This window comes from Camponotus vicinus, unplaced genomic scaffold, assembly GCF_025532165.1.
Source record: "Camponotus vicinus isolate PSW18456_S1 unplaced genomic scaffold, iyCamVici1.0 SCAF_2, whole genome shotgun sequence".
Classification (NCBI taxonomy): Eukaryota; Metazoa; Arthropoda; class Insecta; order Hymenoptera; family Formicidae; genus Camponotus; species Camponotus vicinus.
In genome coordinates, this window is record NW_028141956.1 from 3,769,301 (window position 1) to 3,841,389 (window position 72,089).

Genomic DNA, 72,089 nt, shown 5'->3' on the forward strand with positions numbered 1-72,089 from the left:
TCTCATTAGATACAAGGCGTATCATAAAACGGACTTGAATATTTATTATTTATATCAATATTGATATACACGCACATGTTATTTGCCTGTCAATATAAATTTTCAGCAATGATTATGTCCCAAAAAATGCATTACTAAATATTGACGTGAAAACGCTCCAAAACATCTCTTATACCTTTCTTTCGTCTACTTTTTAATCTTACAATAGCGTTGTTCGCTCCAGATCCGCGGTATTGATTTATTTTATCTAGCACTAACCCGTGGACCATTCATAAAATTCAGCACTTCTGACTTTTGCGGCGTATGCTCCAATTTCTTGTCTCTCATCATGTTCCCAAAGGGATTGCCCACAGAGTCAACCTATTTTTTCATCCATCGCCGTCTCTATGGAATTACGAATATCTGCGTGAGCAACGCGGCCACACAGTCGGAATACTAGAGAAGATGGGTAGTTAGTGTGGATACGATAGAAGAACAAAGAACGTTGAGTGGAGCATCGCTATCGCGGGCTGTTGATGCGAGGGGAGAGGGAAAGGGTAGACAAGTCCGTTCGTAAAACAAACTGTCATCATGCGGATGCTTTTAGCCGACGTGATGCGATGCGGCATAAAGAGCCGGGATTGAATTTCTCGTGACGTATCCGTTCTCGGTTGCGCGGCTGACAAAAGTGGAATTTAAAACCACGCTTCTTTCTTTCTTTCTTTCTCTATATTTTGACCGCGAGAAATAGCACCGACCGGAGTTTTGAAATGTATGCGACGATATGTCATATTCTTCCCCTCCCTCTCCGTTTTTCCCCTATCTTTCCTCCTTCCGCTTCGTTGGGAGGGTCAAATTCCGATTGGGATGCAATGTGTGTAATTGAGCAAATTTCATTTAAAAGATTAAGAATTTATGTATAATCATTATGTATAATCATTGCTTCGTTTGTACAGGATGTGTCTAGGGTAAATACAGGACATGGCTTGCTTGTGACGACCACATCATGGCCGCGACACTGCGAATAGCCATTATCATTCTCACATCAATAAAGTGTAAATTCATATTCTCTGACGTGCGCGTAATTAGCTTGATCCGGATTTGTGAAATTTATAATTAACGTGTCATTATTTTCATCATTTTCTCTTTGAACTGTCACGTTGATATACATTAAATTAAATTCGCTGCAGCTTTTGAAGTGTTTAGATATATCGAGTTTGCCTCGCAGGAAATCCTCGTCGTAGAAATATCGATCGAAAGAGCTGCTGTTCTCTCTCTCTTTCTCCGTTTGTGGTACGCTAGATAAAGCTGTAATATACAGCGGCGAGTATCTGTGTTTAGTTTTCCGAGACGGTTCCCGCGTCGATTACGGACAAGACGAATCGGAGACGCGACACGGGACATTTGTTTATTCTCGTACGACATCTATTCTCGTTCTCCGTTGCATCGCATCGCGTCGCATCGCATCGCATCGCATCGCGCTTCGCACAGCGCGACGGCGGAATTTCAAATCAGTCCATTTGGACCCTCGCGTCCCCCGGGGTATCTCGTAGGAAGTGGCAAAGTTCAAACCCGTGTCCGACGGTATAACTAGTTTCCCTTTCGGAGATTGGATGACTTCTGCCCTCTTACCGGGATCGTGCCGATAATCTCCTACGACACTAGCGGCAACAATATCGTAACAATACCGAAAACGGACGCGTGACTTGATGCGTTAACGAAAGCCACGTGCGCTCCCGCCTTGTAATATTTTTCTCTCTAATCATATCGATTGTCTTGTCATATTAAAACAAACAATTAAGGAATGAAGTACGATGTACATTTATATGAAGATCGATTTTACACAGTAAAACATTATGCGTTCATATGTTAAAATCTTCTTGTGTTACCACGTTTTGATTAGTACTTCAATGTAAAATTAACATACAACTTATATGTTATTATTTTTATATTTTTCATGTGTTACATTTATGTCAACTTTATAACTTAACACTTTGTATATGTCTCTTAGAAATGGAATATTATTTTGAGTATTTTTAACATAATCATTTTAAACAATCAACATGTCTCAAAGTCAGTTTAACATTCTAAGAAAAGTTAAAGTAAATCTTCAAATAATCTTGAACTTTGACACACAAAAATAATCAAATTTACTAAAATCAAATGTTTCTATTACAAATAATTTAAGTTAAAATAATTATTATTATATGTTAATGTCTTCAATATTTCTTACGAGTTATTGTAACTATTTTTTCATGTAATTTTTAATTAATTTGTATGTTATTTTTACATTACACTTAAAGTCACAATAACAAAAATAAATGTAAAGTATTGTGTCAATTATTTAACATTTTTAGTTTGTCAATAAGTAACATACGACGAATGAGTTATTTTAACTTAAAATTTAGAGTGGACTTTCTGGGACATGTGAAAAATGTTATAATTAACATTTTATTTTTTACTGTGTAATTGTTCAAGTTTTTATAAAGTGTATTTTGGGATATTTACATATTTTCTATTAAAATGGCTTCTTGTGGTATAATTTAAAAAAATGCAGCTTTCGATATTATAGACATAGAAAAGAGAGTAAGTTCTGCGTTCCTTCATAATGATAAAACGTAACGATTGGGGTAGAGTACATTTCTTCATATTTATAGTATCGAGAATCGAACCCGGCGAAGATTACATATCGGTTTCGTATCTACTTTTTTTTATTTGCTAAGCGGATGAGATCTCTCTCAATTCGCACACGCGTTTCTCGGCACTCGATCTGATATCCAAATTGTTTCGGGTGGTATCGCAATCGACGATGTGTTGAATACACACACAACGTACATACAATTTACCCCCGGCAGTTTTACGGCCGCGAGCACGTCATTCGAAGCCAACGAGTTTGCCCTTCTGTATATCTTCTAGACGAAATAACCGCACGACCCGTTTCCAGTTTTTAATGTACCATAAAGGGGTGCCTTTATCTAAAGTTTTCCCTTTTCACGATCGCGACGTGTGCGCAGTCGGCGCCGCATCAGTAATAACAATCACGCAAAGGGTTATTGTCCTCCCTGTATATATGTATCCGATCGGAAATTTATTGCCGCCTTCGTAGCAAACAATAAACACGATTAAAATCTACAAGAGATACTCTACAAGAAATAAAACGTAAGTTTTTTTAATTATGTTCAATTCAAATTTGTATATTAATAGAATTTAATTATTGTAAAACACTCAATATATCAAAAGAAAAGCATAAATATATCAAAAAGGGGAACGTTTTGCAATCTTTTTGCGAACTGTGCCTTCTAACAATTCGAGGTTTGTATATTAATAGAATTATATATTAATAGAATTATAGATTAATAGAGGGATGTATAATAATAATAAATTTAATTCTACTATGATTCCATTAAAAAAGAATTAAAATTTAAAAAAATTTTTTTGGAAGAAAATCGAAAGAAAAATATATAAATAGAGAGTCGTTTTGAGAAGACGTTTGCAATCCTTTTGCGAACTGTACCCTTTGACAAGATTGTGATCGATCGTTTGCCAATCGTTGTCGAACGGAAGCAACGCGACGTGCGCAATAATTTTAATGGCAGGCGTGGCGACGCAGCAACAAATTCCATTTGCTAACGGCGACCATAGCATCGGCAAAACTTCCGTCGGTTGTGTGCCATTTCGGTCCATTTTGAGTTATTATGATGGCAGCGGCCTCGATATTATACGCGCTAAAGCAATTCTCTGCACGCAACGAGCATATGAACAAGTGCATGTCAAATAAACGTAAAAAGAGAAAAAAAAATCGCCGCCCTAACAACAACATATCACGAAGCAAAATGGTGCCAATCGAATCCTATTTTTTTATAGAAATAGGATTTAAATTGCAGATATTTACATCACAGAGTTTTATAAGTAATATATAAGTTAATTCTCGGATTTTGCACTAAAATAACATTTTTTTGTACACGTAAAAGAAATTTATTTTACGACGAAATATGTTTCGAATTTTTTTAGAAAAGAATTTTTTTCTTTTTACCCGCAACGCGCGCACATTCTCAATTAAACATAAAGATAAATATTACGACCTACTTTTTCAGATTTTTATTTAAATCTTTATTTAAATTTGCGAGCAGGTTTAGTACAGACGTGGGCTTTATGTTACAATTAATTTGGCATATATTTTTTTAAAAATTAGCATATATTTAGAAAATTTCTTTCAAAAGACAATATTTGTATACAAGAATACTTCATACGTTCTTGCTTATGTTTCCCACGAATGTAATTAATACGCGCCTCGGAATAATTAAATCGTACAAATTATATCTCGCGTGAATAGATGTCGATTTGTCGATGTTAATGCGTATAGGCAAACAATAACCTATTGACAATTGTTGTCAGTGTTCGATAAATCCATTCGCGTGGCCGTTAGGAACAATGGGGCGCGAGAAGCCGACCAGACCGATTCGTGGAGCCGCGTATATACGTCGCCGGGAATAACAAAGTTCGCCCGGCATACCGTGCGAAAATCATTTCTGACTTATTTCCGCCACGGCTGCCGCACGCGATTTCGCTTCTCTCCCCCGGGAGGTGCGCGCGGCAAATTTGATCCAGGATTATCTCCCGCCTGCGCGTCGCACAGCCGTCGCAGCTCGATCAACTGTGTGCTCGGACTTTTGTTTAGCTACTTCCCGAGTTGCGAACCGACCGGCACAACCAACGCGACGAGATACTTTCGACGCGTTCCGCTCCCAGAGGACCGAAGCGCGGACAAATTTGATCCGAAACTACGTTTTGATACGTGGAGCTCACGGTGTACGCGGGCCCGACAATAGCGCATTTAGATCTCTTCCATCAGGATTTCGCGTGTTAATTTTGTCCGTGACGAGGAGCGTGTGAAAAGCTGTGCGAAGGACCGACGCATACAACTATTGTCTCTGAGGGGAATGTTGATATTAGTTACAACATACACAGAAAAAAAATAAGTGTCAAATCAAAACTTATATATTTAAACTAACGCGTTCATTGTTTCGTATATACGCAACAATTTATAATCTTCTTAAAAGAATTTAATAATTTTAAATTTCAACAATATTATGTCTTATTTTAATATTGTAATTGTCACCACAAGAATATATAATTATTTAATTCTACTTTAAGAAAATTATAATCTTTGATTTAAAAATGTTGTTTTCTATCTAACATTGTTTCTTTTCCATTCGAGAAAATTAAATCTTAAATCATAAGAATATATTTTTCTTGATTGAACTATATAAAATGGCTTCATTCAAGTAAGCAATTATTCAAGCAATTATATTTTTCTTTAATTAACGCAATATAATTTCATTTCAAGATTTTCATGTTAAAATTAAATATATTTTCAAAACAAGAATGTCCTTTTTTTCTGTGTAGACACGTCGAATTAATGATGCCTTATTACGAAATTAAAAAATATGCTGGTCCTTAAAAACTCAATTTATTATCTACAAACTATCGGGAATTTCATAAAAATATTATGGAGCAATGTGTTGATTTTATAGCTGTTGAGTGTCTTGTCAAATTATATGTTGTAATTGTCGTAATAAAAGACAAATAAAATGAAAGATAATAATTATATTTTATGTTTATTATAATATTTTTATTTAAAGGCCGAACGAGAGAGAGAAAGAGAGAGAGAGGATAAGAGAGAGTTGAAGATAATCGAAAGGATATAAAAATGATACTATATAAATCTTTATTTTGGATATAGGCATGAAAAATGTTCGGAACATGTTGTTGAACGACACGTTGAGTATTACGTAAATGATGTACCATTATGCTTTATACAATGCGTGTTGCACACATGGCCAATGTTGGCACGTTGCTGCAGCAACAGCAGCCCTCGGAGCCACATTAATTCCATTAAAACTTCGGCACTCTCGTTCGAAGTTATTAATGGCAGTTTCAGTTGGTTTTACGGCTTTGCCTCGGTGCACCTTCCCGTCTTTTAACGTCAAGCTAACTCGTGATGTTGGGATGAAGTTGCATCGTATATAATTTCGTTTTCGATATCGCGTCTTTTCTCAAGAGCGTGGAAATAAATTAATATTTATCGGAAAAAGACATCGAGAGACAGCTCGAAAAACATTAGAAATTGACTGACATTTAACGTTTCGTTTGCTCATTAATCTCACGTTAATTTATTCTTAGACTTCGATGCCTATAATTAACATGATTTTAATCTTATGTTAAAGATTATTTTAATACACCTCAATTGATGCTTAAAAAATTTTAGTGAGCTATTGATGAAGTCGCGCGAAAGAGATAATGTCAATTGCAAACGATATTTTCGACTGCTCATTCATTTAGTGGTCTGATTTCGACCTTCAGATAGTTGAGATTTACTACGGTTTAATCCGCCTGTCGGCGAATTAAATTTATCGGTACTAGATAAGATTGCACCTCGTAGATCTACCCTTTTCTGTTGCCATCGGGGAAAAAGAGGCATATGAAGATTCCCAGGAAGAAAAATGTGCAAGTCGTTTATTTGGAGAATATAGTCTAAAATGTTGTGATAAATTTCAAATTTCAAATGTGATAAATCTCTCTATAATATCTCATTCACAGGCAAAAAAGATTCTTTTCGGTTTTAAACACAATGTATTATAAAAACTAACTTTGCATCGGTTATTTTTTTCATTCATTACGCGCACTACACATAAATGACTGATATAGCAGAAATTCCATCGAGAGGGGGAGAAAGCTCAAGTCATCGGATTCTTTAAAAAGAGGTCAACGACGAGATCTTTCCGCGAGTACAAATGGAAAGACGGAATCGAAGGGGCGGAGGCCACTGGTGGAGGTGACCTATTTCAATCAATAATCCCTTCTTCCAACACGAAGTGGGTTTTATATACAACCGCCACTGAGCGGCGAAAGTCAACTTGGTAATCCCTGAAAGAAGAAGGCCGCCACGCCACTGTTGCCGAGCCGGTTCCGGATCACCTCGGTAAATCTTCTTTTCTTCGGTGCATTTGAACGGAAATCCGCCCGGGCTTGAAAAGTGAGAAAGGTCCACTCGATAAAGCTCATCGGGGGCTGCAGGTCTGAGAAAGAGAGAGAAAAGCTCGCAGCCTCGGTTGTGTCGTTCGACAAATCGGTCGACCCGGAATGGCGGCTTAATTCGAGCACCTCGGATCTCGTACTCGTCGATTCGGTTACCGGATACAAGGATCGCTGTGTATACAAGACCGGCCATCGACTTCTGTAAACGATCTTCCCACTTCGCCACTTCGTTGTACGCTTTCATTTTCTATAACCTACTTTTATGACGACTTTCATGATTGCATCAAGCTTCACGTGCAGCTAAAATTTAAACGAGAAAATTCTTTTGATAATTGAAGGATAGAGGAAAAAAATCTTGAAATCCATTTATTTTAATTTATGTATTACAAAATACGAAACAATAATTTTTAATCAGTTTAGTTACGCGCAATTAAAATAATTTTACACGAAATTTGAGTTTATTCGAATAAGAAAATTATTCTGCTCATTGTAAAAAAGAGAGTGATTAACTATGCATTGAGATAAATTATTTATTAACGATAAATTAAATTTCCAAATTAATTTTAACATTGTTGACATTGTTTTATATGTTATTATATTTTTAAATATATTTTTTATACTTTTAACAATATAGCTCTGATCGAATAATTCCTAAAATATCTAAGAGGTAACATGAAAGGGTTAATATCGAGCAACAACCTTTCTATGGCCATAAAAGCATCCCCTTTCTCACATCGACCATCGATCATATAACATTCAATCCAAATCTAATCCATCGATCAATGCTATCAACCACTAAGAAATAATTCGCAAGCGATCGCAGTCGTTTGACCGATGGTTTATCCGTCTAGAAGAAAAAGCTCTAACCAGCCTATGTTCCTTCAACCCTTTTAATCCAGAAACTTTTTTGTTTGTAAGAGGAAAAAGACCCCTCTATATTTCATGAATTATTTCTTTACGACTACAAACGTTATCAGAGATGTTTTTTTTCTACTATTGAATGAATTAATTTTATAGCTTGACAAAACAACTGCAAAAATTGATTGTATGTAATTAAATGTCCGTGAATTGAAATAATAACTTCAAAGTTATGCTCAAAGGTACGTTTACATTTCCAAATGAAGAAGGAGGAAGAACGTTCTCATAACATTAAGATCCCGGAGATGAAAAGTGTTTGAGTTTTTTGACCCTTTCATCTGCGGCTTCGAAGCGTCGCGACGCGCACAATGTGCGCAGTAATTACGTTACGTTAATTAATCCGTCGTTCTCTTAGCTCCATCTCAGACCGCTTTTTCCAGCTTGATCCCGCGTCCCTTCCACCCTCCTCCCCCTCACCGAGCTCTTTTAATGCTACAGAAAGTCTCGATGAAACGGAAATGAGTTACCTTACTTCCGTTTGCTGAAGATTTCACGGTGAATTTGCGAATCCCCGCGGCGCTCCTCCGCTCCCTGTCCAGACATTCGGCGCGATTCAGCAGCTTGTTCAATCTCTTCGCGGGCCATGAGAAAGAAGAAGGTGGTTGCTTGATCGGGTGGCGCCGAGCAAGAATTCACTATTTTCCCTGCCATCGAATTTCCCGACGATTCGTGTTATCCGCGTGCGATTCCATCCATCCGACGCGCAAAGCCGGGTTTATCCGACTCGGCTCCCTATATTCGGCAGGTTATTCAAATAAAATTGCTACGTAAACTTTTACTTTATTCAAGCGTCTCCCTATCGTCTTACCTTCGTGCGTCAAATGAATTCGTTTATCAAATAAAAATTTAGAATCTGACCCAAGTATGGTTTTGTGATTTCTATGAATGTCTTTTATAAAGTAAGTTTTTAAATCGAGATTTAATATTCACAGAAATATCGTATTCATCCTATGATAATTTCGTAAAATCTATAATATGTATGATTTATTTTTTCTAGTCATGCAAGAGTCAATATATAATGAAAAAAACTAGTCTTATATTTAATTCAAATTTTTCTGAAAATAGAAAATTACTGCAAATTCAAATATAGAATAAAAATATCACATTTTTATTATATATGGAATAAAAATTCGTCCCATATATTTGCCATTTTAATTTATCTCACCCACGTGTTACATCAGTTTTGGAAGCGGATTATTTCTGCTCTCTAAAGTCGAGAGCATCTTTCGTTCGTTCTTTCACACGCGTAACCGTATCTCGGTTCTTCATTATACAGCAACGCCAAGTGCCTCTAACAACAACAATAACGACGATAATTCGTAGAGATTTCAATTTTACAAGTACTTGGTATAATGTCGGACGAATTGCCTCAGCGTTGCTGAAAATAACAGGGATTATCCGCGACGTACACAGCCGTCATCTCCCATGACGATAACGATAATGCCGCTTATGGGCGCATACAGTACAAAGTATAACGTAATTATCTGGCCGGCCCGGCGCTTCCCAACGCGCTTTGCGCTGCGTAATGCGCAATTGCATCTAGCGTATGGTGCACGTCGGTCGCATCTTCATTATGGCCGCGCGACTCGTTTCCCCATATCGTCGATTGCACTAAGTGTACCATAAACGCGATAATAACGCAGCGATAACATATCGCGCTGTACATTTTATAAATATTAGTAAAAAAATATTCCTCACAATCAGTTTCAATTATTGTTTTAATAATCTTTACACAGGATATTCTATTTTTTCTACTAGCAATACTTTTTTTCTTTAATTCTGCGTAAAGTTATTAATTATTAGCTCATCATGTATGCGTTTTTCACTCGTTTTATGAGAGCAACATTTGTGAGATAACATTAATTTATTTATCATGAATTTTTTTTCTCCTGCCATTGCGATATTAACGCCAGTCTCTTGTGACATTACTCATAAATCGGCGATACAAACTGCAAATGTTGCATATTAAACATATAATTATTTTAATGGTGTCGCAAGAGAGATCGGATAATTCAATTGGCTGATGTAACTTACATGATTGACACGCGAACGAAAGTATTTTTGTAATGATGTGTTTTGCCAAAAATTATAATTTGCTCGCGGATTATAATATGACCCTCTATGTGTCGCACCATATTTAATTCATGGCTCTAAATCACAACCTACTGCTAGGCAATTTACAGAAATGGGACAGCTGTCATATGCAGCGAGATAATTATTCCGACGTTGATGAAGTTTTCATTAATGGATTGTTCACGGAAAAGTGTTTGTTCTCACGAATATAAAACGATATGCATAGTTGATATTCGTTCCAATATGCATGTTTACGACCTTAATACATAAAATCATAAATCTCTGAATTGATTTCACGACATTATAATGTAAAGTAAGCATGGGGACAATTTTACAAAATTTATATATAAAAACGCTATTACATGAAAAATCGAAAAAAAAAATAAACGAGATAAGAATGAAATTAATTAATTTTCAATATCAACGATTAATAATTACGAAAGAAATAAATTTGATTAGATTTTATAATAAATGTATGATAGAGATAAATGTGAATGGATACGTTATTTCTTCATACATGTGGCGCTTTCATACGTATGACTACGTGAGACGCATCAGTTGTTATATTGATAGCTGATAACGTAGATCACGTTTTGGCTTTCAAAAGATATAGAATAATTTAATCTTTTTTTCAAACATTTGTCTGCATACATTGATTATCATAAAGATTCGAGACATTCTTATGATTAGATTAATTGGTTCATGTTACTTATATTAGGAATTAGACAAAATGCTTTTTTATCGATGTTAGAAATTTAACATATATTCGTAATATATTGCAGAAAAGCATTTATAATCGATCTGATTCGTTTAAATAAGATTGCAATGTATCAAATGTCAGTTCACTTATTGTAAAATATTGTATTCAGCAAATATTCAGTAAATATATGTATTATAACTAGTTATATACGCCAGACATGTTTGTGAAATGAATAATTAAATCAGTAGCTGCTTTATTATTATTAATAATCGGCAAATTGCTAAATTAACGACTTCAACGTCAGTAATTTCGATGCTTTGTTATATAAAGCATAGGAATACAGAGACGATTTATGAAAGCAATTATCATTATTAATTGTAAAATAACTTAAAAATATCAATATTAATTAAATTATAAATTTTTACATATTAGACGCGCAATTAAAATAGGAGTGGAGATAAAAAAACAATTCATTTAATATAGTCTTTTTAATCTGATTGATCATTAATCATTAATAATACAATCTGATCAGTTTTCTTTAAAATTATATTTATATTAATCAATACGTGAGTATTTACAATAATCGTATGGAATAGCGTCAACTACGCTGATCAAAGATTATACAATAATTTATGAACTATGGGCTGCTTCAAAAAAAGAATGTATTCAAAATATAAGTAATTGAATATAGCATCGTACAGCACAACGTTAAAATGATATAAACGTAGAATTTATTAAATATTATATATTTCTTTATTAAATATATAAACTCAAGTTTTGTCTGCGCGATTAAAATTTATAAAACTCTCTAAATTATTTAAAAGCGGCGTTCACTTTTTTTGAAGCAGTTTGTTGTACAACGAAGAAAAAGGTACACAAAATCACGTTTTTAGGGATCGACATATTAATAAAATTATACTTAGAAGTATGCAGGATCTCCGATGTCTTAGCCGCGTTCTACATTGTAAAAATAACTGTACATTTAACGCTATTTTAACTCTAGATTCTATACAATTTAAAGTACAAATTTCGATCGTCGATCTCCTTGAATCGCACGACCAAGCGTTTCGCGGAAAATGAATATAAATAACTAATAGAATGTGTTTCGTAATGCCTCGATTTACATGAAGATCGGCAACTTCTTCGATTCGATCGTAAATACTAACACGCGTTGCTCAAGCGTTCGAGCGAAATGATTTATATGGCTAATAGTTACTCGTTACAGCCAACAACCGTGATACTCAACCGTCATACTTCTAGTTTACTAACAGATTAATTACACGAATAGAACATACCGATTTATATGCGAAGCAGTTCAATTTTATATATGGAATACTACTTTACATTGCACTTTGTGTCTCGATTATTTCTAGCTGTACAAAATCAGAATTAATCTCGCACATCGAGCTCCATTCGGTTAAGTAAATCCGGCTCTGAAAAAAAAAAAAATAATTAAGAAATTATTCTCTCTTAAATTACCAATTTATCAGCAAGTTCAAATCATTATTAAAGTACCCTTTCGATTTTCTTCGACGTAGAGACTTGTTCTTTGAGAGCGTCTGTTCTCGTTAGAGTATCTGATTCTAGGCTCGATCCTATGACCCGGAACATAGGTCGGCGTAGTGAAATCATCCGGACCTTCGATGATGGTAGTATTTGATCTCCTCCTGCAGATTGCCAGACCGATAATCATTCCGATGCCGATGAGGACCAACGCTGCCGCGCCTTTAGAATCCAAAATTGAATTATACAAAAAATTAATTTTAAATCGTGTTACAATAAGAGCAAAGTTTAAATGGAAATCTAAAATCTAAAACTCTAAGTGCGACAAAATACGTCCTGAAAATTTTGTTTTTCAAAATAATTTTTCTATTATCTTAACGTATAGAAAAAAAGAAAAATAATTTAATAATAAGTTGAAAGTTATATGTAAATATGACAAATTATATTAATAAAAATATAATTAATGCGACAAATTTAAATTTAGCATCAAACTAAAGCTAGACAAAGAAATTATATGAAATTTGTACATTAGAATTGAATTTAAAAAACTATAAACGTTGATTTTACCTGTACCTGTCAATGCAATAACGATGATCATATTTTCAGAACTGGCTTGCGGCAGCGCTTTTTTTAGATCCTCCAGAAAAATCCCACTTCTCTCCATCTTTCCACCGATAGATTCCGCGACTCTGACGTTTTCCAGAAGAGCGGGTTCACTTTTGCCACGTCCGTTGATCGCATAAATATACACCGTATAATCGTATCCCGGTTCGAGGTCGTGAAGTTGGAAGTGTGGGGTCGGATTCATATCTTGATAAATAGGCGGCGATTCCCCGACCATCCCCTGATCGCTCTGAGGTGTTTGAAGAGTATGAGGGCCAATTTGGCCGATGATGGAATTTCTAAGAGATCCTCGAACTTCCAGTAAAAAGTGCTGCGGAGATCCGCCGTCCGATCCCGGGATGCAATTAACCTCTAGTGAACTACTCTCGTTGTGCAACGCACAGTCCAGTGGTGATTGCGGTGGTTCTGATAAAAAAATCGATGTTTAAGTGTAAAGAACACTTAAATACGAATTTAATATTTAAAAAGTATTACGTATAAGAATAATTTATATTTTATAATTGTTAAAAAAATATTTTTTTCTTTTACTTTTAGAGATTCTTTCTACATGAAATACACGAGAATTAAGGGAATACGCAAATCGTAATTAATGAATGACTTACTAGCAGGTATAATGTTGAATATACAGGGTGCCCTTTGACGACCAATGCTATTGCTCGCCCAACAAGCCAGCGTGCCATAATCGGTATCAGCGTCAATTGTATATTCCAGCACACTCGTGAGGCCTTTATTCTCGACCCTCGAATTTGGCATAGGTAAAACGTCTCCGATAGTACCGTTGTAAGTCCATGAAAATCGCACATGATCGTCAGGTAGCGCTTCCACTTCGCACGTAAGCGATATTGTCTTGTGTCGACTGACAGTGATCTCTCTCCTTTCGTTACCTTCTCTACATCTCGGTGCATCTATCGAATATTTGAAATTGTTATGAAAAATAGAAAACGAAATTCATTCTCGCTTAGAAAAATGTCTTAGAAAAATGATTGCTAATTATTTTTTATCTTTATTTATAAATTTTTTTTAATATATTTTAATAACAATTTTTTGACATTTTAAATAATAAAAAATCATAAGCTTTTATCAAACTTCAAATAATAATTAAATTAAAAAGCTTGGCTTATTAATACGAGATTTAATTTATATTACATTTATGCATATTAATTTATATTGCAATTAAATTTAATTTAATGCTCGAGACGTGAAAACAGTTCATTCTGACAGGAATGATTTTTGAATGACGTGCTGATAAATAAAAGCGACTACTCACATTTCATGTGAATAAAAAGCGGCGGGCTGTGAGTTTCTCCCACAGTGTTCGTGGCCGCACAGGAATACTCGCCGACGTGAACGAGCGTGAGGACCCGAAGAGTCAACGAGTTTGAAGCCAACAAAATTCCGGCGTTCACATCATGCTCCAGTCGTTGATTCTGCGGATAAGAACGCGAGAATAGCAATAAATCATGCCGAATAACGAGACTCTTTCCCTTCTTTTCCCTTCTTTCTTTCTATTTCTACTCACATCGTGATACCAAATCACTAGCATCGGTGGTGGGTTACTTTGAACGTCGCAGACTAACTTGAGATCGTCGCCCTCCCTCAAAGTATCTAAGACGTAGCCAGTGGCCAAACGAGCGACGACTACTGGAGCATCTGTTTGTAATTCGAGGAATTGCGTCATTATATATTATAGTATTTAATTTCGCAACTGTTGTTTTAGGCAAAGAACTTAAAGGGATTAGGAAAACTGAGGAAATAAAAAAATTTTTAAAGAAATATTTTTTTAAATTTTCTTGCCATCTGAATTTTAAGAAATATTTGAAAATTCTTGAAACTATTAAATTTGAGAAATATACAAACAAAAATATGCGAGAATAATATGAGAATTTCACTTTTTAAAAACAAAAAATTAAAATTATATTTTTGGATACATTTACACATTTTATTATCGCAAATTTGACATGTTATTCGACTGACTCGATTTAAAATAATTGTCAAAAACTGAAAACTCACAAGAGACATGAAGTGTTTTGACTTCCTCGAGCACTCCTCCAGGAAACCTCGGATTTTCAGCTCGACAAATCAATTCCTTGCCATCATCATCCTTACTGAGGACCAAAGCTAGTTTGCTCACCGTCGAATTACTTCTCTGCGTGGTGGATACGTTGGGATCGCCCATCACATGTTCTCCCAGCCTCCAAATGACCCTGGCCGCTGGAGAACTACCCCAAGTTTCACATCTAGCGGCGATCGGACGACCGGCAAAGATCTGATCTTCGCTCAGAACGATTTTCACGATCGCCGGTTTCACTAAAACATGCGAAAAACAACAGGATTAATAAGAAAAGATTAAATCATACGAATATCTTCTGCTGTGTTTTTGACTCTACTGAAACTTTAGATTTCTAATCTAAAACGAAATATGGAAGCAAGAAACGCCTGGAAGTCTAACAAAGATTGACAGTTGTCGTCAAAAATTTACATCTGCGTAGACGCGAAGGATGATGATGCTGCTGCTAGATGCAAAAAATTATAAGCGAATCGAGAACTTCGTTGTCGGCGCTGCGCCACAAAAATAACGAGGACCAAAAGAGGGCCAGATGCCCGTCGTCCCGAAACTCGCCCGCGTATTTTTATTTTTAGACGACAATTTCTGCGAAATGCGACCGTCAAAGGAGTTAAGAAGGCCCGCGTGAAATCGTTGGAATTCATCTCGCTTCCGCCGCGCGTCAGTTGCTACTGTGTTTAAATTTCTTTCGCCAATATTCGGATATAGGAGAATACGACAGATACTTAAAAAAAAAAACCAAATATAATACGATAAAATTTATTTTATTGAAAAATATACATAGAATAATTTGTAAATAATTTGTGAACTTTAGTCTCAAATTTTTTTTCTTTCTACAATAAAAAACAAAAAAAATTCTATATGCAATAAAATTAAAAAATTTTAAATAAACTGAAAATTTAAATATGTTATAATATTTGTCAATTAATTATTTCAGGCATTTAATATATTTTTCAAGTTACATAATTGAACAATCAAAGTTACACACACACACATAATTTATATATATTTCTTTAAATTAAAAATAAATAATTGCTCTTTGCACAATAACTTGAAACATAAATTTGACATTTATATTTAATTTTAGTTTCTCGAGAATTGCAACAAGTATTTGCTTTATATGCTTCTTGCAGATGCAAAGCACGATGGTCTTCCTGTTTATCTTGATTTAAAAATAAATACGAAAACAAGGCGAAGGAAAGAGAAAACAAAGAGAGAAAGAGAGCGGAAGCGCGACATGTCGATCGAATAAAACGTGCCAAGAGTGCCTTTTAACACATACTACTTAAGACCGCTTTTTAGCACGTGCTTAGAATCGAAGGAACGGCCTTGAAGAGTGTTTCTTCGATTTTATTTTAAGCAGATGTCACGTTAACGCAGCATTTATGATTCGCTTCTTCGAAATGCCGCCCTTTTGCATTTCATCGTCGCTCAAACATTGAATAAGTCAAGAAAGCATCAGAAGATGTGCTCGATGGGATGCGATCGTCGAAAGATTTACGAGCTCGTAATCATTGCCGAGACTTGAAACTAGCTTGAAAATATAATTCACGAACTGTATTTTCTTTAGTTTTATTTTTCAGAATCATAAAATCGATTTTAATTCCTCGAAATTCTCCGAATGTAATTTTGTATCGTTCAAAATGTAATACTTACGATATATGTCGAGAGACACCTCGCGGACGATAGGTTTTCCCATTGGTGCTGATTGTGCCCTGCATTCGAGCTTCGCTCCCCACAGTGACTTGGTGACTTTGTCGACAAATAGGTCATTCACCGTAAATCTATTCGGCGAGCCGATAGGTACAGTATCTACCACGCCATCCAGCAACTCGCCATCCTTCCACCAAGTTACCGAGGGCTTAGGTCTACCTGTAACAATTACAAATGCAATTTTTCTGAATCTTCTCTCGCAATCTTTTTGTGAATCAACTTGCATAAAATTCTTTAAATTTGTACAAATAGCTCGTAATAATATGCGACAATATTATAGATATAATAATAAAGCGATATTCAGATATATATCAAAACATGTTAATATGTATTGATGATAAAATTTAACTGAATAAAGTTGGTTTTATACCTCCAGACACTTGACAAGTCAGAGCAAGGCTATAACCTTCCAAAAAAGGACCTCCTATTCCTGTCACCTCTCGTCCTTGGGCATCATATATCACAGGTTTACTTGGTTGCTCTGAAAAAAAGTAAAAAATGTGACGGTATAATGATATTTTACTCTTATCACACTCTGTAAAATGTGATAGTTACCAACTAGAGTCAGGTTCACGCGGAAATTTCGTGTCGGAGAATCCACGAAATCCACTCTGCACCTGAAGATACCTTGATCTTTCAACGTCACCTTGGTGACTTTCAATCTTGCTCGGTGACCGTCGCCGACCTGGAAGTACGTTCGTCTTCCGAGATCGTCGCTTACTGCCCAATGAATGGCGTTGGTCAAACTACCGTTTCTCGCATCCAGGCTGTAGAAAAAAATAGGTGAATCAAAATTAAACTATCTCGTAATATATATAATCAAGATCATAATCTATTCGCTGGAAAAACATGGAAAATCCGAAATTTTGAGGAATGTTTTCTACCTAGATAAATCAGGAAATTTTTATAAAATTTTATTGGAATTCAGAGAATTTCTTTAAAAAATTCTTTCGTTGGTAATTTTATTTTTATATTGTAAACAGTCGATAAGTCAAGTAAATTATATGTATTTAAAATATATTATGAATATATATCTATGCTTATTTGTTTATATAATCATATTTTAATAAAATATTAAATATGAAGTACATGCTTTTTACTGTAATTTTTAGTGATGCAAAATGAAAATTTTATGCAAGTAAAAAATGCTTTTCTTAAAGTAATTCAGTTTTCTAATTTTATAAATCCAACACTTGAAAATTAAGAAGCTCTATATTTTTCTATTGTACGAGTAAAAAACATTAAAAGAAAAATCTAATAAGAAAACTTATTTTAGAAATTTGTACTAAAAAAATCTTCAAAATATTTTCTTTACCTAGAATTTTTAAAAAGAAAAGTATCTGAAAATTTAAAGAATTCTTTTACAAGATTTAAAAAGATTAAATAAACATCCTGAAAATATAATATTATATAATATAAATAATAATAAAAATAATCTGAGTGATTAAATTTCAATTATTTTTAAAAATATAGTTTATTGTTAAACCATTTTAAAATATCGAATATGTTAATGTTATTTTTGACATTATAAATCTAAAGAATTTAAAACTATTTATTAAAATTATTTATACTATATTTTCTGGGTAAAAAGATACAAATTTTCTTTATTATTGTTATTGCAAGAAAAGTCAGGTTTCACGCCAAGAAGCGCCATTAAATTGGCCAAGAGGAAATCTCTTCCTCTTCTAAACTTCCATGACGATGTTTAGCGTTTCCGGTACCGGAAAGTTGATAAACATCGCACTTTCGTCAATTGGCGACTCACGGTGACTAAACTCGCGTGCATCGCGCCTATTCGCGGCCGAAAAAAGGACAGTTGGCAGGCTTCGCCAACCGCGAATTTAGGTTCCAGCTGCTTTAGCGAGCTAAGCGTTACGTAAAGCAGGAACAGGAAATCGCTTCGGCAAGCGGAAAAACGATGGTAACACAAAAAAGGGAGAAATCGTCAAAGGGTTGTGCGTCGTGCGATTCCCTGCTGGTATGCGGTTGATGACGACCATCAAAGTCAAGTCAAAGGTAACAGAGATCGGAAAATTTCATCCCGCGTGACTCGGATCACGTGCCATGAAATTGAACAGAGCATATTTTATTTGTTAGAGCGAAAATATAAGGTTTCTATGAATGCATGAAAAAAAGTTCTCCGCTACAAAGAATTTTAAAACATAAAACGCAAAGAGCGACCAGAAGGCCAACAATCAACTTACGTTTCGGTTCAACCGTGATTCGAATTGGTCACAAAATTATTGAAAAGATTTAAATTAATGCTCTATATCGTTTACAGCAAATAATTTCAATTGCAAATAAATTTTCTCTAATAGAAGATAAGTAATGAAAATCTGGTTTTATCCTCGTGATTTATTTGCGTTTTCCTTTAACGCTCTACGATTTCTTTTACTTGTTATATTTTCTTATATGAAGATCTTTTGATATTATTTATATTCTATATTCTTATCTAAATTCTATATTCTTTAGTGAGCCTTCATCCGAGCCTTGAACCATCGTGGCTTTAATAATCACTGTTTAACAATTGTTTCTATCGCCTAGATATTGCACTGCATTTTCGTTACACTTTTAGCTGTTTATATGTTCTCTTGTTATTTCAAGAAATTCGAGGATCATGAAGTTTTTTTTACGAAGTGAAATATAAAGAAGAAAAAGTATATCAAATAGTATACAATTTTTTCAATTAAAAAAATTTCACCGAAAAAAATGTTAATTATATATTTCAATTCGTCCTATAAATAATGCATTTTCATGATGGATTGATTATGAAAACTATAAATGTTATCCACTTTTTTTATACACATTTACTTTATATCTGAAAAAATGTGCCTTGCTATGAAGATAATATATACGATGCTTGAAAATTAATTAAAATGTTATCCATATTTAAATATTTATTTAATAATTTACATCATTTCCATTTTTTTAGCGAATAACAAAGTACAAAAATTCTAAAAAGCAGATCTTCGTAATAAAAATTCTTCAAATACATGTGCAAATTTTACATGGAGCTATTTATTGTTACAGACAAGCGAATGGGGTGGTAATTTAAGAAAATATCTTATTTTATGATTCCAGGGATCGTTTTTGTAAATAAACAATACCACTCTTATGCTTATATTAGTCGAAAAAAGTATTCAATCGACTGCTATTTCTGAAAGTTAACCAGTGTTATGAAATTTCATCATGCCACGCTTTCGATCGTGAAAATTTGATTGAATAATTTATATACAATCTTGATCTAACTCAATTTCCCCTCCGAACTCCCCTCCTCGCATACATGTATTAATATACAATTATTTTTATAATTACACACTCACATGATAAATTTCCGAATAAATTTGATATAACTTGACAAGTGATAATTTCTAAAAAGTTTCCATAATGCATAGTCAAATATATTTTGATCTGTATAAAATAATAATAATAATATGAATGTATTAAAAAATTTAATATTATGTACCATTTTTTTATATTAATATATATGTGTGTGAGGTGATTTTAATTTAATTAACTTTAATAATTTTAATGCTTTCTAAATAAAAAATCAGTATATCAATATATCAAAATATCAGTATTTTTGTTCTTTTTATGTAAAATTACCATGATATTAATTGCGTGTAATTTTATTATCTAATTATACTGTTTCTCTTCTAAAGCAATATTTAATATGAAAATAGACCGTGTTAAATTAGATTGATTGTTAATGCTCGTTATATTTATTATGAGTAGCACGCGTTGGTGGCGTCTATAAATGCAAAAGTTCACGCTCGGGCTCAGATATTTCGTGCCGAGATATTTCGAGATGCGGCTTCAGAACAATGGCATCTCATCTCCCACAATAATGTGGGCCTAGCCAACATCCGGCAGTCCGACTTTCGACCAAAAGTCAACGTCATGTGAATCAGTTTCCGCGAGTTCCCAGAAAGCAGGAAGTCGAAAGCAGCAGGAACATTTTTAAGCTCGAGAACATATCTCGCGCGCTGTCAAGAAAAAAAATTTGCTTCTATTGCGTTCCAAAAAAGTGCGCCTCTTGATCTGTATATAAATTTGCTATGGAGAACATAGAAGTTTCTATGGATCTCTATTTTTTCCATTTAATTTTTAACACGCTTCTAACAACAATTTTTTATTTTTTGAGAATTGCTGGCGACATTTTCTGCAGAGTTAAGTTCAGACAAGTCGTCGTACCATCTTTATGGCGCCAATGCTGTGTAAAAATAGTATCAAATAGGTAAGATTATTTTTAAAGCGCAAGAGAGACTTGCCTGTAGAGTGGTATACCGATGTTGTCCTTGAACCAGAGAACCATATTGACCGAATCCTCCGGTGTTGGCGGTGTAATGTCGCATGGCAGCTCCACATTGTCTCCTTCGGTTGCCCAGACTAATCTTACCGGTGCTGAGAAAATATTCAAAAAATTACATATTTTTAAATATATGTATCTCCCTAGTTAATCATATATTTGACTCATTAATAATTTTAATATTTGTTACTGATTCTATGTCAAGAGATTCAGTCAAGAAATAATTTATACAAAAGTATGACAATATTCTTTGTCCCTGTTGGAAATTGTAATCAATAATCACCACATACATCAACCTATTTACAAGTCGAGATATAGATCATTTTCATGATATACGAACTATACATTTTTGCGCTGCCGCCCACAATGACTGGTAGAAAAATATATAAATCAGCGAGTTTATCGCTTAAGTGTTAGCATCAATCGAACACTACGGAAAAATATCGTTCTCTCTCTAACATTGTTTCGAAATATTCTAGGTTTTAATTTTAAAAGAAAATCATACAAACAATATATAATTGTAATCTTAAAATATATTATATGAAATATAATATATTTTTTTAAGATTATAACTATATATTGTATATAATTTTGAAATATATTATAAATGGAATCTATTGAAAAGAGACAAAAACCATTAATATATGAGTATTTTATTTAACACAAATACATGAATATTTTATATAAATTTAATTCTTTAGCAATGAAATGATATAATTTTCAAGATTACAAATATATAGTTCGATGAAAACTTAAAAATTAAAAGTTAAATGCAAAACTAAAAATTAAATGCGTTCTAAAAAGGCCTTTGTCTATTATTTCCGGATTTCTCGTACTCTTGGCGAAAATAGTTTACTTCGCCGTGTAACTTTGCCAGCTCGCAATTATTTGACGAGCATTGATTTGATGTACCATTGTCTATAATTTTATGCATCTCTACGCACGACTTAAACTTAGATTCGTCACATCTCGTTACGAAGTAGCAGTGCGGAAAATAGAAGCGATATAACGCAGGCCAGCCGGCCGGACGCACGTGTGCGAGTCACACTACGTTCTGTTAATCCTGGTATTTCATTGATAACTTCATTGTAAACACACACACATACACCGATATATCTCTCGTCAATCATTATATCGAGTATTTTCTTTTGGTAAAATTCAATGCATCTATGTGACACATTTTTAGCGTATAACAGTTCTTAGAATACATGCATATGAATGAGACATTTTTATCTTGCACGCATTTACATTCTAAATAAGATGCAAAAGAGGAGAAAATAAATTATATAGATTTTCATGCCGTTATTTATTTATTCGCATAAGATTAGAGTTTAGTAAAGTGCATATATCCATGCATTCCTTTCGTGTTATGCACAATATCATGCACGTGGCCACACGAGCATAACGATGACAGTGCCGTTCGCGAAGAACCGCTTCATTAGTACGCTGCTATGTATTTCATCGGCCCCACTGAGCTTTTAAGGACTTGCCGAGAGGGATGCGACTAAGCATCCTGTTAAGTTGTGCGTTGGTGGTTGAGCATTCTCTTCGCGTACGCAGCGGTGCACAGAATTTCGAGACTTTTAATACACATATATTACATAATTTTATAAATATATATATTAAATAAACTCTCACTCAAAAATTTTTAAGAAAAAAAGTATAATAAATATAATAAAGTTATTTTATATACTTTGCCATATGTGAGAAATAAAATATGACGTTAGGAAGTATGACGTTGGAATCACAAAAATTTTTAATGATATATTTTCTTTACCGTTTTTTTATTTGACGGATATATTGATTCATATGATGTGTGAGTTTAAGCTCTACTATATTTTATAATCTATCACTTACTCTTTTGACTGCGAGATAAAAACGCTCATGTTTCCTCTTTTTTAAGGCGTATTAAGTATACATATCTTTCATTTCAAACTCAAACTAAAAAAATGTAAGAGCGTGCAGTTAAGAAGGATAAAACTGTTGTTTTTGAGCACTGCATCCACCTGTCTTTCATGGAAGAAAAACTGAATGCAGTTTGTGGAGCCCTAAGTGAATCGCTGCGCTTGTTCCTCTTGTTTTCTTATGCAAGGAATAGAGACCATTTTTTTTAGAAGAGTTGATCTGGAGCGCTGAAAAAGTCACTCGCGTATCGCGCGGTTATGTAAATAATAGCCGGCCAAGAGACAAGTTCCTCTGCTATTTTTGTATCGTGTGTTCGTTGGAAAATCGTGCTTCCGGTCGCATATGTCTATTTCCGTGCCGTAGCCTGGCCTCTTTCTCTGTCCTTCCTTTCATTCGACTGCGCATCTATCGATCTGTTGATAGATCGAACGATTCGCGGTCGTGTTTATCATTCTGATATGAACGACTCTTCTATACACTTGTAAGAAAAGCACGTCCTCGAAAAACTCAATAATGCACCCTATAAGAACTTTGTAAAATGTTTCTTAAAGTTAAACAAAATCGCACATAAGAAAATTATTTTGTAAATTATTACTTGAATAATAATAGTAGTAATACTATAATATTTCTTTTATTACAAATATTTAAAGTTATAATATTAAATATATGATAAATTGTAAACAAGCTTGGATGCATGCTAACATAAAATGAAATCCTCATTCGAGATGAGAATAATTAATAATAATAGACCGAATAATAAATGATCGATTTAAAGATGATTTATCGAGTTTCAACGATGAGTTACAAAGGTGATTACATAAATTCTTGTTTAAAAAATAGGTAATGCATCTCATCTCGATGCCTGGTAATTATTTAAAAAGACCATGTGGCCACCTACCTAAATTATTCGGATCTGTTTCGAAATAACGAGCTACACGCAACCCGACGATTACGTCGATTTTCGGTCGACCACCTTCTGTTCGTTTCGACCTCCCTGTGAGCTGTTTATCCCAAGGGTCATCCCAAGGGATGGAAGGGAAGGGGATACGCGAGGATACCTTTGACCACTTTGTATGATAATTTCACCAATGCTCTGACCCGCACACCCTGTGGTTTCCTCGTTACGTTAGGCAAACCTGTTCTTGTTCCGTTTTCAAAGGGCAACCCTTTCTCTATGTTCCACCTCGCTATTTTGTCCTTCGACCCTTGACCATCTCAAGTTTAAATGTTAATAGCGTAATACATATTTCATAATTATCATTTAAATGGCAAAAATAATAGATTGCGATTCTATCAATCTTTTATAGAAATAATTATGATCTTATGAATATATAAAATTCTGTCTTTATTTTAATATTTATAATTTCCTAGTCTCAAATTATATTATAATAATTTGTTTTAATCACTTGAAATCGATTTAAAATCATAAATTATTTCGATAATTATATATTAATGTATAACAAATTCAAGCTATTAAATATTTAAATAATATGGTGTATGTAATGTGTCTGTATATTATCTCGATTTATCTTTCCATATAATTATAGTATAATTAATCATAGTGTACTCGTCCATAATACCAGCGACATGTGACATAGAAGTTTAGCGTCAGTAGTAGTTGGACAAAGGTCAAAACGCTGCAATTAATTACAACTTGGATCTTGTTTCATGAATGAGCGATTAAGAATCGAATCAATGAAGATAGAATGCGAGCGATTATATAAACATTAAATAATATAATAATTTATCAGAGATGCGAAATATGCGTGCTACGTGATCCATGTAATGCTGATAATGTCAATACTGCTTTCAATTAGATGTTGAGAACAATGCATAGTTACCATGCATTGGGATAAATTAGCAAACTTTTGTTTCTATTTAATGAGAAATCCTATTGTCCTATTCCACTTTATCATTTCTGACATTTGTAAACGACAACGTGCACCAACTAATTAAAAGTACATATCAGCAGGTTGAAAACATAATTTACAACTAATATTTCAAAAAATTATTAAAGCGCACTACTATAATTTGCTAATTTTTTTAAATTCATACATATTTGACATTAAATAGACATTATTATTAAATTAATTACTAAATTTTAAGTTTCAATTAATTATTAAACGGCCTATATTTAACAGTCTATGTGTATTTTCAACAAATTATTTTTATACTTCAAAATATTCTGTTATACTTTAAAGTATTTTTATTCTTTGAAATATTCCAATATATTATTTTTCCTGGAGGGAGCTTTCGAAGTTTTTTCGTACATTGATTTTTTTGTTTCGTACAAAAAGGTCGCTTATATTATACACATTTTATAGGCAAAATGCAAATTGAACTGTGTATCAGATTAGCATATGTCGAGGGAGTCGTTGAGATGTACGATGCAACGATACCGAGGGTGATCTCCCGAGCGCGAAAAGCATGCTTGCAATGGTTTATGTGTTTTCATTTCGCAGAAAGTGTTGCTTTCGCAATGGGCCGTTCCGCATGACTTTTACTGTTAGACAAACATGTAAAGGCTCTCGTGATACCTACGTGATCGTAATGATAAATGACAAGATTTTATCATCCCCCATGTAGCCATTTGTAAACAACTAAACGATCAATATTATAAAGTTATCAGAGCTTTATGAATACGAGGTCTCTCTTGCATATATCTGTATATATTCAGCTAAATTTTCAATAATTATTGGTGAAATTATGTACACATTTGTCGCTACTTGACATTTACAATGTCATTTCTAAATTTCTATTTGTTGACAGCGTTGATTCCTGGTGAAATTATTTTAGTTATTATGTGAATAATGAAGTTTATAGCGACGTAGGCGAAGATTTTGAAGACTTCTTTCCCGCTGAAAATAAGTCGTGCGAATTCTTTCGTCGCAAACTCGGCATCATCCGAGTTCTCGCACTCAGATTCGCTGTCCGCAAGAGATCGTCGACAAAAATATCCACTCACCGATGTGCGCTTATGGCGTTTCCTATTACGATCTACCGCTTCGCACGTGGCAGGATTTGGCTGACGCTGCTCTTATTATATCGCGAATATATCGCGCGCGATCGCTTTATCTCTGATCGCAACTCGCTCCCATTTGCATTATTCATTATTTTAACACGCTGCAGTTCAGTACTTTCCTTCTGTTTCGATATATATAATTTTAAAAAGAGAAAGACTGTAATGTATAATTTTAAAAAGAGAAAGGCTGTAATAAAACACATTATTTTAAAAAACATTATAATATTATTTTAATATTATTTTAATTCATAATTTTCTCGTTATGTCTTAATTAACTGAAAAATAATATTTTAAAATACTAATTTAAAAAGGAGAAAAAGAGAAATAAATGCGGAAATAAATAATTCTACTTTTGTATGTATTATATAATTTGCATCGTGAATTATTAAATAATTATTAAACTATTATATTCACAAGAATCCCAACACTACTGACCAAAAATACTGTTCGCAATTATTTCATGACCGTAAAATGCACGAGTTTAATTCCGCTTGTTGCATTTTACAACCGAGATACTCTCTCTTCCGGGTTTTGCCGTGATATCTTTTTTTTCACGGCTGTCTTAGCGATTTTCCGAGAGTCGGCAACTCTGAGATTAATAATGTAATTATTCTGGCATAGCGGCGAACGTCGGCAGACTCGCCAAATTAAACTGGCGACGTCTATTTCAACAGCTGTTTCAATTTTTGCCCCGTCTACCGTCGTGGCGTAGCCTATTACTGCACTTGTCGGATCGTTCCGTAATACGATTAATTAAAATGTTCACGCGTATGCGCGGTATTCCTTGCACGATAACGAGTACAATCAGTTTTATCTGCTTCCTCTCCTATGCGAATTGAGATATTGCTGTGTTGCAACGATACGTTATAAACAGGAAACGACGCATCACTGCTTGTGATGCGCTGGAGATTGAGCTACACAAACGGTGCCTTGATTAAATTTTACGAACGCTAAAACGTCAGTAAGTCGCATGCGGGTCTGTGGGTTTATTTAAATCCTTCCGGTTGGTGTGTCGATGATCAAAAGTATCAAGGTATTTCACGAATTACATAACAGAACCCGCGATAGGCCTTTTTATTTCATACATTTTTTAATCATTTTTTAATTATACATATTTATGGAATAATAAGTAATAAATTATATATATGTAACTTATTAATTATTATTGACAGTTCTGTGCTAATCATTACGGTTAATAATCGTATTAGAAAGATATTGTAAAAAGTTTCTAAATTGATGAATTAATATCTAATCACTTTCAGAGAGATAGAAAATTGATATATCTCCTTCAAAAAGATTGTGAGATATCAAAATGTAATGCAAAATCATTTTAGCAACTCGAAGGAAATTTGTGAAACTTCACTTCCACATATATGATGTCGATATAAAGTTAATAGGTCAGCATGTAAATGTAAACTAAATATAGCCAAGTGTAAACTTCGAGAGCACGTTGAACTTCAAGGGAGTACTACGTTAATAGCCTCGTTGACGGATTTGACCTGCTAATTAGATGTCAATCTTCTGACAGTTTCGGGCAACGAGAGCTTAAATGTCTGCAGATGGAAGTTGATGATGGAAAATGGATGCAAATATGCAAAGTGTCTAAAGCATCGACTTCTATGTGTGATGTGTCATCGAGTGCAAATATTTTGAGGTAAATTTAAGAGCAAATAAAATCATGTGTTTTAATTATAATATTTTTTATATAATATATATAAGTGAAATCACATAATATATATATCCAGCGATAAATTTAACAATAAAAAAAATTCTTATGGTGGTGAAAATTCTCCAAGTGATATTTTAGAATAAAGAAATTCGAACCTTGACTCGTACCTTTGTTCTGAAATTCCGGTACCGGCTCCTCCGCAGCTGCGCCCATTCGACGAGACTTTAGCACCATCAGCAGGCTCGTCAGAAGTATGTATTCCAATGCGCAGCGCATCTCGATATCGTCTTGTATCGAGAATCGAGACTTAATTGTACGCAATATGTCGGATCCACTCTCTTGTCGCGACGAGCAGCATTCGATTTCGATTGCTCTGCGATCGTACTGAGTTCTTTTTTCAATTAAACACACAGTGTTAGTTCAACGGCAATCCTTTTCGCGAGGCAGATATTGATTCCAGAACAATTTCGATCGCGACCATTCGAACGATTCGAAAGACCGTCGTGGCATTCTCGACGTCTTCCCGATCGATTGAACCGATCGAATCAATGTTTGCGTATAACGTCGCGTTTAAATTGTTTTTTTGCGCACTGTTATTATTAATTAATATTATTATTCGTGAAAACTAATTAATTTATTATTTATAATCACTACACACGCACACACGATCACTACGATCGAATATATAAATCCCACAAGATAAACTTTTACTTTTCCTTTTATCACTATTTTCACATAAAAATAATATAAGTTTTTGAGTTTATATTCATGTATCCTTGCAATATTCAGATGTTTAATTTTTACGGAGAATATTTGATCGTCTCTTTTTAAAATTCCCACTCTCCTGCGAACATCTGCATTCGACGACAGTTCAATGACATTTATTCATTTATTCAAGAACGGACATTTATTCTTTGTTATAGCCCTATTCAGTCGGATCTTTCTATGAAAAGTACAGGCGCCAACGATACGCAATTCACGGCCGGAGGTCCTTCGACGAGTCCTTTCACGCACGCCCTTCCTTTTCTTTTCGCTCGTTATTAAGCCGGACGCGTCGAAATCTCCTGATTAACAAAACCACGGTGCATTTTTCCCCTCCTCTTTTCGTCTTTCTTTTTACCGCACGTTCGTTTCTCTCTCGGTCGAAACTTTCGCCTCGGCTGTCGCTGTCGCTTCTTGGTCGACGTCCTCTTCGTCCGCTTTAACTTCCCCCCCGACCGCCACCGCGCTTCCTCCTCCTTCGCCGCCCTCTCGAGGAATTTCAACTTTGATCCTGCGTCTCGGGCACGTGCCTTTTACACATGCCGCTTTTTGCCACCGCTTCCTCTCGCTCCTCGCCTGACGTTATTCTTGGTAGGTGGTCTTCCTTTTGCGTGCCACGCGATTTAATTTAGAAACGCAATCAGGTGGCACTATCGCGCGGTGTCACTTTCATGCCTCTTTATTACAATCAGCTATTAATGTGATAATAGTGAGCTGATAATATCTCGTTTAATGTGAGAAATATGACTTATATAAGAAGTAAAGTACCTTCAAAAGCTACTTGTCATCAATTGATTGTCAATAGAGTCTTTCAAACTGATTTAAATTTTATATTTAAATTAAGATTTGGCTTAAAACGAGTTCTTTGATATGTACTCCAAATTTAGAATTGACTGATAATCACTTTAATCTTGTGAAGATATTTTATCAGATATTAAATGATATGAAAGAGATGTTTTATTAAATATGGAAACTGCACAATAGAATCTTTGTAAAGAACACATAGCAACAAAATTTGTGAAACAGTGTTGGAGGAAAAGTGCGTTTTTGATCCTTCTGTCCTTTGATACCAGCGGCTGCAATAATTGCGAGAAGGAGATTTAAATTCACAAGTGCACAGAACTGCGTAAATTTTATTCAAGTGTCTCGAAAACGGAACACATGCGGTACTTCGAGATGGATGAATCTTTATCCCCCAGGGTAATCCTCGTATACCGGGATACAGTCGGTTGGCACTGGAGACACTGATATACTCTTGGATTTAGTCGAGCCGCTACACCATCTGCAGCTACACCTGCGAATCGAAGGGCATATTTCACTCTTTCACGCGACGTCGATTCGCTCGTCGGGAAATGATGCCAGTGTGACAAGACACGTGTGTTTGTCGCGAGATAGGTACCGTTCGAGAGGATCGTCGTCGTCGTCGTCTTCGTCTTCGTCTTCGTCTTCGTCTTCGTGATCGTGATCGTCGTCGGCGTCGGCAGCGACTGCCACGAAACTAAAACCAAAACCAAAGACACGCGTTTAGTTTCCCCTACCCGAGAGACACCCTCGCCCTTCTCGCGCGGCACACGCACTCGTACACGGTTCACGCACGCACGTTTGAAACGCGGGCACGCACCTACACGCGCGTAAAACGGCACACGCGCGCCTTCGACACGAATACGCAGATAGGATATGTGCACCCACACACACGTATCCATCCGTTGTGTACGTGCATTTGTGTGAACGCGGGAGTAATGCTAAATAAGAGTCTAAGTAATGCATGCAAATGCTGCAATGAGTAATGCCGTTTGTAAAACAGGGTTATAAAGTGAAACACTTGTTTGTGCGTTATGCGAGGATTGTAAAAAGTTATCTCATTGGATTTAGTAAAGGGTATTAAATATTTAACTAGCTTGTTAAGTCCTCGGTTACAAATTTATTTGAAATGATTTATAATTTACAATAGATTATGAAAGAATCTGTTTATAATTTTACATATAATGTTGTATCCTATTCTGTCTGTAATTTGTAAGTGAATTGAATTATTTATAATTTTATTTGTTATGTAATATTATTCAAATATTTTCTGTATTATAGACTCAGTTAAATTATAAATCATTTAAAGTTATCTTTATTAGAAACATATTATGATAAGTCATATTTATACTTTTATTTTTACGCGGAAAGCGTGAATCATAAGATTAAATTTCACAAATCATATTTCATAGATAAAATCTTTTTTCTAATAAAATATTTATACATATATTTACACAATAAAACAAAAAATAATTATAATAAAATGTAAAATCATACAATTTTATTGAAATATTATTTTTCGAGCATAAATAAAACTATGTAATAGATTTCAAAGCTAAATGTATTACATTGCATCGAATTGTAAATCCAATATTTAAACCTCTATAAACAAATATATAATTCCGGGAGGTTCAAATTTTGAATGCTTTAGGCAATCTTTATGTTTGCTCGCAACAGTGGCAATGTTAAATAGTGGCTAGAACAAAACTCATATTTGTTTGTCTACGGCCTCCATAGGCCATGCGTACTACAAATCAAATTGCACTGAAATTGTACCAGTTACAATTGCTTCGTTCTGATGCGTACATGCTACGTACATAAATATATAAATACATACCTATATTATTACATTTGCGCGAACCCTCCCTCTGTGACTCCATACGATCTTTTTGGCCTCGGAAAGGCAACGCCGAGTTTGGCTGGAATGTGCGCCGGAATAAACGCGCATAGGGGTGGGTTTCTGGCGTATCATCGTATGGACGATTACGCGATGCCGGGCCTGATGCGCCAGGGGATTGAAAAGCTAGAGAAGCGGAGAGAAGCTAGAGGGTGGAACGCGAACTCCGTTGGGTTCCGGAGGGTCAGGAATGCATTCTGAAAGGGACGACGGGCGTGTTTCGAACGCCGCGTGACAGACGGATGTATCGAGTTGTATGCTTGTTTGTCCAGGGGCGCCATTGTGTCCCCGGGCAGTTTCCAACGCGTGCCACGATTTCCTGCCTGTCACGCGTCCTGTTTTGCTTCTGTAGCAAGAAAGCATTCTGAGATCCTCAGCTCGGCACAAGGATCAGGGTTAATGTTTTGCTCCCCACGAGAACGACTATCGAAAACAAAATTCTCGGGTAGACGGAGAGAATTGATGCTCAGTGTACATTCCGAAGTCTTTATAAATATATTTTCCGTTGGTTAAAATAGTATTTCGCATTCTCTGGATCAGATTTGATGTTTACTCTCCGAAAGCGAGAGATTCTCGTAAACAAAATTCTTGGATGGACAGATCGGGATGAGTATATGTTTTTAAAGTGATAGCTTTCGTAACTATATTTTGTTTGCTCTTCTTTATAGTTCAAAAAATTATTCTACGTCATTCGAAAAAAAAAGGCACTACCTTCTATTACGATATCTGCTTATTTATTCAAACGCATCATCATATCCTCTGGCGTACCATGAATTTTTGTTTGTCACGCGTGTTTTCCTGCGACTCGAAAATATTTTACATCCTCGACTAAAATCAGACTTGCTGTTTACTCCATTTTCACTGAAGGAGAAACAAATTCTTAATTTCTAGTTTCCAAGTAGCGTACTAATGCACGTCCAAACTTAGCGTACACTTTATTATGCGACTATTATTATTGCCGCTGTTATTTTCCGTCGCCATTACTCCATTGCCACTATTAGTCACCTGAGCTTAAACTCATTAGACGAATTTGCTAGGCGCATTTGCGTCATGCGAGCAACTCGCGATTCGCAGAGAAACGAGAAATGAGGATTTTCGCGCTGTCCCTCGCGCGAGCACATTTCGTTTCGTTTCGCATGCTCGTTTCCGTCCCAGCGTAAACTTCCTATAAATAAAATGCACGCTTCCGTTCAAATTTCATGTCGTTACGAAAACCGCGCTCGTGCCACGCAGAGCCACGCAGGTTTTACGGCGCGCATAATTTTCTCTAGCCTTGGCGCTTCGGTTCGCAGCTTCTCTATTTCGAGACTCTCGTTGCCATTTCGCTCCCCCTCGCTCAAGAGGCACCGTAACCCTCCTCTCGTTTCACCCGAACGACGAGCGCACCCGCGCAAATGCGCGTCACGTAGCACTCGGGACTTTTCACCGACCGGGTTGCTTCAAGCTCAATGCTCTGCGCGAGTAATTATCCGGAAAAGCGTTGCAAATCGCGTAATCGTCGATGCGATAACATGTCGTTAATAAAAAATATCATATTTAATACATCGGAAGCAATTTGTTAGCTATATTTCATTTTAATGACAGAGATATCATTTCGAAAAACAGCAAATTTTTTTCGATATCTTAATCGAGTAATGAAATTTAAATTGAGTAAATATGTATTATTAAAATTACACACATAATTAAAATACCTATAATTATTACGTAATTTTAAAAATTTACTGGTGAAATTGATAAAACGAGATATATTTTTAAAGTCCCTTAGGGCATATTTCCTGCAAGAAATAATCAAATAAACATTTAAAACAAATCTTTAAAAAAATAATTGTTATAGAGAGATAAATATTTGTGCTTTCGTTCGATGAATGAAACAGCTGTTTTGCTGCTGTAACAGGAACTATGGGTTTTATTTCAGCGGTGGTTTTAATATTATTTTTCATTGAACCACAGTTTATTTAGCCGAACGAATCTCTTTCCGCTTCGCCATTAATTTGTTTATACGTAAATGAAGTGAATATACGAACACACGATGCAATTGATACGAGCATTCTAGAGAACTCTTGAGATTTTTATTTGTTTCATCTTCGGTCTACTCGTGTGCATCTTAATAAATAATCACTTTATGAAAAACGTATTTTTTTTAATTCATAAAAAATTTGTTATTTGAATAAGAGTAAATATATGCTAATCAATATTTAAAAAAAATATAAAAAATTAAAGAGACGCTAGTAAAACAACTCGATACAAGAGGGTATAATCAAATTTTGAATATAACTTAAATTGATATTAAATATATGATTTAAATTAATATTTTTAAATTTGCAAAGAATGAAATTTAAAAATATTACAATTGATAATATTTTATATAATACTATAATAATTTTAATATATATTTCTATAAAGATTATAATATATGTAGTAAGGCTGAGTTTTACTTCAAAGATTCGAAGCTTAAGATGCCTTCCCAGTTCGAAGCTTTGAATTTTGAAGTCAACTTCGAACCTTTGAAGCTTCAAAAAACATATTCTAAATTAATGTAAAAAGTGTTAAAAATATTATAAATAAAAGTAAATTAATATATATACAAAAATTATTTAAAAAATAAATTATTGAAAAGTAACAGCTCTAATATTAATAATACAGCATTCTTTTTTTTACTGCCTGCTTTATCATCGATAACACACATTGCTATTCTTCTTTAATGGCATTTCAATTAATAACTCACGCCATTCCTATCTTAAATATCTCATGCCACGTGTCGGTTATCTCACGATTCATTGACGGGATTCGAATATCATTTGTCCTATCTTGCACGAGGCAGTGCATTTATTTGTCTACGATATTATAGTTGGCGAATGGATACATCCCTAACTTGGCTCAGCTGTCCCTATAAACGATCCCTTTCCTAGACGTCGATGCGGTTACACGCACGTGCATTTCGCAACGTTGTCGCAGCGTGCTTCAGTGGGCGATAAACACGACCGAGAAAAGGCAGATCGATATCTCGCGACCCTTCATTGACGGATAAGGCCTCGCGCAATAACCCTCCCTGGGCATAAATAATAGAATTATAAGAGATAGATAGATAGAGAGAGAGACGTAATTGTTACGAATTGCCAGCGTAATTTATGGATGCTCGTGGGTGGTCTGCCTCCCCCTCTCTTTCCCCGATTATACACGTTTTCACATCTCGCTTCTGCACGTTTATCAAATAAAATAAAGCCATTATTGGATTGGCGCGACGTGAAATGTCAGTGTTACATGGCAAATGTCAAGTAATCTCACAAAAATTAGGTAAACTTCATTGAAATTATGTCAATTATATGTTCTTTCTTACCGTATTATGTCCATTGCTAGTGTGATAAATTCGTTATCTATTTGTTCTTCATTTGTTTTGAAATTTTTTTTACTTTCAACTCCCGAGAGAAGAATTTTCCAAGATTATCCTGCGTAAATGGCTAGATTTAACTCTCTTTATAAATAAACGAAATCTAAGAAGATCTGTCTGAAGATCTTGAAGAGAGCTGGAACGAGATTTTCCTTGCCGTTTTTTGTCGCACATAGTATTAAAGAACTGTTGCGCATACAAAAACGCTAATGCTCTTTCTTTTGAATCTTCGAACATAAAACAGATACAGAAATGGATTTTAAATTGTATTCAAAGAAAGAAGAGAAATGCGTCTTTTATGAATTATTTATTCGAGAAATAAAGCGTTAACGATATTAATGAAGAAATTATCCGCAATAATTATAAATATATGTGATTATTAATTTTGTACGTAGCAATGATTATAAATATGCATGATTATTAATTTTTGTACGTATCTACTTATATAGACCTAGAAAGGCGTTACGCCTTCTTGATTTCCTAGAAGATTAATTGTCCTTATGCGGGTTAAGAAAATGACTCTTCCGGTTCAAAGCGTCGGCGTAAGATCGTAAATTACTACTTCCAATTTATATCCCCCTGATAAACGGTGATACTAAAGCTCAGTTATTACCATCGGACTCATTTTGTTAACAGGATAATGTATGTTATGTTCATATGTTATCTTTTACATATACGATAGAAATAACAACTAGAAAATTTAAAATCAAAATTTTTATATTTGAATAAATTTCAATTATATTATGAAAATTTTCCACCTGCTATGATAATATGCACATTAAAATTATATACATGTATAATTAAATTTGAGATTAAAAACTTTTGAAATTTACTGAAAACTCATAGTAGTAAAATTATAATAACAAATAGAGAAAAATATAATAAAGATATATATATTTTTCATTATATTTTTATTTTTTATTATTTTATTATTTCTATTATATACATTTATTATATCCTTTATTATTTATTTTTATTATTACATCTCTTTTTATTTTTATTATTATTATTATATCTTTTATTTCTACTTAGATTCGGGAAAATGTTTGCTCACTTTGTACCGAGACAAACTCTTTCGAGGAAACGATTATATGGAAAATTTGGAACGTACGTCGCGTACAATATGGATTCCGCAGAAATGATCGGCGTGTGTTCTCTATGAGGTGTCGACGAAACGCCTAAACGTTTATTGCATCTGGCGTTTAGTTGATGTTGCGTACAGGCACCTACAAAGCACTTACTGGAAATGAACTCTCTTATTAGTGACTCACGAAAGTGTCCGTGTTCTTCCAGACGAGTCGCCTGACACGAAATGTTGACGATGACTAAGAAGTATCAGGACTGATCGATATCACATCATGAATGCAGCGATGCGAGCGATTCAAGGGTGATTCCCGTTATCGTTAACGTTCATAGTGCACTTTGCCGTTTTTCTCCCGTCACGGATGATCAATTAATCACGTGACGTGCCATTTTTTTCCAACGTCGAATCCGGGAACCTAACCGAGCTCTATATCTGCGACTTGTTGACACAGACTTTGTTAAATATTAATTACGCTTATGCTCGGTGTTTGCTTTATCAATCGTGTTCACCAGACAGTGCGATAAATTTTGACGAATCTTCAATTTTTTCGTGGAATTATGACTCGCTTTCTTTCTCACGCTTCTTCTCATTAATTAATCATGTCTTGTGCGTCGCAACCAAAAGTATCGCAGCTCGGTTTTAATTCAATTTTTTCAGAAATCATTATGAAGACTCGAGACTGTAGCTTTTATCGCGCAACGGACTTGTACGATAAACTCACAAATTTTTTTAATTGTGACATGTGTTTATTATACATTTTCTCGCATATTTTATAACAGGATGTTCTCGCTCTATTCACTCGCTGCACTTTCATCAAGATATATTTTTGACGCCGCCGGAGATGGGGATCTCGCGTCGAGCGACTTGTCGATGCCATTTTCGTGAATACGATACATAGCCATATTTCGTAAGGCGATGAGTCACGCCTGCCATATCGTGACGCATGCTGCATTATTTTTATGGTGTTTTCGCGTGGGTGTTTTTGCTATGATTCACAAACCTACGAGGCTTTTCTCGCCACCCTCATTCAGACTGTAAAGCATCCCTCTCATGCCCCTTTCCTTCCTGATATTTCTGCTACACGTCGCTCGCAAATGAATCGTTAGAAATCCCACACGAGCTCACGTAGCCCTACGTTAATTATTCCAGGTGGTACGCGCGATTTTGATTAGCCATAAACACATTCGGCGATTCTCGTGGGACATATCGAGGTGTTCGCCCGCATGTTTCTCGCTCGGGGAGATCCGTTTGTTAGCGATCCGCACGATGACAGCGATTTATTCCGCTGTCCGCGCGTTCGCGAATTTATCGATTTCGATACTGGGGTTGCTGTCACTACGCTAGTTTATGATCGTATCGTGTGTTAATAGGTAATCAAATTTGATGTAGTATTAAATTTTTTAATATTATGGAAATTTCTCTGATAGAGACAAAGTCATGATTTTTATGCATTTTTTAATGATTATTATATAGAAATATTACATCTCCTTTTTTATATATTTTTATATTACTTTTTTATATTTTTTATATTATTTTTTTATATTAATTTCAATATTATGTTGCTTGCTTTAATATTATGACAATCTTTAATGTTACAAAAATAAAAAAGAAAAATTATCGCACATATTATAACGTAAAATATTATATTTCTCCGTTTTCATCTAGTTCACTTGAGAGATCTTTGGATATCACTTATGTATTTTATATCTACTTCACTGAATGCAGTTAAGAAGAAGGATGTGAATATTTGCTTTGAATCCGAAAGTTTACTTGGGGTTTAAACTCTGCTTGGTATGACAAAAAAACAAGAAAGTGTGTATATATACTCTCATTCTCTCCCAGAGCATAAACTTACATGAGTATAAACCTCGCAATATGAATCTTGTAAGCAAGAGAACGTTCTATCCTTATCCAAGTGGTATATAAGAAGCCCATTACCTGAACATGAACTCTTATGATGAGATCAAACTTTTGTTAGATCTTGTCATAAACATTTTTTACGAAACATAAAGTGCATAATTTTTCAAACATCAATTTTAATAAAACTGTTTTTATACAATTCGACATTTCTTCGTGCATTCTATTATTTACAATTACAATTTTTTCTGATCACATATCTATACCAAGATCATCCAGTTAGAGTCAATACACTTTTCAAAACGATGCGAATGATTGTCCTTGAAGATTTTTACCTCCGATAAATCTGGAAATTACGACGAGGGACATCAGCCACGCGCGATTCGGCCGGCTGACTTCGAGAGCACTAATGCATCGATAAATCTCGCAGTGTTTCAAGACGTCCATTCAATCTACTACACATGCTGGGTCTTCGATGTTGCGTGTGTGTCCACATATGCGTGTAAGACACGCACGTGTCCCTATTCCGTCACATTTCTCGTTGGCGCCCAACATCTTTCGTTTCTCGCTTAGGGTGACGTAGGGTTCTTTCCTTCGGTCATCTATAAACGAACGCCATTAAATAAAGAAGAAATAAACTCGCGGCATGAAATTAATAAGGAAAAGAAGGCGGCTAGATCAAAACAAGCAATGAAAGAAAAAATAATAAGTGAACTTTGTTAAGGGAACATTTTCTTTTTTGACGAAACATGAAAAAGAAGTATTGCGTCATGAAGGAAACATTTAATTAAGTTTTTTAGAGCACTTTACTTTGTAAAATTAATAAAAAAGTGAATATTATATATATATATATATATATATATATATATATATATATATATAGAGAGAGAGAGAGAGAGAGAGAGAGAGAGAGAGAGAGAGAGAGAAAGGGAGGGAGAAGAGAAAACACGTATGAATTTATTTATAAATTCAAAATTAAATTAAAACAATTATATATACAAAAAATATAATTGTATGCACATATATACAGTTATTTTTATTTTAAGTTTATAAATAAATTCGCGTGTATTTTTCTTTTTCCAACAACAAGAATATTTTCTACGGAAAAAATTAACTTGAAATTCGGTATCATTACTATTTTATATATCACTAAGTTGTCTTGTGAAAATCAATTTAATCAATTTAATTCAGATAAAATTTTTCCCCATTCGGAACATACCTGATGCGGAATTTGAATTATGCGACCTGATCGGCACGTGCGACAATAATGCCACGTGTAAAGGAACTAGAGAAAATAGCAGTCGAGAAAAATAAGACAACGGAAATACAGACGGCTGTAACGGGAGAGACAAGAGATGCCGATGGGAGACGCGCCGTTTCGCGTTCTGGCGCCGAGTATCTAGCATTCCCGAAATCTTTGAGTTTACGTTTGAGACTCGTTTCTTTTGCGTTCTATCCGTGTGTATATATGAGACATAAAGTAATTTCTTTTTCTCCTTACTCGCTCTTTAACTCGACAAGCAGAGTGAGAAAGATATAGACGCGTAGAGAAACGAACGCGAAATAAAAGACGCCGCGGCGAATCAACTTTTTAATTTCAGCCATCGTGTGAAAACTTATGTGGAACGTCCGATAGTCCGACGTAAGTTATAACGTTTTACAATATCAACTTTCTTGAAAGCTGTGTTATTTCGTGCGAAATATGAGAGAAGCGAAATCACGCGAGGCTATATTTAAAATCCAAAATAGTAGACATTTTTTATTCGGATGCAGAACGAGAAATCGTGTGCTCTACATGTATTTGAGTTTTTTATTATATATACAGTAACGGATGTACATAAATAGTAACATCGTATTTAACTGCTCGTTTAAAATGTGTTAAATATGTTGTTTTTATCTAAAAAGTAATTTCTTGAAAACAATAATTAAATATATTTTATGATATACATATAAATAATTCTAAAGATCTCATATAAATAATTCTACACTCAAACAATAAAATTAATTTTTCTTACGAATTTATATGTGAAAATTATGTTTAATGTTTTTGTATTACACACAGAGAAATTAATTTTATTTTCTATAGAATTCTTTTTCTATAGAATACATATTATATATATAGTAGACTTAATTGACAATTACGCATCACGTTAATGTTATTACATCAATGAGAAATCCACTTAGACGAGTGCTTTGAAGTCATCTTACAAGATTTTTCAAACTTCATTCGTTAAACTCGTGATATTTTAAGAAGTTCTATTTTCTCATCAAATCTTGAATAATACTTTATTTCCGTTTTCTGATAAGAATATTGAAAATATTTTATATAAATATCCTTTCCTAAAAAAGGCATATTATGTCAATGCTCAAAAATCTTGAAGTATAACATTTCCTCTTTTGCGTGATAGCTAATTTGCTGTTGCATTTGTGCGCTGTAATTTGTTTTATTCATGTTATTTGTAACTGTCAAATCAATCAAAAATTTGCAAATTTTAACAGTTTATGAAAAAAAATGAAGTTAAAGAAAGTTAAAGAAGAAAAAGTGAAAAATATCATTCTCATCATTATACTCATGCTTATTTCATGAGTAGCTGTTGTCGCGCAGATCGCACAACTTGACAATTTAATAATAATAAAAAAATTAAATAAAGTTTATAATTAACTTTCTTTTTGTTATGTTAACGAAAATACTTTGTTTCTTTTGGAACATATTCAAGATTCCTTTAAATAAATTTTACAAAATGTCTAATTTTTAATATTTATAATATTTAATATTTAGAAATAAACTACCTTGTATTATATTGTGTTTTTAATGATGGATCGTTATGATAATCATTACATCATGGTGCTGACGGTGATGATGGCGGTGGCGGATGATGTGTGATTAATATACAATATATTAATAATATACAGAAAAAAGAGAGAGAGAAGAAGATAGAAAATTATATAATATTATATATTTAATATTGAATATGATAAATTATTTTATTTATTACATTATTTACACATAATTAATTTATAATTATTGTATAATTAATTATTAAGATTTATATAATTATAATATTTTAGTGGTAAAAAGTAAAATTTTTTATTTAAAAACAAGATTATTTTATGTATTTAAATAATTTTATCGGAGCATATTTAACGCATACTTTTTTTCTATATATTTTTATTCTATTTATTTCTATGTATTTTTTTCTCAGTTTATATTAGTAAAAGGAACTAAATGGTGCACGCTGTATAATATTCTAGTATTATAAAACGAAGAATATGTGCATTATATGAATTAATTAATTAATTATTAATTTTTAAATGTTAAAATTTAATTATACTCTACATAAATATCAAATGAGAGGATAAAAAGTCGCATAGTGATTGAGAATCATAGTTTTCCTGAATCAATATCAGTGCCGCGAAAATCAAACGATATATTATGCAATTTTCATGAGATGCAGATTTCGTACAGACGATGGGGGAATCAGAGGGGCTCGCAAAGTCGTCGACACAGAGCGATGCACCACGAATATGTCGCAAGCCCGCATGCTAAAGAGGGATCAGAGAAGGCCAAAAGGAACAGGACGATTTTGGGGAGGAACGAAGGGACGGTGCGACGGAATGTCGCGATTTCGCTACGAGATTGGACTAAACATTTGCCGCCGGGATCGCCGAAATAGAGGCATGCACCTGTCCCATTAGAAAAGGAAGAGCTACGTGTCTTCTTCATCTCTCCCGCTTCGTGTTCCCCTGCTCTTCCATCTCCTTTTCATCTCTTTCTTTTCACTCAACTGCTTTCCGTCTATCTCTTCCAACTAGCTCTCACGAAACTTGTCTTCTCACGCTTTTTTCCCCTCTTCTCTTGCTTCGTTTCAGAGATTCGTTCCTCATCGTTTTCACCAGTCCAGTTGTCTGTTCCTTCATTTTCCTCTGTCAGAACTTCGCGACTCTTCCTTTCCTCGTTCGCTTTTCTTCTGCTTTCTGCGTTGCTCTTTACGTTCCATTTTCTTCTCTCTGTACGCTGTTTGCCCGTGCACGCCATAACGCTATTTCCGTCGACATATGCAGCGTACGCCGTAAGTCGCTTAACGCGTGCTGGACACATCGAGTATGAAGTATCTGACGTCTGGTTTCCAATAAAATACGCATCAAAGTACGAACCTTCTATGTGCGTTAATTCATTTAATACTTAATAATAGTTTTCTATTGTATTCTTTTACATGTAAATTATGAATATAATTTATTAGGAAAAAGTACCTTATTCTTCGTGTTTCTTTGAAATAAAACTGGCTGATCTTAAAAGACAAAATAAAGAATTTTTACAAAATTATCATACATCTCTTTCTCTTCACTTTATTTTAATTCTTTATTAAATTCAGATCTAAATCACCAAGAAATTGATAATGATATTATTAGAACAATTTTCTTCGCAACTCGCAATTTATCCTAATATTAGTAACACGTAAGGAAAATATCTCTATGCCCGGTATTGTAATACGGTACCATTGTCGCGCTCAAAGTGTAAAGATCCAAGGGTGCGCATGTTTTAGCAACTATATATAGATCGACACGTGTTTTGGGACTGGACCTTGACGACCTGCATAGTCTCGATAATGTGAAGAGGATTTTTTCTTTTGAAATCCGAAACGTCGTTAATGAACATGGTGCTCGCCAACAATTAGTCGACAGTTTTATTGGTCGGCGGTGTAAAATCAGCTATCTAAGTGGATTTCCGGGAATTAAAAGCGGACGCAGATCTAAATTGTTTGTTGTTTCCCGCCGTCTAGTTAAATTGTTATAAGGGCGCTTTTTAACTCGTAATTTGAAACGATCGTATGTAATTGAAACCTAACGTCACTCGCAAATTAGTCAGAGTCAAAGGATTGCAATGCTAACGCATATAACTTGAATGCACGAGGAAAGACATTCTATTTTGCTATTAAAAATCTAGCGACGATATTATTGCAATCTTAATTACAAATTTAATTTCATAGCTTCACACATTTGAATGTGAAAAATATCACAATTTAAAAGAAATTAAAAAATTTTAAATGTCTGTAGAAATGCGCAAGTAATTTTTATTTGCAATCATTAAGAATATAAAAATTAACATCATGATAGAAGTTAATAAATACTTATATAAAAATTATAGTCTCTCATTCCGTGAATTGTAGTTGATGAGAAAAAGATAGGGAGTGTTTTCCAAAACATTCTTTTTCACAATGATGAATTTTGTGGAGATTTTGAGAAGCACTTGTGTGCATTTGTCCCACGAGAGTAAGTTGCAAGATATATCCCTACTCTCGCTTTCTGCTCCAATCCTCCCGTGACTTTCTGGTTTCGTTTTTCTATGCGACAAGATTCCGCTGGTAGGCGAGTATCAGTCAAAGCACAGTATCACGTGGCACGAATCCGTCTATTCTGTCATGGGAAACTCGTGCAGGAGAAAAGCTCTCGCTCAGCGAAGATTGTCACCGTCGAATCTCTCGTACATGTGCTAAAGAAGAAGAAAGATTTGACTGGAATGCCGCTTGGTTCCCAGAGGTGCCGTTCAACCCAACAGTAAATCACAATCGTGCAAATATTAGGACCGACAATAAGGTCCCACAATCAATTGCGTATTTAAAAGAAATTTAAGGGAAATTTTCGAATAATAATTTATTAGCACAATAATATGTCTCGTAAAAAATTCCAGATAATGATTTTATCACTTTTTTTTAATTCCTGCTATTTTATATATATACAATATATATTTACATATATAATTTTTTGCGAGTGCATATCTTTATATTTTTAAAAGATATTTTTTAAACGAATCCTTATAAAAAATATATAGAAAAAAATAGATAGTAAATATATAGATAAACAAATATATAGAACTCGCGAAACGTATGAAGTGTTATATCAGAAGAAAACACGTTTTTTTATCAATGCGACTTATTTCGCAGATTTTCTGATGCCACCGTCTGAGGAAGCCGAGTCGTCGCGAGAATTCACGTGGCTTGGATTTTCACTTTCCAAACTCGACTTGGATTGAGACAAACAGCCGCGACGTCAGTGAAATTGCATAAAACTGCGCGATGCAGAATGACACACTGATACAATTCGTGCGAGGTCACGACGATGGCAGAGGAGACATCGCTATCCAAATATAAACGAGTAAACGGATCAGTCTGCCGGCCGTCTGGTTATTTATCCCGCTTTTCCGAGATTATCTCGAGAACCCCCTTGGCTGACCGTTCGGTTTTCCGCAGGGCCGCATGAATGTAAAGGCACGCGATGAATAATCCGTGCCAACCTTCGAGGAGAGGTGCATTTTATCGTACGCAGAAAATTTCAGCGTCATGAACAGCTAAGACATATCTAATATTACCACGATTAAAGAATCCTAATGCTTTTAAGTCTTATATTTCAGAATGAAATTGAAGAATTGTGTGTATGTATAAAATTTAAAAAAGATATAATTTTTTAATAAAAATATAATATAAAAGTCTAAAGGACTAAAAAAGAAATTGCATTTGACTCGAGAAAAGTTGACAAAAATAAAAATATTGATTAAAACTATTCATACGAAAAGAAAATAGCTATGCTTGAAAAACTATTATATTTTTAATAAAGTTTGCGATATTTTCAAACTTTTTGGCACTAATTTAGAGAGCAAGTATCTCTCAAAATTCATTCATAACTTATTCGACTTAAATATCGATCATACAATATGATTAATTAATGAATGTGTTATCGTACAACGTAAATGAACGCATTATGTAATGATTGATGGTGCCGTTTGTCCAGTATTTAAATATGGCCGATGCTAAGATCATAGCAATTCCATTTACGCAAGGGCCGTGCTGCACTTCGCGCTAGTAAAGATAAGTTTATAAATACTCCGAGTTTCAAAATAGACACCGGACAGTTTGCGTACATCGCAAAGCGCACGGAATCGTTCGGAACTCGACGGAAATTCAAATATCTCCAGGCACGCACGTTCAGTGATCTATGACGGGATAAGGGACTCGAGCCAATTTCTCATCGCATTTATCTTCAAACGAAATTATTTTTACTCGTTATGCAAAAGTACAGATTGTACATATACTTGAAATACCCTGTATTAATGAGTAAAGAATTATGATCATTTAAAAAAATATTATTTTTTAATTATTTTTAAAAAATTAAGGAAAAATTTCTGTTCAAATTTTTTTATTTAATTAGCTTTTTATATTTTTTATTTAATTAGCTTTTAGCTCTGCACTTTTTCACTCTTTTAAAATACAAAAGTACAAATTTTAATGAATGTAATTTAGCATATAAAATCTTACATATCAATCACTTTTAAAGCCAAAAAAACTTCTTATTGATAATTTTTCTTAATTACTCATTTTTTTGTTTACTTAATATTTTTAAAAATCGAATATTTTAGATTCTGTTCACTCTAAATAATAACATTTAGTAGATTTAGCAATTAGTTTTGTTATTTTTACAATCAAGAATTCTTTGTAACAAACTTTTTTTATCATTTCTGTTCCTCATGATTGTTTCTTAATTAAACTAATATCTAATATATCATTAAATTTTATTTACTGATGGACGACGAAATGAATAATAAAAGTCTCATCTAGCAGTCGTAAAATTTTGCGTCGGTCACTTTCAAAGCCAAGAATTCTTCTTTATGACAGCTAGTCACACTCCCGTCCCAAATACCTCTTCGATCCCGGATATACGATTCCAGCTGTAACTAGGACCGCTCGGTATTATAAATCAAAAACGGACCGTACGTTTGTGCCACTTTTCATCCATGGGGCGGCTCACTTTGACAGAAATTATGGTCGACCATATGCTGATGTAAGGGCGTGTAGAGAGATCACTGAAATATGAACAAAGGCGAGTTTTTATAATCATTAGTTCTTATAATCATGAATGAATATGGTTCGCCGAATAATTTTTTTGAAAATCTCAAGATGAAGTTGTCATTTAAAAAATAATTTTTAAATATTTTTTTAAATCTTTCCGATTTAAAAAAGCAGGCATATCTAATTAAAAAATTTATAATGCTACTTTTATTTAAAATATTATTTAATTATATTTATTGACTTTAATAGCTAAGTAAAGTAATTTACATCGTTAAAATATTCCAATAATTATTTCTTAATCTAAATATTTGTCAGAATAATATTTAGTTAAAATTATTTGATGCAATTTGATAAGTAAGAAATTTATTAAATAAATAAGATAATATATCTATTTAACATAGGGTTATTCTAGTACACAGAAAAATATATTATACTCCTCGATTAATGTATCTCGCACTTTTCCTTTCTTATCGATGTGGTAATTTATGCTACCTATTTTGATAGAAATAATTGTTGCTAATTCACAGATACAGATTCACAGACAGATCTATCTTGCAAAGATTAGTAATTTTTAATATTCATACTTATTGTAATATTTATGATTATTTAATTTCTCTTTCTGTAATTTTTTCGTACAAACAATGAGATTACCAGCAGTGAATAAGCAACTAATCGTAAAATAGTTAGGCATTTAAATTGTGTATCAATATTTACATTTATACAAAGACATTTTTTCCCGACCTTTCTCTGTTTCCTTTATTAACTTCTATGTTTGTCGTTGGAATTATTCTTCGTTTGAATTTAGTCACATACAGTCTCTGATGCAAAACGAATATTATGGGCAGCTATGTATGGCCGTATTTTACAAAATACGTTGCATATGCAACGTGCAATTTTTGTAATAAATGTTATTTTCTTCGGGCAAATTATACCAATGTAAAAAATCACAAAAGAAAGAAACATAAAGGTATGTATAACATTATTAACCGTTTTAGCGTCAAACGGCGCGATGACGCTTCTTCTGTTCAGTGCTTAAAAATGCCAGCGCATCAATTTGTAAATTCACAGTAATTGCACGTTCGGTTTATGTCGATGCGTATCTTTACTGTTACCGTTTGGTCATAGGTAAATTAAGACGAAATTGAAGTAATATAACACTCTGCAAGTGTACATTTTTTTAATATTATAAACAAGGCTGGCCGCTTAGCTTTTTTCGACTCAGAATTAGGAGACAAGCGCTATCGCGCCGCTTGGCATTTTTCGATCGAGTTTCTACAAAAGTTCGTGGCACTCAAACGGCACTTAAAAAATTTCCAAAATAGAAGAAGACGAATACTCCTTTGTAATACAAGGCGATAAAGTAGAATGTGATAGATGTGATAAAAAATATAATGTAAATTACACCGTTACAATCTATATGAAAACACATTTAAGAATTAAACATAGAATTGATGAAAATACAGCGAGAGGACATCAAATCTGGATAGAACGTAGTAATGATGTTATACTAAATCAGGATTATACAATAACGTGTCGACATTGCCATAAAGTTTTTCCAGAGAATTATGTCCGTTTAATGAAACATTTGATCACGCATAAAGAAGTCGATGTACCTTTGGAATTCAAATAAACGGGGTAAGAGAGAAACGGCGATAAATAGAATATTATTATTTTATCTCTCTTCGTTCACTTATTCATATATATTTTTGTATACATAATGAATAAAATTATATATAATAAGTAAAATCATCATATATCTTTATCACAAAGATTATGAATATTAACATCAAACAGGTTAACAAACAGTTTTTTACGTTCTAGGCAAAGTGCTATAGACATTCCTAAAACCAGCTACAAATAACTAATACGCAATTTTTATCAATTTGGCAATGAAAATGACTATATATCACTATATCTTGGAGATTCTGAGTTAAACTGCTCTCAGTCAACGTATTTTGATAACATTGCTGAATATGATGGCCCTACTGAACTCGAAAATATATTTAAAAGTAAGGAAATGGAAAAATTTTAAGCTTTAATGAGTAATAATTTGCTTTTTGACGTAACATTAAGTAATATAACATGAAATTGTAATTACAATACATCTACAGTTTTACAAATATATTGTTTATTTATTATGTATTTATCAAACATCGAAAAAGATATATTTTCGGCTATTTTTCATACTATTAATATCTATTAAAAAATTTATTACATAATATTATATTTATCATCTCTCAGATATTACATATGTCATGATCTGTTATTGATTTCACAAATAATTTTTTAAAAGTATTTGGTACACATACATACATACATACATACATATATATATATATATATATATATATATATATATATATATATATACATACATACATATACACATAGATATGAGACATATTTTTTTCATACTATTTGTATAGAAAAATTTGTTACATAATATTGTATATAACAGATATTACATATGTCATGATTTTTACATCTGTCATTGATTTTGAAAGTAATTTTTTAAGAGAAATCAATTATGTATCAAAAATAATTCTTTATAATTAAAATTTTAGTTTATTTTCTTACAAATTATTTTAAACCTTAATCTCATTATTTTAAGCTAAATCTCTTAATTGTTATGTATTATAAAATGAAAGAATAATAAAGAAGATGAGAAGAAAAGAGTAATTTTATAATTTCTTGTAATTTTTTTACGTCGGAAACAATCTTAGCTTTCAAATATTCTATTATGTAATAATTTTTCAAAAAATTTAGATTAAAGATGAACAAAATTATTTTAACGTAATTTTCTATGTCATAGCAATATATAATGTGATGAGAATAAAATGTTATTTATTGTTCAAAATTAAGTATAGTTTTAAAACTTCTTGCGTCTAAAAAAAGTTTGTTGTAAGAATCAAAATTAATAAAATTTTTATGATTAACTATTTATTATTCTATAGGTTTATTACACTATAGAAAAATTATAATCAATTGTTTATCCTATGATTCCTCTATTTATATTCGTTACATCAATTTTGAATTAAATTTCAAATTCAATATGCTTATAAAAATTTCTATATAATTCGATCTCGAATTTTTGCATCCCACCCTGCATTTCACGCAATAAGCTCTCCACAATTGCTTCCTATTGTTAGATATTGTACGCTGAGAAATCGAGAAAGTCTTAAAAAATAGGCAATTGGAACGTATTTAATATGCCTCTCGAAAAGGTCATTTATGCGATTTAGAATTTGTGTAAAACTTTTTTAAATTATATACATCATATAAAAAATGCTTTAGGAATTAAAGTAATCTTAACTCATTTAGTATCGATTACGAATTAATATCACATAATTTATTGTACTTGGCTAATAGTATTGATCTCATATCGGTTTTTGAATATTTTATTTTTATCACTCTTTTAGATTTTTTGATTTTTTTTATGTATTTGGCGTATTTTTTTACCTTTATAAAGGTTTTTTTAGGGGATCTTACTGCTTTTTGTAAAAAATATTATTTCTACAGAAAATATATGTTAGATTTTTTAAAGATATTTTTTTATATACTTGACGTATTTTATTTTACCGTTATATGGTTGTTTCTAGAAGGATATCACCACCTTTTTGTAAAAATTTATATTATTTCTGCAAAAAATGTATACGCATTTTTAAAAATCTTTACTAAAGGTAAGTCGCGTATTTTTACAAGGTTTCATTTTTTAGATATTAGAGTTCACTCCCAAGAGGTGGTTTTTGAATATTGTTATAATACGATAAATTAGTCTCCTTAAAAGTCTTATCTAACGGCACAGTTTTTATATTTTTGTGATACCGTTTTCGAGATAGATTAGATTTTATCCCCAAGAAGTTTTTGAAAATTGTTATGCGATATATTAATCTCTCACACGTATACACACACATATACACATATCACACGTATGCACACACATGTATATAAATGGTTTTGTTTCTTAAAGCATTTTTGCACACTAAAGCGAATAATCATATATGCGCGGTATGAACGCAGCTTGAGGGACAAAATCTCTTTGAATGTGTGCGTGCGAAGATACGTTCATGAGTCTGAACCTTATTATGACGAAAAATGAAAAATGTCACAATTCTGACATGCGATTATCATTTCTCGGGATTGATTGCACCGATTTTATTCAAACTAGTCACAATCGAAAGCTTGTATTCACATTATATAAGAAAAATGCCGTTAAATTTTTAATTACGGCTTTAGTTTCTGAAATATTTCAATCGAAAGTTTATGTGACGTCATTCAAATGTAAAATTCCGGATAAGCTACTTGGTAGCGCCGCGTCGAGAACAGTGACTCTCAATGCTCGGATCCAATTTTTTATCAGTTTTTTATGTACTTGGTGTCGCAACGCTACCGCGTCGCTTGATGAATTAAAGTTTTTCAACTGTTTATCTTTTTAAAATTTAATTCTAAATAATTCTAATAATTATTGTTTCTTGTATTGAAAAAGTATACACACATACTCAATAAATCAATAAGTACTAGTATGTAAGAATATTTTAATCCGATTCTCATTTTGCAATTTACAATATTAATATTTCATGAGATTACATATTTTCGTGCTAATAATATCAATAATTAAATATATCACTATTCACGCTCATAATGGTATGAATGGTATATTACATCACTCATTATATGATTTACTATTTCTTCGCCGCAATATTTACTGAGAGGGCATTAAAGCATGGTGACATCTTCAAGCTGCAACTTCTACTGCTAAGACGAGCTGTTTTTGATGGTATCCATAATTCTGCTACCGATAATAAGTTAAAGCTGGAAGTTCATATTTTTTAATAAACAATAGCTCAAATGAATGCTCCTTAATTATTCCGTCAGAATCAACAATTGCTTCCCTTTTAAAATTAATATTTTTTAAAAATATTTAAAAAAACGTAAATTTTATAATTTTCACTCAAAAACATATTTCTAATAATTACCAGTAATTATATCTAGCATAGAACGATTGTTTCTTAATTGCTCCTTATTACTCCATTGTTATTTTAATGATTATTGCATCTTTTATCGAAAATTAATAATTTCACAAGTCGTCACTTATCGGCCGCTAACTATAAGGTTCAGCAGCCAATGGGGCGAATATTCAAACATATCAGCTCTAATTTAAAACTATATCTCAAAGAGTTTAATCAACATTTCCTATTGATTTTTTGGTAGAATAATTGCTCCTCGCTTGCTCTATCGGAATATTTAATTGCTTTATTTGTATTATTTTTTTATAATATATTAGCAAAAAACCAGCCATTTTCTTGGAAAAATATATTTTATGGACGTAAGAAATACATGGACTGAACGTATTACTGCGGGATTGAGGCGCAAAAGATGAAAGGAATGAAATATCTATTGTGATGCATCTAAGATAACGGCAACGGATAATTTCATGGAGTGTGATACATTTGAATACCTATTGCTATTGTTTTTCGGCTTTTACAAGCTTTAATCCAACAATCTAACATTTTAATTATTATTAATTACGATATTTTTTTTATGCAATAAAAGGATAGCGACAGAGAGAAGACTGAGAGGTACATGGACAGTGTCAACGAATGTTCTCAGAAGGTAACATATAATGTGCACAATTTCTGGTTTTGTTCCGTGCTATGTGCACGAAATGCCGGCACAAAGAGAAGACTGAGAGGTATCATAGCCCGTTTTTAGGTGATCTCTAAAAGCGATCCCTCTGTCGACATTAAAAAAACGTAGACATGAATTACAAAGCCAATATCCACGAATGTTCTCAGAGGGTAACATATATGTCTTCTCTCTGATAATATAAATAATATTATTAATATAAATATAATAATATTAATATTAATATAACATAAATAATATAAATAAAAGTATAAATAACTTAATTAATAATAATTTATTATATAAAAATATTAGTATGTTCTCTCTTTTCACGCTATTATTTATTTATTTATTTATGTCTTCTTTTTCTTTTCTCAATATCATTTATTTATTTATTTATTTATTTAGCTCGCTATAAGTCAGTATATAACATACATTCCAATTTTAATTTCAAATATTTAAAATTATATAATAAAATAAAATAAAATAAATTATTTTATACAAGATACATGAATATTTTATGGATATATTAATACTTAAGTATATTAACACTTAGGTACATTAATATATTATAAAATATTTTTTATAATATATTTATTTAGATATTTTATATATAAGAATTAGATTTTTTATTCATTATACTTTTTAAAAGTTATACTCAAGACAAAATTTTTTCGATAATTGTGCAATTGATGATATTAAATATCTGTTCAACGGACAAATAAAAATATAAATTAGGTATAATAATTAGTTTCTCAAAATCAATGATTTTGGACATTTTGCTTTATATAAAAAAGATCTGTAAAAGTACTGTTTGATTGCAGGCTTAATTTGTGCTTGGCGTTTATATTTATAACAGATAATCAGGGGAAGTTCTTGAAATTGTAATTAATATTATTACGAGTCATTTTTCTCTTTCTCTCTTTCTCTTTCTTAAAAAAAGAAAATTATATAAATGTCTTATTTATATAATAATCATGAGATATATGTAGATATTATACAAAAAAAATATTAACTTGACTAAATATACTTATTTCATTACTGTTTTTAGTCTGCAAGTCAAATCGCAAAGTCGGTATTAATATAAAAATTCGTAATACATCAATCGTATAATAAATTAATCAACAATTTAAAATATTTCTATCAATTAATTTAATATTTCCCCTCCCATACATGTATGCTATAATATATAAAATATTTTTACAACAAATTAATAATAATATCGCGTCCTTTGCAACATATAGCGCATTAATATTTACATGCTTTGGTTGTTACCATTCGCGCAATGAATCCAAACAAAATAGTGATGCCAGAAGCTTCGACAAATTACTTTTTTGAACGCAATTGATTTGATAGGTATATTAAGAAATAATTTGATATGATTAATACTTAATTTCATATATGCTAAATAATACGTAAAATTACGTCGCGATGATAGATTTCGAAATGTATATTACAATTGTGTACAATTTAATCGAAAATCGATTAAGTAATAGGAATCCAAAATATCAAATAATCATTTCGATAATTGCGATCTTTAAGGGCAATAATTATTATTTTAATACTTAAAGTCAAATATATTTCATCCGCGTTACTTTATCGTTCTACTTGACAATCTAAATGTAATTTAGATTATGAGGGAACACGAAATAAAACAATCGAATTATAAATGCAAATAATTAGCATAACGAAAGACTTCATGACGAGTAGTTTAATAAATAATCAATTAATCTTAATCAATAAATTAAATACTTCTATAATTTAATATTCTCCGCACGAATATTTTATATTACAGAAAATATTTCGGCAACGAGAGAATTATCAATATCACCGTGTTTGACCTTGATAAACAGTATAGCGCTATTGTTAATATGTTCCACGGCTTTATTATCATTCGCACAGTGACCGTGAGTAGTGACGTGAGAGACGTTTCACATATTATCAAATTCTTTCTTCACATAGTCAACCTTGGCGATATAAACAGTACGCCGTAATGTTTCTGACTTACGATCATTCGCTCAGTGGCTCTTGAGCAGTGAAATAGTGATGTGAGACGTTTCATATATTATCAAATTCTTTCTCTAAACACAATTGCAAGTGCAACGAGGAACTTTTCGTGAATGAGTGTAAGTGCAACGAGGAATTTAAATGAGTGCAACGAGGATTTAAGTGCCGACGAGGAAAAAGCGAAGAAAGCATAAGAAAAAAGGAGGTTTTGGAAGTGGATGGATCAATAAAAAATATGATGTAAGTCATTAATATAAATTATTTATCACATTCATTATTTATTATATTGTTGCGTTCCCGTGTCCCGTCCCGCTGAATGTATTTGTCACCCGTTGAATTCTTTCGAAGAAGATCGTTTCCGCGCGCGTTGTCAAGATATTGTTATAAACAACGACTGTCAGAGCCCAGCTGTCAAGTTGTGCGGACGCGCGTCTATTTGTGATCCGTTTTAGGATTATTCTGAATTCTTGTATGTTACTCGCGGTTTATTAAAATTCTTGTGCACCTTAAATCGCGTTATTATTTACGAGTACACGAACGTCAGCGTATGCCGATTGTGTCGCGCGCATTCGATATACATATATCGTTCCGCGGACGCAATAATATATAAATTATTTATCATTAGTATATATTCAAAATATACATATTTCACGTTTCGTTTTATTTCTTTGATTCAATAGTGATTTTAAATTGTAACATATATAATACATATACTTATAAAAAATATTCCATTTTATTTTAAAATAATTAAAACATTTATAAAATTTTTTTATTAATTAATATTTTCAGATACTTCTTATATTTTATAAAGCATTTCATATTAATATATTTATTTAAATATTTCATATATAAAAAAATAGAAATTTTTTTATTTATCATATTTCTAAAAATTTATATCTAAGAAATATAAATTATTTTGTAATTACGAAATTTATAATATTAAAATATATCTATTTAAAAGTAAAAGTGTAAAAATTAATTGCGCGTAATAATTAGTATTAAAATCAATTATTTTGAACATTGCTTTATGTAATATATTTTCTCTTATCCTTTATATTTTTATTTATCGTTTACATATGCGAATTTAAATTTATATAGTATATTACAAAATAAATTCCACAAAATATATTATATATAAAATTATATATAATATAACCCTCCCATTGGGTACACCTTGTCGGGGTGGGAGGGCTTAGTACTTGGATGGAGCCTTGAGGTTTATCTTAAATTTTTCTATTTATGATAAATCTTAAGGTGCCTGAATGGGAAGCTAAGTATCCTTTCGGTGCCGTCAACGTGCCGCGGAGGGCAAGCGCTTCGTTATCGTGTTTTCGCGTTGTAGTATTCTCGCGTCGTTGCGTTTCGCGGAACTTTTGGACTTTTTCATATAAAATCCCAATTTCATTTATTGTCACGAGTCTCTACTTCCGATGCCAACTAACTGGGATGTTTCGAGTTTGCACATGTTGCTATGCAACGTACACTCTTGCTTCGTGCTTCGTCAAGTGATTCGGCCCGAATTAGTTAGAACTCGATCGATTGCTCGGAATGGTCGTCAATGGGTCCCTTCTCTTTGCTCGTCTACAGCCACACGCACTGCGTGTGTTAACCCTGTCGAGGAGTCGAGTGGATTCCCCTAGGCACGATTTTCGCTCGGTAAAAGGGGTTGCCTCCCCATTTTCTAAATTGCTGAATGTTAGCATTTAAAAAATGTGGGTATCCTCTTCTTTTGCCGTCTACCAGCCAGGTGTAGCATATAGCAACCGCGAGAGGCATAATATATCCGGGCAGAGCACCTGAAATCGTGCTTAGCGGGTCCAGGTTCGATGCGAGATAGGATAATTATGCGCGAAAAAGAGTTAGTGAACTTCATTTTCCTCTATTTCCGTCAATCGTTTCGTCCTCTTTCCGGTTTGGGCTTAGTCCTTGCTCGTTGCATTCCCGACCTGTTGGCTCGAAGCTGATTCTTCGTAAATGAAATGGGATTTTCGCTCGTACCGAGTGCCGTTCAAAGTATATACATATTAAGTATATACATCGCGCGATCAAATAGAAAATTTTTTATCGTACCGAAATAGTGCGGGAGTGCCGTTCAGTATCGCGCGTAAAAGTGCGAAAATAGCGATATAAAAATATCGCTCGTAAGTGCGGGAGTGCCGTTAAGTATCGCGCGTCTAAGACTGAGAGGAGGAGGAGGCCTAGGAGAGGCATCAGGCTCCGGCGGAGCAACCTGATGGTGAATATCTATTATTTATATATTAATTGTTATAAATCGTTAACTTGTTATAAACGAACAATAATTCGATCTTATTATTTAAATGAATTAAAAAAAAATATTTTTATAAAAGTCATATAAAATTTTCTATTTAAAAAAGAGTTTCAAAAATTTATAAAATTTTTCCATATGTGTTTATCTGCTTATTATTTTACACATCGGATATAAAATTCCGCGCGATAAAAATTTTTTTAAATATTGATTGCATTTTGTGAGCATTATTATAAATGAATTTTATATTTGTATGTTACAGACAAGTAGCTTCGATAACAACAACTCCGCTGTTGCGCATCAGTGTCTGTGAGTGAGAAAAACTTTTATTTAAGTTTAAGGTAACGGATTCGTAAAGATTGCAGATGTAGATGTAGATGTAGATTGTAGATTGTAGATAAATCCGTTGCCTTAAAATGAATAAGCTAGGATGGATTAAATTAAATAAATTTTAATAAGTTCTTTCGAAATGCTTTGCATCTATTACAAAAATATATTGAAATATTAATTTAAAAAAGAAGACATCAAGAAAAGATTTTTTTTGTAAAGATTTTGTCTAATTTATTAAATAAAGAACATGCATTAACAATTTTATCAATTTTATCAATTTCTTATGCTAATTTATTCTTATAACGCGCGCTTATCTTCTAATTGCTTATAGCTCATCCATCATAGAATTTGTTTGTAGATATTGTTTTTAAACTTTACTTTAACTTAATATAAAGTCAAATGATTAATTTAATTAATTAAATAATTTGTAATATGATAAAAATTATACACAAATTAATTTTATATTTTATTACAAAATATAAAATATACAGAAATTTGTAGTAATTTTGCTTTATTTCAGTTAAAATAAAGTTATATTCAAATATTTAACGAACGATCGTAAAATGGAACGATCGTTACTAAATGAGCGTAAATATTTCATGTTCATTTGCCGGTAATTATCCGGCAAAAGAAGGAGTGTCTATCTCCTTTTTCGATCTCTGATCAGAGATCGAGAAAGAAAATGGCCAGGATCAACGAAAGGTTTAGCTGGCCTGAAGAGCACGCAGTTAGGGTACGCGGTTAGGGCACGCGATTAGGGCATGTCTAATTACATGCCCTAATCGGGCACGTGATTAAAATATACATGATTAGGTTAGGTGATGATTAGAAATAGGTTCCACAAATCTCGAATAATTTTAGTTAATCAGGAAGTAGGGTTGTTAGGGCTATATTAAGTAAGATTATTAGAATTCTTCTTTTAATATTAGGATTGTTAGGGCTATTAAGATCATTAGAATTCTTTAATACTAGGATTGTTAGGGCTATTAGGTAAGATTCATTCTTTCTTTTAATATTCCAATAATCTTAGGGGTAAATTAAATTTATTTTAATTAAATTGAATTTTAAATTTTAGATTCTTGATGTCGGCTCTCGAATATAAATAAACTTGTGGGATATTAATATTCGGGTAATAAGAGCCTATCGCGGATGTAATTGCGCGAAATGTTTTCCTTGATACAATGATCAAGACTTTATTTGGAATAATCTCTTGGTTTGAGATTTAATTCCAACGAATTCCCCCCTAATTATTATAAATTTAATGATATGCTTTCCGTTAAACTTATCTATTATATTTATGAATTCTATATCGCGCGAAACTGAATATTCGTAAAATAAATTAATAAATTATGATTGTGAAAATATCATGCTTGTTCTTTTCGCGTTCTTATACAAGGTTGTCATTTTAACAAAAGAATTTTATCGCTGTCCCTCTCATCAGATAATATTCCTAAATATTGCTAATTAGATATAAAGAATTATCGAATAAGAGTGTGAAGATTCGATGTGATAAGTCAACGATTAAATATTAGCTTCACAAAATTTAACGATCACCTTCGATACTATAGAATCGCGAGTTAATCATTATGAATTTAATAATTTGTTTTTCAGTTATATTTGTATTTACGAATTTCGTATCGGAAAATATTCATATATAAATTACAGTTGCGAAATTACCGTATTTTTCCCGCGTTCTTTTCGCGTTCTTAGACGAAGTTAACGTTTTAATAAAAGAGTTATCGTTGTTCCTTCCGTTAAATAAACGTTAATGAAAGTTGCGTGGCCCGTACTGCCGAGGAGTTGAAACGATTTTTATCATGGAGAATTATTTCTTACCGGTTCTTGTGAGATCCATTCGCGACGTCTAGTTCGGTGCCCTGTTGAAAATTGGGAATTTTTATTGTAAGATTGGAACTAATCCCAGGTTTTCCTGGCAATTTCCGAAAATGATTTCGGTAGTAATTTAACGACGATACGCTTCTTTAACGTCGAATTAATTTAAATAATATATATTTAGATGAGAGAAATGTATCTTTTCTTTTTTTTGTTAAAAAATGTTCTATCATTAATAGGATTGGTATTATTATTGTCTATATAATGCCAAAAAGATTTAATAGTAGATTAAATATGGATATAGCGTTGTGTATAAATAATTTTTTAAGTAATTTCATATTGTAATTAATTTTTATTAATTTTTTGATAAAAATAATTACGAACGAATATATTTTATTAATTATTAATTAACGTTCTCCATTTTTAAGATCACTCCTCTTTTTATCGGATATTACCGGTATGTCACTCGCGTATCTGCAATTGAATATTATCGATTTATTTATTCGTCGCGTTTTATCGCGAATTTTAAATCGCGATTTATCTTATAAAAATTCGTAAGTAAATCGGTCGGTGAATTGTATATTCGCAAACATTACAGACCTCAAATGTTTGTCGAAATATTTTCGATTTTCTATATTTACGTGATAATAATTATATCGCGCACGTATCTATTGTGAGCTTCGATTATTATATTATAAAAATTATGCGTATCGCGATCAAATATTCCGCATATTATGGACTTATTTATTCGTCGCATTTTCTCGCGAATTTTAAATCACGATTGATTTAGTAATTTAATTGTTGATTTCAAAGTTCATTCTATCTTTTTATTTTGAATATTTCCTTTGATATAATCTACACAAAATGCGCCAGTAATGCAAATACTTTCTTTTACAATCGAAGAAACAATCAATAATTTTATTAATGACTCTTTTTCTTCTTTCACGATTATTTACGTTATATAAAACTTATTAAATTCTATTATTGCATATCTATTATTAATACTAAATGTCGCGTAATTAATCTTCACTAATCAGTCTCGTCTCGATTATGTAAAAATTTTTAGTAAATTTTATATTATACGTATATTTTAGAGACATTTTCGTGTAATAAATTATTCCATGTAATAAATTATTTTGTATTAAATTTCGAATTATATTTATTACTTATATTTTACATTAACTTTTGTATTAAACCCTGTATTCAAAGAAAACAAAAATAAAATTAAAAAAAATGTGTCCTCCTCAATGTTTCTCTACCTTAACAAAGGCATTTGCCGGGTGAGGAGGTTTGAGTACTCTAATGAACTTGTGAGCTATGCCAGAGAGAAGAACGAGAGATGTTATGGTCTGCTTTTAGGTGAAAGCGATGCATCCCCTATAAACATAAAAACGTGAACATGAACTTCGAAGCTAATATCTACGAATGTTTTTAGTGGGTAACATACAATTTCGGGTTGTGTTCCATGCTACGTGCACGAAATGTCGACAGCATAAATGTTCTAACGCAAAATGTTTGTATATATTAAATAAACTTCTAATGTAAATAAGTTTTGGATGGTCTCTCTCTCTATCTATTAAGTATAATTAGTTATTAAAATGTATTACCCGATTTTATTATATATTAATCACACATCATCCATCATCACTATCGCCATTACTACGTAATTTAGTATAATTTTTATCACATTTTTATCACAATTCACGATTTATTATTGCAAATAAATTATAACACAAAAAATATTCTAGTTTATTTCTAAATATCAAATACTATAAATATTAAAATTAAAATAAAACATTGGTTCAAATAATAATCATTAAAAATTAGACAATTGACAACTAAGAGTCAGTAAAAGGCGCAGTAATTGGAGCACGAGAAAAAATCTTCCTCTTTCTTTTAATTATTAATATATTTCAATATTAATATATTTCATATTTAATTATTAGTATATTTCAAATTATTCATCACAATACATGCAATAAACTTGAACGTTTTGGTCATCTTTTTAATCTACCTTTAACGTGACATTAATATTACACGTTAGAGAAAATATTAGAAAATAACATATGAAATTATATAAATGAGATACAGATAGCATTGTAATATCTGCATGTCGATTGTGAAGCGATTTACATAATTTCATATGTTATTGTCTAATATTTTCTAATGAGTAATATAGTGATACGCCGTTAAATTTTTTTTCTAGATACGATCGCGATCAACATTGGAAAATTATTTATTATAACAATATAATTAATTAACTTTTATAAATAACACATAATTAATATCTATATACATATCGCGACGAAAATTCCCGAATCGCATATTTCATAATTTATTCATTTAATCAATTATAATAAGAATCATATATATATATATAGTAACAGAAATCTAAAATAATAAATTATTATTTCGATATGAAATCGATTTTTACGAACAGAAATTATTTCTTTAATATTTATAGTTATTTATGGAGTCGAATATAATATGTCTGCGACGTTTTATTGTTTTATTTTTCAATCATTGAAATATAATTCGGATTATGAGGACGCACAGTAAAATAATTGAATCGTGGATCTAAACAATTAACATATTGTAAGGCTCCATGATACATCATACAATCTTTTAATAAATAATCATATAATTAAAAAATCTATATAATCTAAAGCACTTCTATATACTGTAATATATTCCATATGTATATATATATATATATATATATATATATATATATATATATATATATATATATATATGTTAAAGTACGTAAAATATTTCGATGACGAACAGACAATAACACCGACCTTGGTGGCGTAAACAATAGCGCGCTAATGTTTATATGCCATAGTCTTGAAAAATGTATCGATAAAAAAATAATAATAACACGGTCTTTCAGACTAATTTTTTCGGCTCTATTATTATTCGCGCGACGTTACTCAAAGAGTAAAGTAGTAGAGTACAGGACGCTCCGTTAAAGCCTTTTCTAGACGCGATCGAGCTCAATATCGACAAATTATTTGCGATATTAAAATACGTAAAATATAATATAATATAATATAATATAAATATGTATTGTTTACGCCAAGGTCGATATTATTGTCTGTTGGTCATCGAAATATTTTACGTACTTTAACATATTTATATTATATTATATTATAATATAAAATATAATATAATATAATACAATATATTTCGATATGACGAACGGACAATAACACAATGTTCGGCCTTGACGATGTAAGCAATAACGCGCTAGTCATACGGTCTTGGTATCATTCACAAGGCGACACTCGAGCAATAAAGATAGTAGTGCGAAATACGTCGTATATTCTTAAATTAATTATTAATTAAACGATTATTGTATCATGATTTTCAATTATATTAAACTTTCGATCCTATAATTCGTATTAATATACATGTACTGCATATATATTTCAATAATGAAAACAACATTTGTAACGAATTAGTATTTAATTTGATCTCATAAATACGTCGAGCGAATCGTACTTCTCTATCCTTTATACGATATATTAAAGTGCGTCTCTCGTAATTATTCCACGATCGGGAGTGCCGTGCAAAATGTCTCGCGATCGTTTCTATATATGACTAAATATAATTAATTGTTTGTTTGCGAGTGAATATGAGTGCTATGAGGAAACAGCAAAGGATGAAGAAGAAAAAAGAAGGACATCTGAAAAAGTATCGGACACTCAGAGAGCAGTGAAAGAGCCTGAAGCAGTCAGAGAGATATGCGGTGAGTAATTTATAAAAATTATTTATTATTTATATATATTATTTTCAAAATAGCTATATTGCTTATTATTTTTTCATTTTCTCAATGATATATATAATTCGCTCTAAAAATCACGTAATATAATGCATGTATAAAATATTCCAGGTTTTATTTTAACACATTTAAAGTATCTATAATAAAGCATTCATAATATTTTTGTTATTAATTAATACTTTTATATATAAATATTTTAATATTTTATACAATATTTTTAAAATAATATAATTATTTAAATATTTCATATATGAAAATTAACATACTCTCTTTATATAATTATATTTTTCAAAAATTTATAATAAAGAAACATTTTTTTGCTAGTTTTACATTTAAAGTATTAATATCAGAGATAAATCTCCCTTAAAAGATAAAAAAATTGATTGCGCGTAATAATTAGTTTTACAAAATAAATTATTTTGAGTTTTATAAAGAATAGATCTATAAGAATATTAATTGATTATATTTGAATTTAATTTTTGACATATTGATTTAAAAAATAGAAGTGTGTGACAAGAATTAAAATTAATAATAATTTGAATTGTATTTAGATTGTTAAAAAGTTGGGTAATTATGCAGATATACGGAGCCACTTCCGATTTTAATAATTTTCACATATGTTGTCAAGGCCAACACTCTGAGTAATATTATAAAGGTTTTAGCCCGCATTCGTTGTTTATTAAAAAGTTATAGACAAAAAAAGTTTTATTAATTTCACAAATGGATGTATACACACACACACGCGCGCGCGCGCGGGGAGGGGGTGTAAGGGGGGGCCTTCGGCCCCGCCGGTAAGAGTGATTGCGGGAGAGGGGGCCTTCGGCCACCCCTTGCACCCCCCGCGCGTACGCGCGCGCGCGCGCGTGTGTGTGTGTGTGTGTGTGTGTACACATACATTTGTGAAATTAATAAAACTTTTTTTGTCTATAACTTTTTAATAAACAACGAGCGCGGACTAAAACCTTTATAATATTACTCAAAGTGTTGACCTTGACAACATATGTGAAAATTATTAAAATCGGAAGTGGCTCCGTATATCTGCATAATTACCAAAAGTTGAATGATAAAACATCGAATAAAATACACTTAATCTTTAAGCATCGTTAAAGAAATAATTATTCTTATAAAAATCACAATAAAATAAATTATCGTTTTATTGCTAAATGCTAACTGTTAAATGCAACAGAAAAATTAACTACTTGATACTTTTTTATTATCATATAAAACGATAATAATTATATTGCGTGTGCGCACGTTGTGTTGCGATTATTATAAAAATTACACGGATTGTAATTAAATGTTACTATTACTGTCAATTTATTTATTTATCATGTATATTCGTGAAATTTAAATCGCGATTTTTTTTCTCATTTAATCATTGGGTAACATCGAAACTTAGTTTATCTTTTCGCGATAATATTTCTTTTAGAAAACCTTACAAAATGCATAAAATTCCGGGTACTCTTTCTTAATTGAAAGACATAATCGATAAATTTATTAATGATTCTTTTGATTGCGATAGATTATCAGCTATATACGCCAATCTAAAAATTTCTAATAAATTTTACATTGTACGCATTTCTGATATTTTCGTGTAATATAATAAAATATTCTATGTATATATTCTATATAACAATTTATTATGTACATCAAGTTATTATGAAAATTATAACAAAACTATGTGTAAAAGTTATTTATAACACTCACAATAGAGAATAAATCTTGAATAAAAGTCTCAAAAAATGGAAAATATATCTTGCAATATCTTCATTTTTCGAAAAATTATCTTACTCTTCGAACTTTCCTTTCTCTTTCTTTCCATATATATAATATTATTGTAAGTCCAAGCGTGTGTATTATAATGCTCTTATGCAACACCAAATTATCCATATTATTGAAAATATTTGAATAAATTCGAATATATATTTATTTGATGTTGATAGCATCATCAATTTATAAATTATATTATAATTATAATACATATTTTGCTTCGCATATTGTCGAATATTTTTCTAAACACGATTACGATTAGTATCGAAACATGATTTGATATAATTAATAATTAATAATTAAAAATTATTAATAATTAAAAATTAATTAACTTATGATAAACGACATGAAACTGTATCGCAACGATAAATCTTTATCGAATCGCAATCATTAATTACTGCGAACAAAAATTGAAACAGGGGATACATAAAAGGGGATAAAAGAATTAATTTTGTTATGATCTTTCGATCATTAATGCTTATTATAATAATTTCCCTTACGATATCTATTAGAATTAAATAAATTTCGACCAATGCTTTAAATTTTCTTAATCGGCAATCACTCATAGAATATTTCAACGACGAATTATAACAATAACGTAGTATAAGTCATCCTTGGCGATATAAACAGTACCGCGGTAATGTTTTTCATTTACGGTCATTCGCACAGTAACCTTGAGCAGTAAAGTAGGGATGTGAGACGTTTCATATATTATCAAATTCTTTCTTTATATAGTCAACCTTGGCGATATAAACAGTATCGTGGTAATGTTTCTGACTTACGATCATTCGCTCAGTGGCTCTTGAGCAGTGAAGTAGTGATGTGAGACGTTTCATATATTATCAAATTCTTTCTCTAAACACAATTGCAAGTACAACGAGGAACTTTTTGTGAATGAGTGTAAGTGCAACGAGGAATTCAAGTGAGTGCAACGAGGATTGGAGTGCCACGAGGAAAAAGTGAAAAAAACAAAAGAAAAAAAGGAGGTCTTGGAAATGGATCAATAAGATATGATGTAAGTCATTAATATTTTAATTATTTATCACATTCATTATTTATTATATTGTTACGTCCCCGCGTCCCATCCCCCTGGATGTATTCGCCACCTGTTGAATTTTTTCGGCGGAAGTACGTCGACGGAAAAAGATCATTTTCGCGCGCGTTGTCAAGATGTTGTTATAAACAACGACTGTCAGAGAGTCTGAGCCCAGCTGTCAAGCTGTGCGGACGCGCGTCTATCTGTGATCCGTTTTACGATTATTCTGAATTCTTGTATGTCACTCGTGGTTTATTAAAGTTCTTATACCTTAAACCGCGTTATTATTTACTGCGCGAACGTCAGTGTGTGCCGATCGATTGTGTCCCGCGCGTTCGATATATATCGTTCCGCGAACTTAATAATATATAAATTATTTATCAATAGTATATATTGTTGTATAACAACGATCCTTCCTGAAGGATCAAAGACGATCCGAAATATTCATTATTTTTGTAGTTTTTTAGTTCGAAATAAACAACAATTAATAAGAAGGAAGTGTTGTTTTTTTCCTGCGCTCCAACTACCGCGCTGTGGCATTTATGTGCAATTTTGATTTAATTAATATGAAATCAATTTTTACGAGCGAAAATTATTTTTTATTGATATTTATATAGAGTCAAATATAATTCGTTTCCGACGTTTCATCTATTTTTCAATCATTTAAATATAATTCGGATTAAAAACGCGCACTTTAAAACGTCGAATGATAGAATCGTCTAAATAATTAACATATAACGAGAAGCTCCATAAAAGATACATTAATCTTTTAATAAATAATTATGTAATTAATCTATATAATCTAAAATATTTCTCTATACTTTAATATTCCACGCATATATTTATTAAAGAACGTAAAATATTTCGGTGATAAACGGATAATAACATCTTGGCCTTGGTGGCGTAAACAACAGCGCGCTAATATTTACATGCCATGACTTTGGTATTATTCGCACAATGACACTCGAGCAAAGATAGTGATACAAAATACTTTGTATATTATCGAATTAATAATTAAATGATTATTACATATCATGACTTCAATTACATTAATCTTTCGATCTTATAATTCGTATTAATATACATATATTATACATATATCAACAATGAAAATAACATTTAACAAGTAGTATTGAATTTGGCCCGATATAAATGTCGAGCGAATACGTTCCTCGTGTGTTCTCTATCTCTTACAATATAATAAATTGCATTTCTTGTATAATTATTCTGCGATGAGGCATGCCGCAAGGTATCTCACAATCGTTCCATAATTATAATTAGTCGTATTTTCGAGAGTGAGTGCCATGAAAAAATAACAAAGAACGAACAAGGAAGGAAAAGGATATTGGGAAAGGCATATAGGACAGGCAACATACGGAGTAATGAAATTGCGTGGTAAGTGATTTATAAATTTTTTATATATTATTCATATTATTTTTTAATTAAAAAAATTACTATCGTAAAATATTATTAATAATATTATTATCTGATTAGTAAAATTATGATTACCTGATGGATATATCGTTACGTTTTGAACGGTTTCAACGAATCTAAAATAATAAATTATACTTTATCACGAAATATATTTGACTATATGTATTATTAAAGAAGTAATTTTATTCGTATAGAACATATAGTAATTTTATTCGTATCACTATCTATATGTTATTGAAAATTCATTGCCGAAATATGTATTTTACGTACTATAAGATATGTATACATGTCTGATAACTTTTTGTAGTCCCGAAGTGTGAAGATAGATTGGCTCAAATTAAGAAGGAAGGTGCTCTGTTTTGCAATATTAGTAATAATTAACGAAAAATTAATTAAAGAAAATCGGCCAATTTGGGTGAAGCAACGAGAGTCGTCCGATTGTATCCTTATACTAGGCGCGCAGCGAAGCGGTGAATGGGGAAGGAGTGGTGAGTTCGGGCAAATTGTTTAATAAATAATCAATTTTAATCAATAAATTAAAATACTTCCATAATTTAATATTCCGTTAGTGTATATTTTATAATGTATAAAATATTTCGGAATTATCGATAACACGGCGTTCGACTTTGGCAATATAAAATATAAACAGTAGCGCGCTATACGTTACCGCTTTGTCATCATTCGCACGGTGACTCTCGAATAATAAAGTAGTGGTGAGAAACGCTTCGTATATTGTAATTTTTTTACTAAACACAACTACGATTAATATCGAAACATAATTTGCTTTAAATATTAATAAAAATCAATTAATTAAAAATTAATTAACGACATGAAACTGTATCGAAACGATAAATCTTTATCGAATCGTAATGCTTTATTACCGCGATTAAAAATTGTAACAGGGGATACATAAAAAGAGATAAGAGAATTAATTTTGTTATGATCTTTCGATTATTGATGCTTATTATAATAATTTCCCTAACGATACTTATTAGAATTAAATAAATTTCGACCAATGCTTTAAATTTTCTTAATCGGCAATCACTCGTAGAATATTTCAACGACGAATTATAACAATAACATAGTATCGATCTTGGCGATATAAACATCGCGGTAATGTTTTTGATTTACGATCATTCGCACAGTAACCTTGAGCAGTCAAGTAGTGACGTTTCATATATTATCAAATTCTTTCTTTACATAGTGAACCTTGGCGATATAAATAGTATCGTGATAATGTTTTTGACTTACGGTCATTCACACAGTAACTTTGAGCAGTAAAGTAGTGACGTTTCATATATTATCAAATTCTTTCTTTACATAGTCAACCTTGGCGATATAAACAATATCGTGGTAATGTTTCTGACTTGCGATCATTCGCTCAATGGCTCTTGAGTAGTGAAGTAGTGATGTGAGACGTTTCATATATTATCAAATTCTTTCTCTAAACACAATTGCAAGTACAACGAGGAACTTTTTGTGAATGAGTGTAAGTGCAATGAGGAATTCAAATGAGTGCAAGGAGGATTGAAGTGCCACGAGGAAAAAGTGAAAAAAACAAAAGAAAAAAAGAAGGTCTTGGAAATGGATGGATCAATAAGATATGATGTAAGTCATTAATATTTTAATTATTTATCACATTCATTATTTATTATATTGTTACGTCCCCGCGTCCCATCCCGCTGTATTCACCATCTGTTGAATTCTTTCGGCGGGAAGTACGTCGACGGAAAAAGATCATTTCCGCGCGCGTTGTCAAGATGTTGTTATAAACAACGACTGTCAAAGAGTCTGAACCCAGCTGTCAAGCTGTGCGGACGCGCGTCTATCTGTGATCCGTTTTACGATTATTCTGAATTCTTGTATATCACTCGTGGTTTATTAAAGTTCTTACACCTTAAACCGCGTTATTATTTACTGCGCGAACGTCAATGTGTGCCGATCGATTGTATCGCGCGCGTTCGATATATATCGTTCCGCGACGTTAATAATACATATATAAATTATTTATCAATAGTATATATTGTTGTATAACAACGATGGTCAGCTGAGTCGAAGAATAGCTGTCAAGCTATCCGGACGCATTTAACATTACGGATCGTTGTCGCGAGATTTCCCCTGTTATTATTTGTTGTTTGTGTATTCTGTGTTTCTAATTAAAGTTCTTAATTTCTGTTAAGAGTGTTATTTTACGGTCCGCAAGTGCCCCATTGTGTTGAACGCGCTTCGATATCTCGAAGTCGCCGCCGCGGACGTAACAATATATTCAAAATATACATATTTCTCGTTTCGTTTTATTTCTTTGATTGTGATTCAATAGTGATTTTAAATTGTGTAGCATATATAATACATATATTTATAAAAAATATTCCATTTTATTTTAAAATAATTAAAACATTTATAAAATATTTATTAATTAATATTTTCAGATACTTCTTATATTTTACAAAATATTTCATATTAATATATTTATTTAAATACTTCATATATTAAAAAATAGAAATTTTTTATTTATCATATTTTTAAAAGTTTATATTTAAGAAATATAAATTATTTTGTAATTACGCAATTTATAACATTAAAATATATCTATTTAAAAGTAAAAATGTAAAAATTAATTCCGCGCAATAATTAGTTTTAAAATCAATTATTTTGAACATTACTTTATATAATAGATTTTCTCTCATCTTTTATATTTTTATTTATCGTTTATATTTGCGAATTAAAATTTATATAGTATATTACAAAATAAATTATATATTATATTATATATAAAATTATATATAATATAACCCTCCCATGGGGTACACCTTGTCGTGGTGGGAGGGCTTAGTACTTGGATGGTGCCTTGAGGTTTATCTTAAATTTTTCTATTTATGATAAATCTTAAGGTGTCTGAATGGGAAGCTAAGTACCCTTTCGCGTCGTCGGTGCCGTCAACGTGCCGCGGACGGCAAGCGCTTCGTTACCGCGTTTTCGCGTGTAGTATTCTCGCGTCGTCGTGTTTTCGCGGAACTTTTGGACTTTTTCATATAAAATTCCAATTTCATTTATTGTCACGAGTCTCTACTTCCGATGCCAACTAACTGGGATGTTTCGAGTTTGCACACGTTGCTATGCAACGTACACTCGTGCTTCGTGCTTCGTCAAGTGATTCGGCCCGAATTGATTAGGACTCGATCGATTGCTCGGAATGGTCGTCAATGAGTCCCTTCTCTTTGCTCGTCTACAGCCACATGCACTGCGTGTGTTAACCCTATCGAGGAGTTGAGTGGATTCCCCTAGGCACGATTTTCGCTCGGTAAAAGGGGTTGCCTCCCCATTTTCTAAATTGCTGAATGTTAGCATTTAAAAAATGTGGGTATCCTCTTCTTTTGCCGTCTACTAGCCTGGTGTAGCATATAGCAACCGCGAGAGGCATAATATGTCCAGGCGGAGCACCTGAAATCGTGCTTAGCGGGTCCAGGTTCGATACGAGATAGGATAATTATGCGCGAAAAAGAGCTGGTGAACTTCATTTTCCTCTATTTCCGTCAATCGTTTCGTCTTCTTTCTGGTTTGGACTTAATCCTTGTTCGTTGTATCGTTGCGTTCCCGACCTATTGGCTCGAAGCTGATTTTCGTAAGTGAAATGGGATTTTCGCTCGTACCGAAACCGGGAAGTAGTGCCGTTCAAAGTATATACATATTAAGTATATACATCGCGCGACCAAATAGAAAATTTTTTATCGTACCGATATAGTGCGGGAACCGTCCAGTATCGCGCGTAAAAGTGCGAAAATAGCGATAAAAATATCGCTCGTGAGTGCGGGAGTGCCGTAAAGTATCGCGCGTCCAAGACTGAGAGGAGGAGGAGGCCTGGGAGAGACATCAGGCTCCGGCGGAGCAACCTGATGGTGAATATCTATTATTTATATATTAATTGTTATAAATCGTTAACTTGTTATAAACGAACAATAATTCGATCTTATTATTTAAATGAATTAAAAAAAAAGATTTTTATAAAAGTCATATAAAATTTTCTATTTAAAAAACACTTTTAAAAATTTATAAAATTATTCCATACGTGTTTATCTGCTTATTATTTTATACATCGGATATAAAATTCCGCGCGATAAAAATTTTTTTAAATATTGATTGCATTTTGTGAGCATTATTATAAATGAATTTTATATTTGTATGTTACAGACAACTAGTTTCGATAACAACAACTCCGCTGTTGCGCATCAGTGTCGGTGAGTGAGAAAAACTTTTATTTAACTTTAAGGTAACGGATTCGTAGAGATTGCAGATGTAGATGTAGATGTAGATTGTAGATTGTAGATTGTAGATAAATCCGTTGCCTTAAAATGAATGAGCTAGGATGGATTAAATTAAATAAATTTTAATAAGTTCTTTTGAAATGCTTTGCATCTATTACAAAAATATATTGAAATATTAATTTAAAAAAGAAGACATCAAGAAACGATTTTTTTGTAAAGATTTTGTCTAATTTATTAAATAAAGAACATGCATTAACAATTTTATCAATTTTATCAATTTCTTATGCTAATTTATTCTTATAACGCGCACTTATCTTCTAATTCCTTATAGCTCATCCATCGTAGAATTTGTTTGTAGATATTGTTTTTAAACTTTACTTTAACTTAATATAAAGTCAAATGATTAATTAATTAAATAATTTGTAATATGATAAAAATTATACACAAATTAATTTTATATTTTATTACAAAATATAAAATATATAGAAATTTGTAGTAATTTGGTTTTATTTCAGTTAAAATAAAGTTATATTCAAATATTTAACAAACGATCGTAAAATGGAACGATCGTTACTTAATGAGCGTAAATATTTCACGCTCATTTGCCGGTAATTATCCAGCAAAAGAAGGAGTGTTTATCTCCTTTTTTGATCTCTGATTAGAGATCGAGAAAGAAAATGGCCAGGATCAACGAAAGGTAGGTTCAACTGGCCCGAAGAGCACGCAGTTAGGGTACGCGGTTAGGGTACGCGGTTAGGATACGCGGTTAGGGCACGCGATTAGGGCATGTAATTAGGGCACGTGATTAAAATATACATGATTAGGTTAGGTGATGATTAGAAATAGGTTCCACAAATCTCGAATAATTTTAGTTAATCAGGAAGTAGGGTTGTTAGGGCTATATTAAGTAAGATCATTAGAATTCTTCTTTTAATATTAGAGTTGTTAGGGCTATTAAGATCATTAGAATTCTTTAATACAAGGGTTGTTAGGGCTATTAGGTAAGATTCATTCTTTCTTTTAATATTCCAATAATCTTAAGGGTAAATTAAATTTATTTTAATTTAATTGAATTTATTTTTAAAAATATTGTAAAAATAAATATAACATGTTTTAAAATAAAAATGTTTTAAAAATGAAATTTAAATTATCAAAATTATCTTCAGGAATATTAAAGAAATTGCATTATTATTAACGTTTAAGAAATATCTTAACATGTTATATTTTATTTTAAAACTTAAAATGTATATGTGTATCAAGTTAAATATTAAATTCAAATGTTAATGCTATCAATATCAAATTATTGATGTTATTAAATATTTGAATTAATTGAATATTATTATTTGACATTGATAGCATCATAAATTTGTAAATTGTAAATAATTATAATTGTATTTTAATTATAATCTTGATATAATATTGATATTTTAATTGTAAAATACAATACAATTATGACTATAATTATATTATATGAAATTGTATTTACGATTGTAGATTCTTACGTAAATTACACGAAAAATTATCGAAAGTATACATATAATGATTACATAATAGTAATTAACATATAATAGTAATTCATTAAATTAAAGTATTTGTTTCTATAGTATATATTTTTGAAATATTCATAAAAGAGTAACTGTTTGTATTTTCATATCAAAAAGTCATTAATAAAATCGGAAAATTTTTATATAAAATATAAAAATTCGATGCTAAATTAATGATTAAATATAAGCTTTACAAAATTTGACGAACGCCTTCGTTACATAATCGCGAGTCAATTATTATAAATTTAATGATATGCTTTCCGTTAAACTTATCTATTATATTTATGAATTCTATATCGCGCGAAACTGAATATTCGTAAAATAAATTAATAAATTATGATTGCGAAAATATCGTGCTGGTTCTTTTCGCGTTCTTATACAGGTTGTCATTTTAACAAAAGAATTTTATCGCTGTCCCTCTCATCAGATAATATTGCTAAATATTGTTAATTAAATATAAAAAAATATCAAATAAGAGTGTGAAGATTCGATGTGATAAGTCAAGGATTAAATATTAGCTTTACAAAATTTAACAATCACCTTCGATATTATAGAATCGCGAGTTAATTATTATGAATTTAATAATTTGTTTTTTCAGTTATATTTGTATTTACGAATTTTGTATCGGAAAATATTCATAAATAAATTAATAAATTATGGTTGCGAAATCACCGTGTTTTTCCCACGTTCTTTTCGCGTTCTTAGACGAGATTATTGTTTTAATAAAAGAGTTTTCATTGTTCCTTTCGTTAAATAAACGTTAATGAAAGTTGCGTGGCTCGTACCGCCGAGGAGTCGAAACGATTTTCATCATGGAGAATTATTTCTCACCGGTTTTTGTGAGATCCATTCGCGACGTCTAGTTCGGTGCCCTGTTGAAAATTGGGAATTTTTATTGTAAGATTGAAGGAACTAATCCCAGGTTTTCCTGGCAATTTCCGAAAGCAATGATTTCGGTAGTAATTCAACGATGATACGCCTCTTTAACGTTGAATTAATTTAAATAATATATATTTAGATGAGAAAAATGTATCTTTTCTTTTCTTC

At 32.2% G+C, this 72,089-nt stretch overlaps 1 protein-coding gene across 3 annotated transcripts; it reads right to left on the reverse strand.

Moving 5' to 3' along the window:
• Positions 1-11,207: 11,207 nt before the first annotated feature.
• Side (motor axon guidance molcule sidestep) lies at positions 11,208-29,781 on the reverse strand. Of its 3 annotated transcripts, XM_083090532.1 has the most exons (13): positions 29,680-29,778; positions 27,686-29,574; positions 20,885-21,017; positions 17,169-17,380; positions 16,984-17,094; positions 16,557-16,772; positions 14,846-15,142; positions 14,355-14,485; positions 14,103-14,262; positions 13,438-13,740; positions 12,779-13,240; positions 12,224-12,433; positions 11,208-12,141 (listed from the first exon to the last, which is right to left on the reverse strand). In XM_083090532.1, the coding sequence occupies exons 2-13, from the start codon at positions 27,792-27,794 to the stop codon at positions 12,098-12,100; spliced, it is 2,388 nt and encodes a 795-aa protein (XP_082946658.1). In that variant the 5' UTR covers positions 27,795-29,574; positions 29,680-29,778; the 3' UTR covers positions 11,208-12,097. The 3 variants fall into 3 exon arrangements, with proteins under 3 accessions (XP_082946658.1, XP_082946657.1, XP_082946659.1); XM_083090531.1 differs by having other exon boundaries at positions 27,686-29,781; XM_083090533.1 differs by having other exon boundaries at positions 11,209-12,141; positions 12,785-13,240; positions 27,686-29,780.
• Between the last annotated feature and the right edge of the window lie 42,308 nt (positions 29,782-72,089).

Coding starts and splice junctions, on each gene's coding strand:
- Side (XM_083090531.1), bottom strand. CDS start 27,794: ATGCGCTGCGCATTGGAATACATACTTCTGACGAGCCTGCTGATGGTG. Junction 14,263..14,354: donor TAGTGATTTGGTATCACGAT/GTGAGTAGAAAT, acceptor TCTTATCCGCAG/AATCAACGACTGGAGCATGA. Junction 12,434..12,778: donor TATTGCATTGACAGGTACAG/GTAAAATCAACG, acceptor TGGATTCTAAAG/GCGCGGCAGCGTTGGTCCTC.